Raw genomic sequence first — 60,948 nt, forward strand, 5'->3', positions numbered from 1 at the left:
GGAGTTTGAGGTTGGCCTGGGATACTTAGGCCTATGCTTCAAAACAAACAAGCAAACAAACAATTTGCCAATGAACCAAAGAATTAAATCTGTTCTGAATATTTGATACTTCGGTGCCCAGCAGTGGTGGGGCTTCAGAACAGTCTGAAAATGACCACAAAGAACCAAAATAGCCATTTGCAGGTGAAAAAGGAAAAAGTTTATTCCAAACTACCAAGGTTGTCTCCTGGAAAGAAAGGACAGGGTTAGATGGAACCTGGGGAAAGGGGGTTGTGAGCAGGGAGGGAGTGTGAGGCTAGCTTTGACCTTGACATGCTAATAGGCACCACAGTTATATGTTAATGGAAACCATATGGTCCTCTCGCAAGAGTTATGGAGAATGACTGTCTCTTAAGGAGCAAGAACTTTCTTCAAGCCCCCAAGGGAACGGTGGCTTTTGTCTAAATGCCCAACCTTGGGAAAAAGAACATCCCTGGGGGACCAGACAAGGGACGTAGAATGTTGAGACTAACACTTGATATACTTTTTTTTTTTTTTTTGGTTTTTCGAGAGAGGGTCTCCCTGTGTTAGCCTTGGCTGTCCTGGACTCACTTTGTAGACCAGGCTGGCCTCGAACTCACAGCGATCCGCCTGCCTCTGCCTCCTGAGTACTGGGATTAAAGGCAAGGCGTGCGCCACCACGCCCGGCTACTTGATATACTTTTACATGAGTGCCTGTGCTTTTACAGGGGGTGTGCATGCATGCCATGCTGTTGAAGTTATTTTTATGTAACTGTGTGTGTTTCTCTTAGCTTCTTTCTTGACCCAGCTATCACACAAATAATTGAGACTCTTTTATATTTCTTTATAAGACTTCATGTTATAAGGCCCTATGCTATCTTGACTTCATCTTTGCCAAAATCTCCAAGTTTCTTTGCTCCAGGCAAATCCTCATCGTCTTCCCCTGCACCACTGCTTGTGCTGTTTCCCCTACTTCCTCCTCTAACCCCTCCTCCCCTGGCTGGCAGAAGTCCAGCCCTATTCTCTCCCTTGCTCATCTACTGGCTGTAACCTGTTTTATTGACATACCAGGGAACAACGGTGTGTGTGTGTGTGTGTGTGTGTGTGTGTGTGTGTGTGTGTGTGTGTGTGTGAGAGCAGTGTTTACACAACATTGAGACAGAAACCAGAAATTAAACTACACAATAGCCATGCTATGTGTTAGGTCAGGGGACAGTCTGTAGGAGTCGACCTTTTCATTCTACCATGCAGGGCCTCAGGGACAGAACGGCCTGTCGACTTTGGAGGCAAGTACCTTTATCATAATGGTCCAAACCGACACGCGCACTCCCCCCCCCTCGCTCTCTTCCCCTCCCTCCCTCCCTCCCTCTCTCTCTCTCTCCCCTTTCTCTCTCTCTCAGGGTCTCACTATGTACCCCTGGGTTTTGTAGAACTCAAAATGTAGGCCAGATGTAGACCAGGCTGGTCTCAAACTGAGAGATCCTCCTGCCTCGGCCTTAAAAGTGGTGGGATCAAAGGTGCGCACCGCCACAGCCAGCTACTATCTCTTCTCTGTGCTGACTATTCTAAATTACTGTCCATGAATGATGGAGCACTCTGCTGGAGCGGGACACAGCCATGTCTCTTGCTATGACAGTTACTAGAAGGTAGTCTGCATAACTTACAGAGTTCTCCCTTGTGGTGTGGTAATGGTGGCCATCTTGCATGTTGGACTGGGATGCTTTGCCCTAGACTTCACTGTGAAGTCTTCCAGTCCTCATGGCTATCCCGGGGACACAAGGGAGCACTCATCACAGCTGTTTTGGTTTGGGGTTTCCTTAGTAGTTTTGAAGCAGTCTCATTTAAATAGCCCAATATTGCCTAGAACTAGATCTCTGTGCCTTTTTCCAAGGCCTTGGATTCCAGGTATTAGCTACCACACCTAACTTACCTTCAATCCCCCCACCCTTTTTTGTTATTTTTTTAGAGACAGGGTTTCTCTGTGTAGCCTTGGAGGTCCTGGAACTCACTCTGTAGACCAGGCTGATCTCGAACTCATGGAGATCTGTCTGCCTCTGGCTCCTGAGTGCTGGGATTAAAACATGACCACTGAGGTCAGAAGAGGATGTTAGATCCCCCAGAACTAGATTTAGAATGATTGTGAGCTATCATGTGTACACTGGGAAATCAAAGCCAGGTCCTTTGAAAGAATAAGGAATGTTCCTAACAGGTGAGTCATCTTTCCAGTTCTTAGTTTACTTTTAGTGTGCTATTACTGGGTGGCCAGAAAAACAACTTTTTGTTTTTGGCTTTCTTTTTTCTTTCTTTTTTTTTTTTTTTTTTTTTTTCAAGACAGGGTTTCTCTGTGTAGCCTTGACCGTCCTGGACTTGCTTTGTAGACCAGGCTGGCCTTGAACTCACAGAGATCCACCTGCCTCTGCCTCCCAAGTGCTGGGATTAAGAGCAACTTCTTTTTTGTTCTTGTTTTTGAGACAGGGTTTCTCTGTGTAGCTCTGGTTGTCTTGGGCTCTCTTTGTAGACCAGGCTGTCCTTGAGAGATCTGCCTGCTTCTGCCTCTGCCTCTGCCTCCCGAGTGCTGGGATTGAAATCGTGTGCCACCATGCCTGGCCTTTTTGTTTTAAATGATCTTGGTTTGATCAGTTTGATTTTGAGGCTGTGAGGCCTGGGTATGCATCCTCATTCTCTTTCTCTAAAGTCATAAACTAGACCTTGCTGACCTTGAAGCCCGAGAGCAGCTTAATGGGTCCAGGAGGACACCAGAGGGAGAGCATCCAGATTCCAGGTTTCCATCCTTACGTTAAAATTACCTTTCCAGATTGGGCATGGTAGTGCACGCCTTTAATCCCAGCATTTGGGAGACAGAGGCAGGTGGATCTCTGTGAGTTCGAGGCCAGCCATATCTACAAAGTGGGTCTAGGACAGGCAAGGCTACACAGAGAAACCCTGTCTCAAAAAACCAACAACAACAACAACAAAAATTACCTTTCCAGGAAAACCCTAATTTCCCTGTCTTGTCAGGAACTATCTTTAGAAACTTAAAATTGTGCTATGTGTTAAATATGTGCCACATAACATACATGGTATAATATTTATTGTAGAAGCCTGGAGAGAGAAGGGGAGGGGCACCCAAGAGAGAGAGAGAGAGAGAGAGAGAGAGAGAGAGAGAGAGAGAGAGAGAGAGAGAGAGAGAGAGAGAGAAGAGAGAAGAGAGAAGAGAGAAGAGAGAAGAGAGAAGAGAGAAGAGAGAGAAGAGAGAGAGAGAGAGAGAGAGAGAGAGAGAGAGAGAGAGAGAGAGAGGCACACTTTATAGTCTGGCAAAAGCAGGTGATGACATCATAGGTTGCTAGGCAACCTAGAGGCAGTCACTTACGTGCCAATACCACAGACTCACTCTTCTCTGTAGTGTCAACTTTCTCCCCTCTAATCTGAACAGCTACATCAATTTTTTTCCTCATACACATTGAGCAGTGTTTGAAGCCATAGGCTTTCTTTCCTCTTGATGAGATACAACTTTTGGCTTTTGTTTCCCAGTGTCTAGAAGTCATCCAAAACAGGTTAACAAAGTAAGAAGATTCATTGAAAAGGGTGACATTTCAGTGGTACAAGATGACTATTTTCAAATGCATGGTCTTCACGTAAAAACAAATCACAAGAGTCCTAAGGGCCCTCAGCAAATAGTCCTGGTGCTGGAATGAATTGGTCTGGCATGGTATAATTTATTACCGTTGTTGTGTATTCGTGAGTATGTGCACATGCATGTGAAAGCCAGAAGTTGAAGCTGGTTACCTTTAAGAGATGAACTCAACAGTATTATTTCTAACAGTTCAAGTAACATATTTACCATTCATTAACAATTTACTTCTCCTGTGATGAGAGAGATGCCTCAGCAGTTATAAGACACTTGCTGCTCTTGGAGAGGACTCAGGCTTAGATCCTGGGACCTACATCATGGATGGCTCACAATTGCCATTAATTCTAAGTCCTGGGAATCCAGTGCCCTCTTCTGGCATCTGAGGGCACCTGCACACACTGACACTCATATATACATATGTATATATATATATATATATATATATATATATTCACACACATACACACATAAAAATGCTTAAGAATTTTACCTGCCATTGTTATTCCAACACCTTGCTTCTAGGTTGCCATTGCCAGGTGTGCTCCCGGTGTGCGCGACAAGAACCTTGCCACAATCCCCATGCCCTCTCTCTCCCGCCCTCTCCAACTCCCTCCTAGGTTCTCTCCCTCCCTCTGTCTGTCTCTCTGTCTGCTTCTCTCTGTCATGGGTGCCCTCCCCTTATCTCCCCTCTTTTCCCCTTTTCCTACGATAAATCTCCTTTCATAGCAGATCTGTTACATGGCCTATTTATCATATATTATAACCCTACCGCGACCCCCTCCCCTCCCCCCCCCCGCTTTGCTTTTGAGACAAGAGTCTCATCATGTAACCCCAGATGGTACAGAGACTTGCCTTTGTCTCTCTAGTGCCAGGACTAAAGGTGCTACTTTACCTACCCACTCTTCCAATTTTAACAACATAAGTACAAATCCAAGATTTATCCTAGACTTGGAAGCGGAGAACAGTGAATCTCTGTGAGTTCAAGGCCAGCATGGTCTACATACTAAGTCTAGGTCATCCAAGGATACATAGAGACCCTGTCGCAAAGCCAAGAGCAACAAAAAGTTGAAAAACCTACTGGGTTTTACAATTTTATTTAAACTTTTCTTTTTATGTTTTTCAAGACAGGGTTTGTCTGTGTAGCCTTGGCTGTCCTGGACTTGCTTTGTAGACCAAGCAGGCCTTGAACTCACAGAGATCCACCTGCCTCTACCTTCCAAGTGTAGGGGAATTTTAATTCAGAAAAGGGCTGCTTTGGCAAGAGATCACATCCAAAGATCTAGGTCTTTGTGATCCAGCTGGAATACAAACATACCTTTAATCCAGGAGACTGCGGCAAGCAGATCTGAGTTCAAGACCAGCCTGGTATAGAGCAAGTTTTGGGTAAAGAAAAGTTAGGTCTAGACATAGTGGTACATGCCCTTAATCTCAAACAATGAAGGCAAAGTTAGTTTGTAGAGGGAAGCACCCATGTTTGAAAGTGATGTCTAATTGAGTAGCAGAAAAAATGATGAATCAGAGAAGGATTTGACAGCAGAGGATACACCCCCTATTCTCATGAGAACGGAGAGTAGAGGAAAGGTACTTAAGGAGCAATGCAGAGAGGGAGGAGACAGTTTTATGGGAACAGTAATTGAGAGACAGGTTTTAAAGAGAGGACTCAAGTGAAGACTAAGAGAGCCAGAAAATGAGAAGGAGCCAGAAGAGTAGAGCAGATTGCTGGAGTTACTTTGGGGCCAAGCAGAGAAGCCAGGTTGAATAAGTCAGTTTGAGTCAGAACAGCTAAATTGAAGCAATCACAGCCCAGAGCTCAGAAAGAACAAGAAAGGGTGAGCTCATTAAGCAGTAAGTAAGTCTGAGAGACTGAAAACATTCTAGGCTAGGTTGGATTGTATGGAGGCTAGAAGCTTCCAGGACTAGGCCTAGGTTAGCAGAAAGAGGCAGTAATCCTCTGAGATAACAACTTAAGCAAGCAAATAAATGTTCTTTTTACACTCCTGGATTACAGTCATGTGCCACCTTGCCAGGTCCTATTTAAAATTTTTAAAAAGATTTATTTATTTATTATTATGTATACCTGCAGGCCTCAGATCACATTACAGGTGGTTGTGAGCCACCATGTGGTTGCTGGGAATTGAACTCAGGACCTCTGGAGAAACAGTCAGTCCCCTTAGCCCCTAAGCCATCTCTCCAGCCCTTAAACTTTTAATTCTATGTGGATAAGTGTTTCACCTACATCTACGTCTGTGTACCACATGCATTCCTGGTATTTGAGGAGACCAGCCCCCTTGGAACTGCGCTTACACATAGATGGATATGAACTGCCATGTGGGTATAGGAAAGAGAACCTGGTTGGGTCCTCTGAAGGAGCAGCCAGAACTCTAACCGCTGCTGAGCCATCTCTCTCTACCCCTATACTGGGCTGTGTGTATGTGTGTATGAGAGAGAGAGAGACAGACAGACAGACAGACAGACAGACAGACAGACAGAGACAGACTCACTATGTATCCTTGGCTGGCTCTGGAGACCCCCTCTGCAGACCAGGCTAGCCTTGAACTCAGATCCACTTGCCTCTTCCTCCCTGTGTTAGGATTAAAGTTGTGAGCCACCATGGCCAGCACTACTGGGATTTTTAAAGAGAGAAAGTCAGATTTGTGTTTCTTCAGAAAAATGTCAAGGTGAACAGCTTCAGGCTGTTTTCATCAATCCTCACTTCTGTTTGCCAACTGCCTTTTTGAGGTCCCTAGAAACAAACAGCCAAGCTCCTCACCAACAGCACAGCCACCTGCGGTGAACTATTAGAGCCATTTTGATGAATGGAGGGTATAGAAAGTGGCTCCTCTTACATTTTGAGAGAATCTCTCTTTGAACCCAGAGTTCATCAATTTGGCTGCACTGGTTGGCCAGTAACCCCTCAGCACTGTGCCCAAATTTTTTTGCACATCTATTTATTTTTATTTTTATAATTTATTCAGATTACATCCCCTCACTTTTATCTTCCCGCTCCCCCCTCCACCCCCCCACCCCCGGCCTCCCTCATAGCCAGAATCTGTGTCCAGCTTTTTATACATACATGCTGGAGTCTGAACTCAAGTCCTCACTCAGGTTTTGTAAGTGAGTCACCTTCTGGCCATCAGCAAGATGGCTTAACAAGCTCTCCAGGTGGCCCTGATGTACGCTGTTGTCTAAAAGGCACTGTAAAGAGCTATCAGCTGTTTATTACAGAGCATATGGCAGAAGTCTGAGAGATTTAAGCCCCCTCACCCTAGAAGCCCTTCTCTTTGTTCTTCAGCAAAACGCTCCTCAGAGGAGCCCGGAATAAGGTCTATAGCCACGCAGGGTATTTTAGGAAGCGAGTCTGTAGAACAGATGCTGGCACAGGGGCTTGTTGCCTGAGTGTGTTGTCTTGCAAAGGCTGTGTGTGGAATGGCAACACGGGGAGCAGGCTTGTTAGGATATCACACCGCTGTGTCTCCCACCTCCACAACACACTCCTGCAAGAAATCCAAGGAAAGCCTGAAATTTCTGGGCAAATGGGTGGAACTAGAAATGGATCATACTAAGTGAGTTAACCCAGACTCAGAAAGACTCACATGGTATATACTCACTTATAATTGAACACTAGGCCCAAAGGGATGTTCCATGAAAGTCTTCGCTTACTAGAAAATTGGGATAGATGCCGGGACCTCCTATTGGGACTCTAGGTGAGAGGAGTACGGGGGAATGGGGAAATAGAAGGATCCAGAGGGTCCTAGAAACCTATAAGAAGAACATCATGATGGGCAGATCTGGACCCAGGGGGGGTCTGTTCAACCTACTGCACCAACCAAGGACAGACAAAACATGCAGTAAACATTGAACTCCTACTCAGATCTAGCCAATGGACAGGACATTCTCCACAGTTGTGTGGAGAGTGGGGACTGACTCTCACATGAACTCTGCTGCCCCAAATTTGACCACTTCCCCTTGCTGGGGAGGCCTGGTGACACCCAGAGAAAGAATAGGCAGGCTACCAAGATGAGACTTGCTAGGCTGTGACCATATGCAGGAGGAAATAGAAGGAGGAGGTCTCCTTCTGTCACAGACCTAGGGGAGGGGATTAAGGTAAAAGAGGGAGGGAGGGAGGGAGGAACGGGAGAAGACATGGAAGGGGATAAAAATTGAGATGTAATCGGAATAAATGAATTTTTAAAAAAGAAATTCAGAGGAGGCTCTTTCTCATGGTGTCGTCCCCACTGTGCTGCTCCTCACCGTCTCTCAGTTCCGGATAGCTTCCTCAGAACTCTGCCAAAGGATTTCTGCAAGGCAGGCAGACACCATAGGAAGGGGCATGGGACACACCGAAGTGGGCAGGTAATAGAAATTTTTATTTTTTATTTTTATTTTTTTTACTTCAGCTGTGTTTCTAGTAACTGCAGAGGAAATAGGAGGATGAAGACAGTCTTATAAGTGATTGATTATCCCAGGACTTGGGTGGGAAATTGAGGGCTCTCATGTAACCTGGAAACAATTGGCACCAGAGGCGTTCAAGGGTTCAAAACTATGGCTGCAACTATGAGGGTAGGATTTGATCAGCTGTTGCTGTATACCAACCACACAGAACAGCGCTGGGTACACAGTAAGTAGTCTCTCTGTCTCTGTGTCTCTCTCTCTCTCTCTCTCTCTCTCTCTCTCTCTCTCTCTCTCTCTCTCTCTCTCTCCCCCCTCTGTCCCCCTACCCTTCCCCCCACCCCCCGCCCCAGAAAATAAGTAGCTCAGGTAGGCTCACAACTTTGTATTCTCTTGCCAGGGCCTGCTGCGAATATTCGTGCAAACCACCCTGGTTTAAGTGATAGTCTCTGGGGGTTTGATTCCCCTACAGGGATTAAAACAAAACAAGATGTCCACTCTACATTGCTAAGTATACAAACGACTGGTTCGTGCTCCAAGCCTTCCTCCATCTGTACCTGTAAAGGTTGCATAATAAAACCACACAGCCTAGAACTGGACGCAGAGTAGGCGCTCAACAAGTGTTTTCCTTCTCTTTGACAATAGACTCGGTCCCCAGGCGGTTCCTTTCTCTTAGGGCGTCTCCCTCTCCGTTCGCCCCCGCAGCCTCAGCCTGGCCCCGGACATGCGGGGAGGGGAGAGGAGGGGGCGCAGCGGCGGTAGCGCGGAGCCGGCTCCCAGCTTACGTAAGAAGCGAGTCCCGCGCGGCCAGCCGGGCGGAGGCGGCGCCGCCCAGCGGGATCTCGGCTAAGTCTAGCCGCGCTCTTTTCCGTCGAGGTGAGTGTTTTTCTGGCTGCTCTGGGAGGAGGTGGGCCCCTCCAGTTGCGGGCAGCCACTCTGGGGATGCGATAGTTACCGAGAAGCGGCCCGCGAGCGCCTCCCGCTCTGCCCACGTGCGATGACCCGCAAAGGGCTCCCCGGGATCGCGCGCCTGGACTAGGCTGCAGTGAGGGATCTGGGTGGGTCTGACTGACTTCTGACCCTAAAGGGCCAAGCTCTCAGGGCGGGGACCACCCCCCTCCCGCACCGCAGCGCTTCACCAGCGCGGCCTAGGGGCGAGGAGGTGGTGGAGGGCGGGGCCGAGGGGCGGGGCAGTCTTAAAAAACCTCTCCTTCCCCTTGTAGGGGTGGCAGGCGAGTCCCTGCGTGCGGAGGGTGCGGAGGCAGGGGCTGCTGGGCAAAGTGCGCGGGCTGCCGTCCGGGCCACCCACCTCCCTGCCAAAGCCATGGCTTCCAAACTCCTGCGCGCGGTCATCCTCGGGCCGCCTGGCTCTGGCAAGGGCACCGTGTGCCAGAGGATCGCCGAGAACTTTGGCCTCCAGCATCTTTCCAGCGGTCACTTCTTGCGGGAGAACCTCAACGCCAGCACCGGTGAGGGGCCGGGGCGGGGAAGTGAGGGTGGATGGAGACGAGCTCGGCGGGATGGCCCGGCTGGGAGCCGGGCGGTCGCGGGCTCAGGTCCCCTTGGCGCCGGCGCCCTGCCCCCGCCCGCGTGTGCCCATGCGGGCTCCTACGTGCCGTGGTGCATGCAGCCTGCAGCCCGCCCGCCCGCGCGGCTTAACCGCGCCTGGAGGAGGCCGAGGCTGCCGGGCAGCGCCCCCGACTGCACCCACCGCTCGCGCGTTGTGAGGACCCTGCACACCAGGCCGAAGGAAAGACGAGCCGCTCAGCGGGAACCCTAACTGGCCTCTCACACTGTCTCCGCGACGCAGAGCCCCTGGGTCCCCTGCCGCGGACCGCGAAGGAGCTGGGCACAGCGCGCCGCCCACCTGTGGGAGTCGCGGCGGCCGGCACGCTGGGACTCTGCGGCGCGCTCCCCCACGGCCCCTCGCGCGCGCTCCAGCTTGAGCTAAGTGCTGCGTGGCGGTGAAAGGCCTGTGGTCGCTGCAGGCGGCCGCGGCATACTCTCCCCGCCAACTCCCCTCCTCCTCAAGACCATCTTGACCGCCTAAGACCGGGAGACCTGTTCCGAAAAATTGCATTTTGAGTACAGCTTTATTGCAAATGGCCTTTTGAGACTGTCCGGCGGGGGTGCGGTGAAGTTAGGGGTCTAGATCGCTCCATCTCCTAGTCTTGGCAAGTTCCTCCCTCCTCCCCTTTTCCTTGGCTCCCAGTTCCAAAGGAATAGGCATGGGAAGGCGCAGCAGCTGCGAGGTACTGCGGGACACATACCCTTCCGCGATGCAGATAAGCTTAATTAGCAACTCCCGGATGGAACGTGTTGCCCATGAGGCCCTTCCCTATTTCTGTTCACATCTGTGTCCAAAGTGGTTATGGCTCATTATGGACTAATTGTTCCTCAATCTGCAGTTCAGAAGCACCTAGGCGTTGTGAACAGGTGGGTGGAGACAATGTTGGAAAGCGGATTGAAATCCACCACTTTAAGGATCAGAACTGCTGCTTAGTTTCTTCTGAATGAAGCAGGTTGTAAAAGCCAGCCTTTATGTGGATTCTGGGGGGGGGGGCACTTTCCCCTCATACCTGTGTCTGAGATTACCCGTTTATAGGCACCGGATTGTATTTTGTTAACTCAGCTGCCTTGCGCCCCACCACTAGGGATCGAACCCAGGACTTCGAATAGGCTAGGCAGGAACGGCACCGCTGAGCGACACCCTAAACCTGTTTTAAATTCAAATTTAAGATCTTATTTATTTGTATGTGAGCGCATGTGGTGCTCAGGTCCTCAGGCTTGGTGTCAGGTGCCTTTCTGCTTTGAGCCATCTCGCCAGCCCTCAGATTGAAGATAGGGCCTTAGGTGACTAGGCATTCCGTCTCAGTAGTTGGGAATCCAGGTATACTCCACTACCCAGTTAGATCTTTCTTCTCTGCCGAGAATCAGACCCCCATGCCCATGTGAATGCTAGGCAAGCTATATACGTCTGAGCTACGCGAAGTGTACTCTTGCAGTATTTGCAATGCAGTTTGGGAGGGGGCAGTACTAGTTGAGAGGTTGTGTGTAGGCGTGGGCTTCTCCCGGGGCAGGCTATGGAGAAAGCTAGCTGAGTCAAAGTAGCTTAACAACCAGCCCATTTCATAACATCCTCTGCACTTCCCTTCTGCAATGAGGAGTTTTACCCTGAACCTTTGTGGCTGTACTAGTGACTTTTTTCTTTTTCTTTTTCTTTTTTTAAATGGGGAGTAGAGAGGGCTTTCGGCTGTCTGGCTTCACTCAAAGGCCCATGCCCTGGATTTTGGTGTCTGTAGTTGGCCTTCATGTGAAGGCGATTGGAGAAGTCTGGCGGCTTGATGGTCAGGTCAGCCTCTGTAATGCTTCGCTCAGGTTCGAGAAGGCAGGCAGGCTCCTGGTACTCAGTTTCCCAGGCTCTCCTGTCCTTGCTCTTGCCCATGGGGGCAAAGACTCTGATTGCCTGTAGACTGTATTATCATTGTACAAGTGGAGACCTGAATGCTATAACTAGCTATGTAGGTCAGGCTGACCTCAAACTCAGATCCCTTTGCCTCTGCCTCCTTAGTGCTGAGTTTAAAGGCCTGTGCCGCTCTCCACACCTGCCTCTCTTTCCACTTTTAAAGAACATTAAGATAGGAGATAGCTTTTTACTTGGCTGTCTTTTGTTCTTCTTTTATTTTTATTTATTTCACTTTTTATTTTTAAAGATTTATTTATTTATTTATACAGTGTTCTGCATTCATGTGAGCTTGGAGGCCAGAAGAAGGCACCAGATCTCAGTATAGGTAGGTGGTTGTGAGCCACCATGTGGTTGCTGGGAATTGAACTCAGGACCGTTGGAAGAGCAGACAGAACTCTTAACCACTGAGCCATCTCTCCAGCCCCTTGTTCTTCTTTTTTTTAAAAAAAAAATTAAGTTACTCCAGGACCTGGTAGTGCACACCTTTAATCCCAGCACTCTGGAGACAGAGGCTGGTGGATCTGAGTTCAGGACAGCCTGGTCTACAGGAGTTCCAGGATAGCCAACGCTAAACAGATTAAGTTATTTACATCTATGGATAGTACACCTATAAGTGGACCATGTTGATGCCTGGTACCCACAGTGGTCAAAAGCAGCCATCAGATCCCCTGAAATTGGAGTTGCAGATGGTTGAGGCATCATGGGTATTAGACACTGGATCCAGGTTCTTTTGAGCACCCAGTGCTCTTAACCCTCTCTAGCTCCTGTCATTATATTTTAATTTTCTTTCTTTCTTTCTTTTTTGTTTTTGTTTTTTTGTTTTTTCCTCCTTCTTCGAGATAGGGTTTCTCCATATAGCCCTGGTTGTCTTGGAACTCACCCTGTAGACCAGGCTGGCCTCAAACTCAGAGATCCACTTGCCTCTGCCTCCCAAGCTCTGGGACTAAAGGTGTGCGCTACCACCATGCCCAACATGTTTCTATTCTTTTTCTTTTTTCTTTCTTTTCTTTCTTTCTTTCTTTTTTTTTTCCAGACAGGGGTTGTCTGTGTAACTTTGGCTGGCCTGACTAACTTTGTAGATGAGACTGGCCTCGAACTCATAGCTATCTGCCTGCCTCTGCCTCCTTAGTGCTGGGATTAAAGGTGGGCACCACCACACCTAGCATGTTTCTGTTCTTTTAAATGCCTTCATTCTAACCACCCTTTTCTAGCAAAAGTGACTTTTTAAATGTTTTTGGGAATTACCTTCCCCCACCCCCATTGGACTAATTAAAAACTTGACCAGGAAAAGAGAAACAGAAGACTGAAATTGCTTTTGCAAGTGGCTTGTTCCTAGTGGACTTGGTGTGTGTGATGTCACTATCTCTCTCTAGTGGTCTTAGTGAGAGTCTTAGGGACACTTGTAGGTAAGAACATATTCTGCAGTGTTTATTTTCCTGCCACTCGCTGATGCTGTTAACCTTCTAGCAAAGCCAAGAACCCTTCTGAATATACAGATTATGGTTGAAGTTTGAAGGTGTTGATGAAACAGCAAGACCCAGGAAGGCAAATCTCGGTAGCAATTTAAATTGGAAAGCAGCTCAGGCCATCTGCTGCAGCTGGGATTTGGGCAGGCCCTTGAGTGCAGGACTTACCTCCTGTGGCCACAGTCTGGCAAAAAGCTGCTCTGCGGGGGAAGGGGAAGGGCCTGTCTGACCTCACTGCTTTGGAGAAGAAAGCCTTTCACCACCCTCCCACCCTGTGGAGTCCATCTCCTCCTTCCTCCTGCACTTAGCTGCTTTTTTGTTTTTGTTTCTCGACACAGGGTCTCTCTGTGTAGCCTTGGCTGTCCTGGACTCGTTTTGTAGACGAGGCTGGCCTCGAACTCACAATGATCTGCCTGCCTCTGTCTTCCCTAAGTGCTGTGATTACAGGTTTACGCCACTGCACCTGCCCCGGCTAAACTTGAATTCTTCAACTCCAGCCTCTACCCTCCTCCCAGGTGCTAAGATTATAGGCATGTGCAGGTAGGAGCAGCTTAATGAATGCTGAGCCTCTTACTGTACCTTCTCCTTGTAGCATTTATTTTACCCCTGAAATTGGGAGCTGGCAAACTGTAATGCACCAAAACTGGGTTTGTGTTGTCTGCGTTAAAGGTATGAGTCCAGTCGTAAGTTGTGTGTGTTGCCCCAGAAGAAGTTCCATAAACCTACTTCAGTTTGATTATAGAGCTTACAAAGGGCTTGAGATTAGCTCCCCATAGCTGCTCTTCCCTTGGCCTTTCTTAGGCTGCCTGGAGCTATGCAGGCTGAGGCTTATCAAATACCTTATTTGAGGACCCGCCCCCCCCCCCCCCCCCAGGTCTTTAGCTTGTATTTTCTTAACACACACTATGAAGAAATAGAAAGGCTGGCCTTAAGTTGCAAGGGGCTGAGAGCCCTGCATTCTCTCACAGGGAATGTTAGGCTCCCACGCCCCATACCTCCCCCACATAGTTTGTGAATGCGTGCATGCCCCCTCCCTCTCCCTCCCCCCTCTCGTGTGTGTGTGTGTGTGTGTGTGTGTGTGTGTGTGTGTGTGTGTGTGTGTGTTTAAGGAAATGCTTATGTATACGAACACACATAAAGCTGTATCCCATCAAAAGTATTCAATGAGGTGAGAATGTAGCTCTGTTGGTAGAGTGCTTGGTTGGCCAGGACTGATAAAGTACTGGTGGGTTTGGAGACCTAGCACTGTGGGTACTTGGGCACCTGCTGGCACACACCTGTAGTGGGAGGGGGAAGCAGATAGACCAAGATGAACGCGGGCTGGCGTTACTTAGGGAAAATGTGTCCAGAAGGCACCCTCCCCCGCCAAGAGCTCTGCTATTTTGTGATAGCTTTCTTTTCCTTTTTCTTTTTTAAATTTTATTTATTTATTTATATTTTGTGATAGCTTTCTTTGCTAGGTTTTGGCTGAAGGATATAAAGACCCTCCTTGTAAGGGTCTGGCGGGTAGTGGTATTAGAAACACAGGCACTTCTTAATATTGGAGTCTAGTATCTCAAGGGCAGGAGAATTGGAGAAGCTCCATTTGGAAGCATCTTGGACTTGACTAAAGAAGAGACGTTCAAGAAGGAACCTGTTTCTGCTCTTAATTAATATTAACTGCAGCTCTTGCCAGGGTGCTGCAGATGGACTGGCATTTCAAACGAGGCTGTGAGCTGATCCTCTCTGAAAAGATGACCTCGTTCAAAGGGCTCAGGCTTTTGGGTACTCATTAAGTATAAATGCAACTTATGTAACAGTGAATTTTTCTGAGAATCGAGGGTCGAGGGGTTTGGAGACCTGAGTCTGAGTTCAGTATTATGTCTAAACCAACTTGAAATGGTTAACCTTCCCTGGTTTACCCAGGGTCTTGGCTCATCCCAAGATTTCTAGGGTACGCCAATTCCAGTTTCCCCTTGTTTTGTGAGACTCAGGATGAAGACCAAGTCGGTGAAGGGCCGCCTTTAAGAGTCTTCTGGGCTATGGAACTAGTTCAGTTGGTAGCCTGCCTAGCATGCAGGAAGCCCTTGGCTTGTTCCCTGGCTCTGTAAACAGGAGAGTCAGACATTTGAGTCTAGCTTGGGTTGGGGGAATCTGAACTCAAGGCCTTTGTACTTTCGTATATCAGGGACTTGACCTCCCCTGAGCCATCTCTCAACCCCCCACCTCCACCCCCCCCACATTGATCTTAAACTTCTGATCTTGTTACAGTGCCCTACACCATGCCCTTTTATATGTTGCTTGGGATGGAAGCCAGAGCTCTGCATGCTAGGCAAGCTGTGGACCAGCTGAGGGTATATAGTTTAAATTGTTTCCACAGGTTATTTTCATAAGCAGACAGCTCAGTAAAATTAACATTGACAGTGTCATCACCTATTTGCAGACATTTCTCTGAATACTATTGGCTTGTCCACCAATGTACTTTCTGTTCTAAGATCCAGTTTAATAGTGCACATTTCATTGAGTCATTAAGTCTTCTTTGTCAATTCTAATCTAAAGAGTTTAAACAACCACCCCTGCCCTGCACATTTTCCTTTGAGCTTCTTACTTTTCTTAAACAGGCTCTTTTTATCGCCCATTCTGGCCTTGAACTATGGATTATTCTGCCTCAGCCCCTTGGATGCTGGGATTATAGGGGCATACCGTCCTGCTTGGCTTCCAGACCAGCTCCAGTCTCTAATGTCTGGCTTTGTAGAAGAACACAAGATTGGCTTTGGCTCTTTCAGTTTGTCACAGCGTTTGAAGGAGGACCTCATAGACTCTGAAGCTATCTGGATGGATGGTCAGATATACTCAGGCTGCACTGTGAGACCCATGGGTACAACTAGTCTTTTGTTACAAGGAATTGGGGTTATTTAGAGTCTTCTGGTAGACAAGCAGGCAACACTGAATGGTGTCTTGGAGTGAATGTTACACATCTGGACAGTGTGGCTCCTGAGGTACAAAGTAGCGAAATGAGGTGTGTTCTATGAAAGGGCTGCTCAGCTTCAGGAAAATCAGGCAAGCAAGTGAAGGGTTACAGAAGCACATGCCTGGCTCAGGCCACAGGGACGAAAAGGTGGCTTTCGTAGCATTTAAGAGGAGGAGGGATTGGGGAACACTGTTTAACAGGGTCTTGGTTTGTAGCCCAGGCTAGCCTATAGCGGCTCACGATGTAGTCTGGGATGGCCTTAGACTCTCTAGTCTTGGTGTACCAGTCTTGTGAGTATTGATTGGGATCCCTTGTCTAGCTGGGGAATATTTAAACAAGTACTTATTATTGAATGTGTGCAGGTCAGGACTACTATCAAGGGTTTTTTTTTTTTTTTCTTCCAATTTTATGTGGGTTCTGCGGATCAAATCAAGGTGTCAGTTTATGCACTGAGACATCTTGCTGGCCCTTGTTGGGGAGTACTTTGAGAAAGTGTGTCCTTGTCAGGGATACTATTGCTGTGATGAGACAACTGTGACCGAAAGCATCTGGGGAGGAAAGGGTTTATTTGCCTAACACTTCCCATCACTGTTCACCATCGAAGGAAGTCAGGAACTCAAACAGGGCTGGAACCTGGAGGCAGGAGCTGATGACTCCGAGGAGTGCTGTTTATGTGGTGGAAGAGTGCTGCTTACTAGTTTGCTTCCCATAGCTTGCTCAGCCTGCTTTTTTTTTTTTTTTTTTTTATAGAAACCAGAACCATCATCATCCCAAGGGTATCTCCACCCACCCATGATGGTCTGAGCCCTTCCTGGTCAATCACTAATTCAGAAAATGCCCTACTGAAGTTTTTTTCTCCACTGAGGCTTTCCTCTTCAGTGATTCTACTTGTGTCAAGTTGACATAGAACTAGCCAGCACAAGCTGTTTGTTTCTTCTCTTTCTCCTCCTCCTCCTTTCTTTTTTGAGACCGTGTCTCTCTGTGTAGCCTTGGCTGTTTTAGACTCACTTTGTAGACCAGGCTGGCCTCGATCTCACAGCAATCCACTTGCCTCCGCCTCCCAAGTGTCAAGGTGTTTCTTGAACTTGACAAATGACGCCAGGAGATGGGCTTAATTGCTGTAATATAACTGGGGACTCTCTCAACAGACTCTCTCTAGTTGTCCACTAGAATCCATGGGCACACATGTTGCTGCTTCCAGCTCCTTTTGTTTGTGCTTTAAGATACACATAGAAATAATGTCCAGGGGGCTGGAAAGGGCTCAGCAGTTAAGAGCACGCATTGTTTTTGTAGAGGACCTGAGTTCTGTTCCCTAGCACACATGGCAGTTCATAGCTGCCTTTAATTTTAGCTCCGGAAGCTCTGAAACCTGTCTCCCATAGGGGTGCACTACACACACACAGACACACGCACACGCACACACACAGACTTTTTTTTAAAAGTATAGGGTTTTTTTTTTGCTCTCACCTCCATCAACCTGCCCCCCCCCCCCACCTATACATGCACACAGGGCTGGCTGTCTAGGAACCAGCTCTATAGACCAGGCTGGCCCTGAACTCAGACCTGCCTGCCTCTGTCTCCTGAGGGCTGGGATTAAAGGTATGTACCACTACTCCCCAGCAATATAGTGTAATTTATTGAACTTTCTAGGGTTCAAGTGATAGCAAATGATCATGTAAATTGGGGTTCAAATTATTAGAAGTAAACCATTTATGAAGGTCTGTTGGTTACCTATTTGCCAAAGAAGTTATAAATGGCCTTATTCTGCTGTGTCGCTTCATGTGCAGTCTGTGGACTTGGAAGTGCTATCTTTCTTGTGAAGGTTGAACTTTCCCCTGGGTAAGGCACTCAAACATGGGCTTCTGTTAGGAAATTGAGTTTTGTCTTTTTTGTTTTTTAAACATAAGTAGGCTCTAGACAGTTGTTAGGGTTACTCTGTGACAACCCCCCCCCCCCATTTAGTACTGTTTGGCCTTTTAATCACAGTACAAAAGGTCTCATTTGTACAGCCCCATGAGGTCCATTTTGGATGGTTGATGTTACATTTTAACAGCCTCGCCCTCTACTCCTGAGAACTTTTGTACTAGAGAAATGGCCTGGCAGCAAGCATTGGCTTCGCCTGAAAATACTGCAGCATTAGTCCTGATCATCAGTTTCTGAAGAACCTAAAAATTAATTATTTTCTAGACTTAGTACTTTAATAGACTTTTTTTTTTTTTTTTTTTTTTTAAACCACTAACCAGGGGCCCTGCCTGACACTTTGTAATTCTTGGTACTTTGTCCTAAGTTTGCAGTTCATGTAGCATTCTGCCAGACCCTGGGCTGGCGCTTTTGTTCCTGTTATAATCTAAATGCCTACGTGCAAAGTAGTAATTCTTAAAATGTAATTTTAACATAAGTAAATGGCCCCAGGGGTTGAGCCAACTAGCCCTAGGTCAGAGAGCTAGATAGAGAAACTCACTCACCTTGGCACCCTTGGGCTGGAATCACATTCCTGTTACCTTCCTGACCTGGAGCGGTCCAGGAGCGGTCCAGTAGAATGTGTTTGCTTCAAGTTCTTGCCCGCTCTGCTTTTCCTGATGGCTTTTTAAAAAGATGGATGGAGTCTTGCGACGTAGCCTGGGTCACCTGGGAATTGTCTGTAGCCCAGGCTGTCTTGGCGCTTAGGTCCTTCTATCACTCACCTGGTTCGAAATGCCATCTTGAGACAATGTATCTTAGTCTTTTTGCCTGCTAAGACAAAATGTTTCACATTGTAGTTTAAAGCAACAGAAATTCACCTCAATGTTTCTTTCTTTCTCCCCCCCCCCCCCCCACCCCGCCACAGGGTTTCTCTGTGTAATCTTGGCTGTCCTGGACTCACTTTGTAGACCAGGTTGGTCCCGAACTCAGCGATCTGCCTGCCTCTGCCTCCCGAGTGCTGGGATTAAAGGCATGCGCCACCACTGCTGGGCTCACTTCAACGTTTCTTGGAGCCAGTAGACAGAGCTAGGGTCTTGCTATGTGTAGTCCTGACTGGTCTGGCCTAGGCTGCCTGTGAACTTGGTCTTCCTGCCCCAGCTCTTAACACACAGGTGTGTGCAGCCTAGCCTAGCCAGCTCACATGTTTCTGAAGGCTGGCAGGTTCCAGGATCAAGGAATCAACAGAATTTTTGATTCTGGGCTGGCTCCCTGCTTATATGCTAAAGGGATGAAGGGAAAGGCCTAAATACATGCTTAAAGCTTTTTGGCACTGCTGGTTTTGAAATTTTATTCTGTCTATTTATGTGTGGTGGTTGTGCACGCAGGTCAGAGGACAGTTCATAGGAGTCTATCCTCTCTCTCTCTCTCTCTCTCTCTCTCTCTCTCTCTCTCTCTCTGTGTGTGTGTGTGTGTGGCGTTCCAGAATTGAGCACTAGCAGGCCATCAGGCTTGGTGTGTGTGTGTGTGTGTGTGTGTGGTAGGGGTTGGGGGGGTTGGGGGGTGGTAAGGGGGCATTCCAGGTATTGAGCACTAGCAGGCCATCAGGCTTGGTGTGTGTGGGGGGAATGGGGGGGCATTCCAGGTATTGAGCACTAGCAGGCCATCAGGCTTGGTGTGTGTGTGTGTGGTGGGGGATGAGGGGTGGGGGAATGGGGGGGCATTCCAGGTATTGAGCACTAGCAGGCCATCAGGCTTGGGGTGTGTGTGTAGTGCGGGGTGGGGGGATGGGGGTGCATTCCTGGTGTTGAGCACTAGCAGGCCATCAGGCTTGGTGGTAAGTACCTTTCTCTTCTGAGCTGTCATGCTGAGCACTACCTCCCCTTTTGCTTTTTGGCACATTGTCTGACTTCTAGCCCCAGGTGACCTTTATAATCATTTCACTCCCTGCCTCAGCTTCCCACTAGCGCTGGGATTACAGGCTATGACACCATGCCCAATTTGTAAATGGATTCTTCCACTTCTTTTTCTGCAACTACTTATAAACTATACTATAAAGTATAACTGAGCTATATCCCAACCCTTGTACCTTTTGAAATAGGCAAGGTAACCGCATTCTCAAGGGAGACCATGAGCTAATAACTTTAAAGCCTCACCTTTCAAAATTATCACTGGCAGTTGTCTTAAATCTGTAGGTGCAGGGGACATTTTTGATGGAAGCGCAGCAGGTGGCAGAAAATCATAGCAACTTTGCTCTCTACAAGTGTGTTAAGGTGCCAAAGTCAGTTTAAGTTGGGAGGGCAGGGTGGCACATACTCCAAATGCTGAGGCAGGAGGATTGAGAATGCTAGTCCAGTCTGGCCTGTTATCACAGGAAACAAGTTTGGTAGACTGGAGGTTTGTGGGAGTTTCGTTTTGGAAGCTCTGCCCTCAAAACAAAGGTAGCACCATCCCCCATCCCCCAAAAGGACCAAAAAGGTCTAAAATAGAAACCATCTGCAGGGGTAATCTGGTAGAAATGAGTCTTCACTGTAATAGTAAGAGGTTTGAGATGTTGCCGAAGCCCAGTGTTCTTTCATTAGGCGTTGGGCGGCAGTTTCTGTGCCAGCGTTAGGCATGGGGAAGCACACATGCAAAACTTGTTCTCTGACCTTGAGGCAACTTAGTTATGGCTTAGGATTCAAGCTGTAGGTTTCTGTGGGTTTCGTGGTGTCCCACTGAGGCCTGGTGCGATGTGTGTGTGGGGTGTTGAAGTCAGCCACCAGGTGGGCTGGGGACATTGCTCAGATGTGAGTTTCCCCTGGAATGCCTTTCATTTTCTGAATCTGTTTTCATCCTTGGCTTTGAAGCTCTTCACACTGTTCCCACAGCAGGTGGCTCTTCTTTTCTTTAGTTCATTCCCCCTCCCCCCTCTCCCTGTCCCCTCCTCTCCCCATCACCCCCTCCTCCCCCATCACCCCCTCCTCGCGCCTATTCTCCCCTCCCCAGGTTCCCTTCAGTTATGGTCTCTCACCATTTAAATAGTAAGTTAATGGCAGTTGAGTTCAGAGGTTTTGGACGTAACAGGGTGAAGTGTGTTATTTCCTCTGTTTTATATCCTGTGTTAAATATATCAAGAAGGTAGCAGCATTCCACAGTGATGACTGGTCCCTGGAAGACCAGTTCATCCGAGGTAGGCAAACTCTGTACCACAGAGCTACAGTGAGGTTAGACTCTGAGATGTTTGAACTAAGCTCCAAGCGAAGGAAGGATCTGGCATTTGAACATTTGCAGGTAGAGTGAACTTAAAGTGGAAAAGGGGAGGATCCTGGCCCACTCTATTTGCAATATGACAGAGAACAGTAAACTCAAAGTTTTTTGAGTGGTCAGATTCATTATAAAAGAAATCCATTTCTGTTGCTGTCGTTAATACATAAGTCAGCTTTACTGAAATATATAATTTGTACACAGTAAAGCTGTCCCTTTAAAAATGTTCAAATTAAGTCAGGCACGGTGGCACAGGCCTGTAGCCCCAGTACTCAGGGAGGCAGAGGCAGGCAGATCTCTGTGAGTTTGAGGCCAGCTTGGTCTACAAAGGGATTCCAGGACAGCCAAGGCTACACAGAGAAACCCCGTCTCGAAAAACAGAACCAAAACAAACCAAAACAGAACCAAAACAAAAAACACTTGATGACTTGAGTTCAATTCCTGAAACCCAGGAACCCAAGTAGGAAGCTGAATGTGGTGGCTGGTCTGCATCTTTAATTCCAGCACTCCTGCAGGGAGCTTGGAAACTCGCCTGGAAGCCTGTGGGACTGTATATCGCACATTTACAAAAAGCAAGAGAGACTCTGCCTCAAAACAAGATGGCAGCAGGGAACCAACTTCCTATTCTAGTGGCCCACCACCACAAAACCAAAATATTGCACAAATCAAGCTGAGTGTGAGGCATAGGCTACAATCCCAACTTCAGAGGCTGAGGCAGAAGAGTGTGAGTTCAAGGCCAGCCTGGCCTACATAGGAAGGTCTTAACTGATGTAATTTAGTAAGACTGCCTCAAAATACATAGCTGGGGGCATCACATAGCTCAGTAGGCTTCTGGAGCATGTATTCCAGGTTGACCCTGTTTGGGGCTGCTCCATTTTACATCCTTACCAGCAGTCAGAATCCACTGCACAGTGCCAGCATGCAAACTTTTTGTCTTGACTTTGATGCATTTTTGCCTCCTAGTGGTGTAAAGTGGCTTTGGTTTGTGTTCTTGTGCTTTAAGACTGTATCTCTTCACTAGAGAACCCATGAGTTTAGAGCTTCCTGCTCTGTTAAAGTGTGCTCATTTGTCCCTTTTTTCGGCTTTTATTTTGGATATTTGTCTTCTTAAGTAAGGACAGTAGCTATTACTTGGTTAGTATAGGTTTTCTTTTTCTTTCTCTGTTTGTTTTTTGCTTTTTTGCAAGACAGGGTTCCCCTGGCTGTCCTGAAACTTGCTCTGTAGACCAGGCTTGCCTCAAACTCACAAAGATCCTCCTCCTCTGCCTCCTGAGTGCTGGGATTAAAGGCGTGCACCACCACGGTCTGTCCTCAGCTTTTTCTTAAATGGAACTATCTTAGGTATCCGTAGTTATCTTAGGTAACAACATGCTTTATTTTTCTAAAGGAAGGCTGGTGTTTGACTTGCATCAACTCCAGACCTTTAGTTTTAGGAAAATGAAGCCTGCAACTTGGAGGAACCACACAATCTCTTCCACTGAGTTTTGTTTTGTTTTTCTAGAGTCTTTAGGAACTAAATGGTATGCATGACATTGAACCCGACAAGTTTTTGGTTTGGGTTTTTGTTTATTCAAGACAGGATTTCTCTGTGTAGCCTTGGCTGCCCTGGACTCAACTTTGTAGACCAGGCTGGCCTTGAACTCACAGAGATCCCCCTGCCTCTGCTTCCCAAGTGCTGGGACTAAAGGCATGTACCACTACCACGTCGAGCTCAAGAATTCACTTTCTTAGATGTCTCAAAATTGGAAGGAATTTTGGGCCATTCTGCCCAAGTGGCCATTCTATACTTGCTCCCTGCCGTGCTGGCTGGCAGCACTCCCCTCGGGCATGGAGACTGGGTTCTCCCATCACTGCGTACATAGCTCTAATTGTTGGAGATCTTCCCCTCACACAGAGATGAAAGTTGAGTCCTTGAAATGATCACTAGGAAGCTGCCATCCATTTGTCCAGCTCCTCTCTTCAGTGTCACATAAATTGCATCCACTGGCTCTTCAGATAATTGAAAATAGTTCCAAGGTACCTGTTTGCCAACTTATGTTGCCTCTTTTCCATGAGGAAAAAAAATAGCCCTGGTTTTCTGCACTGTTTTATTTATATATATATATATATATATATATATATATATATGTATATATATATATAAATTATGTGTATAGTGTGTGTGTGGTGTGTGTGTGTATGCATGTATGTATGTATCTCAGAAGTTATCATCCTTCCTTCCTCCCTCCTGTGTGTATGTGTGTGTGTGTGTGTGTGTGTGTGTGTGTGTGTGTGTGTGTATGCGGTGCGAGTGTATGTTCTGTACAGTCTGCAGAAAAGCTGTGCTTCTGATTTTGGATGAATCAATTTAGAAATGTAAAGGAATAAGTAGCAATTAACAGACAAGTAGCAGACAGATAACAACATCAGATCAAGCGCTCAAGCTCAATATCCAGTGAAGACGCCCCGTGTAGCCCGGTTGGGAGTGAACAGCTGATGGCTGGCTGAGGAAGCTGAAGTGCTGGCTTCCCTTTCCCTTTCCCACCCCAGCCTCTCTATCATGGAGTTGACAATAGTAACATCTGCTGGCAATGGCTCTCCTTCTGGCTTCTTTACTTACAGGCTGTTGTGCTGTTCTTGTTTGTCCCCGCCTCCTAGGGGACCAGTCCATCTCCAGAAAAAGAGCCTGGGAGAACATTTTGCAACAAGCGTGCTTGAATTTGAAATGGGTAAGGGGTGGGGCCAGCCTCTGCCAGAGCTAGCTTCTCAGTGAGCTTAACTGCATAGGACAGTTTACTAGAACAGTCGTAGTATGCATGTGTGCTTGTGTGTGCATGTGCATGCTGTAGGTGCCTAAACTCACCAGAGGTTAACTCTGGGTGTATTGTTCCTCAGGAACCATTCTGCTGGGTTTTCTGGGTTTGTGTGTGTGTGTGTTTGTTTGTTTTTCAAGACAGGGTTTCTCTGTGTAGCCTTGTCTGTCCTGGATAGCTTTGTAGACCAGGCTGGCCTCGAACTCATAGCAACTCTCTGCCTCTGCCTTCCTGAGTGCTGGGATTAAAGGTATGCACCACCACACCCAGTGCTTGTTTTCCTTTAGGACACTCTCACTGGGATCTGGGGCTGGCGCTCACTAATTGGCTCAGCTGGCAGGCCAGTGAGCCTCAGAAATCCAGGTGTCTGTCCTCCCAGTGCTACGATTGTATGTGTCACCACGCCAAACTTTGTGTGTGTGTAGTGGAATTGAGTTGAAGTACTCCTGCTTGTGGTAAACACTTACTGAGCTAACTTATCTACTTCGCTTCTAGATTTTTTTTTCTTTTTTTTTACTGTTGGGTCTCGTGACAGGGTCTCACTGTATAGACCAGGTAAAGTTGTGCCTTTTTTTCCTCCTCCTCTTCCTCCTCTTCTTTTTCCCAAGACAAGGCCTCTCTGTGTAGCCTTGGTTATCCTGGACAGCTTTGTAGACCAGGCTGGCCTTGAACTAACAGTGATCTGCCTGCCTCTGCCTCTCTGAGTGCTGGGATTACGGGCATGCACCACTGTGCTCAGTTGTACCTTTTTTTTTTTTTTTTTTTTTTGAGACATGGTTTGGCTGTATAGACTGGGGCTCCCTATGCAGCCTAGGGTGGCTGGCGTTGAACAGCTGCCACTTTCTGGGATTACAAATGTGAAATGTGTGCCCCCCAAACCCCGCTAAATTAAAAAAGAAAGAAAGAAAGAAACCCATTGACCATGACTCCATTTTGATGGCCAGCACCAATGGCTAAGTGGAGCCACTTTAGCTGGCGAGGGTGTCCGCCATATTCTTTTTTTCTCTCGATTTTCATGTTATTTCAGGCATTGTGAAGACTGTCCTGACCTGCTTAACTTTATAAAAAAAAACTGCTGCAGTTGTGGTGGCTCACATGGAGTCTTGCATTCAGCAGAGGTATAAGAAAGAATGCGTGCACGTCACAGGCCTGCCCAGGATGGGTGCTGGTGAGTGCAAGCCACAGGCCTGCCCAAGATGGGTGCTGGCGAGGGCCTGCCTTCCCCTTCTCCCCATTAAAGCCCACAGCATTCACGTTTGTGTGTGAGGCCATGTGAGACAGCACTACAGCTGCTCCAGGGTACTCACATCGCTCTGACTCAGGGCCTGAAGTCCTCCTTGGCCCTTCACCCGCTCAAGACTTAGGATGATTATGTGGGACCAATGGCAAGAACTGTGGGGCGCTGGGTATCTCCCGTCGCCCACAGCGTCAATATTGCTGGGCATTGATCAGCTGAACAAACAACTAAGGATGACAGTTTGCCCAAAATTATCTGTAATCGTTAGTTTATTTGAATTCTGTCCCTTGTATTATTACTTTTTTTTTTTGGCATGTATATATATGTGCTTGTATGTTTGAACCAATGTATGTGTCTGGGGGCCAAAGTCAGCCTTAGGTGTCGTTAACCACTTCAGGCTTCATCCATTTTTTTTCCCATTATCATTGGTTAAATATTTTTTGAAAGACTTAAATTTTGTGTTATGAATATAGATGAACACCTGCATGTAGAAATGAGCACCACGTGTGTATCTGGGGCCTTTAGAGGTCAGAAGAGGATGCTGGATCTTCTGCAATTAATGACAGGCAGTGATGCATCATGTGGCTGGGTCCTTGGAGCTCCAGTTGAGAGGCAGTTGTGATAAGAGTGCCAGTGTGGTGGCTCATGCCTGTAATTCTAGCATTGGGAAGCTGAAGCAGGAGGATTGCTGTGAACTAGAGTCCAACTTAACCTATATAATAACAAATCCCAGGACAAATCCCATCTTAACAGAACAATATAGCTCCAGCGACATAAGTAGTTTTAATATAACAACAAACAAAATGCCATCCAGTCTGGGGATGGAGGACTGGAAGGAGGAAACTGTTCGCAGTTGCGCTGCTGGTACCCAGCGTGAACACAGGGCAGGGTTCAAGAAAGTCTCCATGTGAGCCCATGGGGCAGGAAGCTGGTTCAGTATGGTGCAGCTCAAAGTGCCAGTTTGAGGTCGGAAGTCCCAGTGCTTGAGAGGCTGAGTCAAGAGGGGGAATGGGAAGTTTCGGGGCGGCCTCGGCTGTGGAGTCATGCGTGAGCCTTGGCTCCTCCTCTGTGGAGGCCAGAGAACAAGTTTCACAAGTTCTTGCCTTCCACCATGTAGGACCTGGGAACACAGAACTTCGCTCACCGAACCATCTCAAAGGCTCCAGAAGTTAACATCTTAAGTAACGACCAGACCCAACAGACTTGAGTCCTGTTTTGAGTTAGAATTTTTTGTAGTTTTTCAATTTTAGCTTTTGGGATTGGTTTTAGCACAGAAACATTTCATTAAATGGATGGGCCTGCTGAGTGTGTCTGGCATCTGTAGCGGGCCCAGTTCTTAACCGAGTCTTTGGATAGCTTGGAGATTTAGGAAGCCAAGGTCTGCCTGGGCTGTGGCGTGAGTTCATCACACACAGAGTTAATGTCCCCCACCACTGCCATCCAGCTGGCTAGTTGGGCTCAGGCGGGAGTGTGAGACTCCTGGAGATTCTCTGAATGTCACATTGCAACACTGATGCTGTGCAGAGGAGCTAGCCAAGCCCAGCCTGCTGCCTGAGACTGCACTCTCCTCTGTGCTGTGACTGTGAAAGGCAGTCGCAGATGGTGGCCCAGCTCTGGCTGGAACTGCTGTTGGCAGCAGGACGTTCTAGGGACAGAAGCCAGAAACTCACTGGAGCTGGCAAGCTGCGTTTCTGGACCTTAAGAGAATATTTTTTTTGTCATTCTGGTCCTGTTGCTGTTTTCTTTTTATTGTTTTGGAAATAGCCATCCTCTGTAGCTTAGTTTGGCCTGGAACTAACTCATGTGTGCAGCCTAGGCTAGCTTTCAACTCCTGCTTCAGTCACTATGGCCGGCACTTCTTAGTTACCTCTTAAATCTGTTTAGTGATAAGTGGCCTCTAAAAGGCCACAAGGAGCTATAGAGTCCGCTCCTTTGCACTTTGCTGTGTTGTCCAAGTGTCAGGCCGTACAGACCAGGAGTCTGCTCAAGCTCCTTCATGGCTGCTCCCTCTGAGGACCGGGTCCTCACTATAGTGATCTATTGTAACAGTGTCTCCTTCTCTTTGAGACAAATTCTTGCTGAACAGACCAGGCTGCCCTGGAACTCATTCTTCTGCGTCAGCCTCCCAGTTGCTAAGTTGTAGGTTTGCACTGCCACATCCAATCCTACAATTTTCTTTTTTTCAAGTTTTCTTTCTTTTTTCTACATATATATTTATATTATTCCACATATATATAATAAACTACCTGTAGCAAGAATAACAATGATACAATCAGGAATTATATAAATGTTACATTCTTAGTGTTTTGGCTGTTTGTATTTGACAGCCTTGAAGATGACATCTTTCCTATCTTGGTGCGTCTAAAATTCTGAATGTAAATCATTCCCCACCACATCTTGTCATTATCAACTTAAAACATCTATCTAGACCTAAAAACATCTTTATCCCTAAACAGTTAAGCTTCATTGTAAAACTAAGCTACCTGGTCTTCAACTCCATCGGAGACTTGAGAAGGAATACATTTGATTACCTGAGTTTGCCGGGAGTGCAGATTAGTAGCTTTCCAAATGAAAAGATGACAGAGATAGTTTTCTACCTGAATAGTCACCCAAAACTCTCTATAATACTGGAGCATCTTCTTCAGCCTTCTGCCCCAATATATCTGACAAACATATTTGTGAGGGAGGAAAAATATTTCACTGATTGCTACCAAGAATCATATAGTTGTAGTTGCTCTTAGAAGGTCGTACAAAAGACAAAGCAAAATAGACTAAACATCACCAAAGTGAGCATAAAAGATACTATCATCATTTGTCTTATGTGTATGGCATTTTCCCCTGCATGTATGTATGCACCATGTGTGTGCCATGGTACCCTAGGAGGCAAGAAGAAGGCATTGGAAGCCTCTGAAACTGGAGTTACGGAGGCTCGTTAGCTTCCAGCTGGGTGCTGGGAATTGAACCTGAAGTCTCTGTAAAGGCAGTGCTCGTAACCACTGAGCCTCTTAAAATGAAAAAAAAAAAAATTGAACTTGATGCACATTTGTACATGTATGTGCATGCCACAGCACATGTGGGGGTCAGGGGACAGCTTTGTAAGATTTGTTTGACATTTTAAGCAAAGCAGTGGAAATCTATTTATACCCTTGAAGTGGACTGGCTTTAAAACCACTTAATTTTATTGGCTGCTTTTTTCAGTCGCTGCTTTGGCTGATGAGGGGTGTACATTGCCTGGGTTTTAGTCATCTCTAGAGGTGCTTAGGTGTCCTGGTTTATAATGGAGAGGGGAGGGAAGTCACTGTTGAATATGTCAATGTCTTCATGAACCCTTTGGAGAGCAGCCCGGGCATTTCTGAACTGTGTGCCTGCGTTGTTTTTCTCCTTTCTCTGGCAGCAGAGTTAGTGCGAACATTTTGAAGTGCCTCTAAAATTAGTCTCCCTGGTACAGCATTCAACTTTCAGGTATGTGCTATTTGGAATAGTGATGTGGATTTGAAGACCAGAGACCAGAGTAAGCTTATGGGTTGAAATCAAGGGGCTGGTACCCTACAGGCCATTTGGCTAATGAGGGAAGCACCTTGGAATGTGTACTAGGAGCCTGTAGGAATATAAATAACCGGGAATGGGTTGTCCCACTGGAAGCAGAACGGCAGTTAACTGTTTCTTTTTAGAGCTCACTTTATTTCATGCATATGGGTAGTTTTTTTTTTTCTGTCTGTATGTATGTCTATGTACCACTTGCACGCCTGGTGCCTGAGGAAGCCAGGAGAGGGCCTTGCATCCCATGGAACTGGAGTTGAGATGTTTGTGAGCTACCATGTGGGTGCTGGGATCCACTGTGTCCTCTCCAAGAGCACATACACAGTGCTTTTAATCGCTGCGCCATCCCCAGCACCTTGTTTACTGGGCCTTAAATCCATTGGCTCTTCCCCCTTACCCCATCTTTGGATTCTAGACCAGCTTGGTCTGATATTTCAAGAGATTATTAAATCAGCACAAATCCTGGTCACAATGTTGAGCCTTTCTGGTGAGGCATTATAGGGTGTGTTAGCTCCTAACAGAGCATTGCCTTTTCTCAAGTCCTCCGGCATTGTCTGTTATGTTGAAACGATGCAAGGCAGGCTGGCTCATTGCTTAAGAGCACAGACTTTTCCACAGGACTCGAGTTCAATTACCTGTAACAACATTGAGTGGATCACAATTGCCTTATAATCCTATGTTCAGCTTTACGAGAGTTTAACACCTGGTTTCTATAGGCACCCAACCCCCACCACTTACAAAATTGAAAAATACTTTAAAATCCTAAAAAGATGTGTTTTTACGTATTATAATATCAGCAGTTTGGGTGGCTAAGGCAGAGGATGACGGCAAGCCTGCCGTGGCTACTGAGCTAGTTCAAGGACGAGCTGTGCTAGTCAACTTAGCGAAGGGTCGGGGACTTAATAGCTTCCCATCCCCTATGAGGTACCTTCAGTACCCATTTGAGATCTCCTGCTTGCCTGATATTCACTTCTGCTTTTTAGTCTTTCCTGCATGGCTTCGTCCTACGTTGGACACTGTCCTTGTAACTTCCGTCCCTCAGAGTGCCTTGATAACGAAGGGCTTGTATCGAAGGTTTAGGGCAAGCAGCATTTTGGCCTGGCATATTAGACACTATTGTCACTCATTACTAACACACCCGCTAGCCATTGCCCACCCTGCTAGAGGTCAGCATGTGGCTGTCCTGGTTTGTCACAGCTCTGCTTTCTCTGCTGCCCCCTTGCAGGCGTCCAGTGCTTGCTGGTTTCTCACTACAGGTACTACCTCCCAACTCCCTGGCTCTAGAGAGGTCTCCTGGTTCAGAGACCCGTCTGCCAGACTAGAGCGAGCAGTAGTAGAAGCCTGGACTCTTGGCTCTTTTAAACACTTGATTGAAAATTTAGATAAAGCTATCTTCCCCTTGAGAGTCTCTAAGAAAGGGGGGAATAGTATTGAGGTTTGAGGTTCTTTTTTGGTGTGTGTGTGTGTGTGTGTGTACACTTGTGGGACCCAGTTTTCTACTTGTATTCTGTAGTTTCCAGTGATCACACTAAGGTTGTCAAGCCTTGGTGGTAAGCGCCTTTACCTCTGGATACACTTGTTAGCTAGCTATAAGATTTTACCTTTCTCTTGCCTAGGGTAGACCTTGGATTGTTCATTTATCACCACCATCATCACGATTATCACTCATTCTTACTTTTTTTTTTTTATTTATACCACTGAAAAATACTGATGGGCCAAGCATGGTGGTATATGCCCAGCATTTGAGAGGCTGAGGCAGGAGGATCACTAACTGGTTTCATTCAGGCCAGCCTAGGGTACATAGAAGATCTTGAGTCTTTTTTGTTTTGTTTTGTTTTTGCTTTTTAAAAGATGACTCTGGGATCCAATTATGTGGAGACCAAGTGCTAACTGCATGTTAGGGACAATAGTATAACCACAACTTAGGGCTCACAATAATGAATGGAAACTGTAGCCATGATTAGGAAGACTACTCCTAGAGACAAGACCACACATGTAGCCCAAAATGCCTGGACATCACAATCAATCTTCCCCCTAGTAGAAGAAGCATCACTTAGAAATTAAGAAGTCCACTCGGGAGGCAGAGGCAGGCCTCTGGAGTTCGAGACCAGCCTATAGAGCGAGTTCCAGAACAGCTGCTACACAGAGAAACCCTGTCTCAAAAAACCAACAACAACAACAAAAACCCCCACAAAAAAACAAAACAAAAGACAGCACTCGGGAGGCAGAGGCAGGTGGATTGCTGTGAGTTCAAGGCCAGTCTGGTCTACAAAGGGAGTCCAGGACAGCCAAGGCTACACAGAGAAACCCTGTCTCGAAAAACCAAACCAAAACGAAACAACAGCATTTGGCAGGCTGGGTTTGAGGTCAGCATGGACTATACTATTCTACCTTCCTGGACTACGTAACAAGACCAAAGCCCTGTTGCAACAAAATACAACAAAATAAAAACAAAACCAAAAAAGGAAATCAAGCATAATATATAGTTTGTATGCTTTTATGTAAAATGTTTAGTTTCTGGTTTTTTTGTTTTTTGTTTTTTGGAGGGGGCAGGAGTAAAATCTTGCTGTGTAGCCCAGGCTGGCCTCAAACTTCTTATAACCCACCTGCCTTAGTGTCCTTAGTGTGGGGGGTTACAGGTGTATGTCACTATGCCCAACTAACACCTTTTAGTTTCAGAAATCTAATAGTTGCCTTCACCATAGTTGGGACAGTCATGCTCAGTCCTTAGTGTTTTGTTTTTGAAATTTATTTTAAACAGTTTTATATTTCTTTGGTTTATGTGTATATCTTTTTGGCCATATGCCACCTGTGTGTGGGTGCCTGTAGAAGCCTGAAGATGGCATCAGATTCCTGGGACCTGGAATTATTTGAGGTGGCTGTTGTGCATGGTGGGAGCTGAACCCCAGGCCGTCTGCAAAGGACAGCTAACTGCAGAGCCATCTCTCCAGCCCCAAACCCATAGTGCTTAGTGACTACTGCTGTTGCTATTGTTGCTGCCAGCTGACTGGCTGCAGGTTGGCCTGTCAGTGTGCTGCAGGGTCCCTCAGTGCTGCAATCCCACGGGAAGTCTTGACATCAGCTCTTGCCTGCACTTCCAACCTGCTTTGGGCACATTTTTGGTTTTCGGTTTTATTTCTCCACCAGGTTATGAAAAAATTGAAGAGCGGAGAGGGAAGGGAAAAGCGGTGTCTGAGCAGCCATGGCAGCCTGTGCCACCTGCACAGACAGCATGGAGAACAATCGCCCCTCGGCTGATCCACAGCCAGGATACTTCCTGCTCAGGGGCTGGCCCCGCCAACTGCATGGCAGCCGGCTGCCGTGGCCAGGTCAGACTGAGAATGAAATTCCTTTCTGTCCTCTGAGTGGGGGCAGTCACTGGACTGGATCAGGTTACCAGGGATGCTGTTCTTTGGTTTTTGCAGAGAAAAAGAGCTCCCGGAAGGAAGGACAACCGCACTCCTCGGGACTGTTTGTTATGTCTGGTGTGGTGGCTACCAGGGCTCATGTGCAGCAGGCTTGACGCTGAAAAGATGCTTCAGTGTGGATGCTCTGGCTGACTTCCAGGGCACTTGTCCTTATCTGTTTCCTTGTGGTCTTCTGCTGTCTCTGTTTTCCTTGGCTGCTTGAGGCGGCCTGCGGTACTCCACCAGATGTTCATGGTGGGTTTTATGAGTGTGCACGTGCTCTGGTGCTGGGCCAAGAAAACAAGCAGATGCCGATGTCTGCGTTGGCTTGGCTTCTGAAATTCCAATCACTTTTTATGGTTTTAAGTTTTTAAAAACGAGGGTTTGCACTGTTCTTCAAATCAGTAAGAAGGCTCAAAAAAAAAAAAAAAAAAAGAAATTAATGTGCTATCTGCCTGTGTGTTCATGTGGAGGCAAGAAGAGAACTTTGGGGTAAAGGGTCTTGATTTGTTATCTGGGTGCTGGGCTCCAAACTCTAGGCTTCATGTTTGCCCCAGTGAGCACACGTAAGCATAGCTGCTTCGGCAACTCTTCGGCCCTCCGCGAGTTCCCTTTTCAGTTTCTTCCTTACTTAAAAGAAATGGGTATATGTATATTGCTGAGACGTATTTGTGATTCAGTGAGATGCCTAGATCCCCCACTGACACTTAGGAACCAGCATCTCAGATGTTTTCCTGTGAGGTTTGCAGAGATCAAAGAGGCACATTCCATGTCTTTGAAAACAGGTAGTGACACAGCCATTTCCGGGGCATAAGTGACCAAAGCCCCTTATAGTAGCCTTAATTGTCAGAGCTGACACTTAAACCCTGCCAGCCTGGCTATAAGCTGCATGCTCTCTGTCATTACACTAGAGTCAGCGTTTTCTTCATAGCTCCCAGCAGCAAGCGTCGGGGTGATTTTAAAATTGGTTTTGCAATACCAAGGAAGAAAAGCCTGTGCTTGATTCAGCAAGGCTGACTGAAGCTTGGATGCCGACTGTCTGAAAAGACACTTTTGGGGCTAAGTGTCACAGTGACTTGGGGAATTTGCCATAGTTTCTACCCCTAAAGGACTTGGGCTTGTTTGTTGGTCTTGTTTATTTTTTGACACAGGGTCTTATTCTATAGTCCAAGCTGTCCTCAAACCAGGATGATTCTCCTTCTTCAACCTTCTGAGTGATGGAATTGGAGGTGTGAGTCACTCCATGCCCAACCTGACATCGTGTGTGTGTGTGTGTGTGTGTGTGTGTGTGTGTGTGTGTGTGTGTGTAGATGTAATATGTGAGCCTGTTCATGTGTGCAGGTGCATGAATGTGTCTTCAGGAGTCTTTCTTGATTTCTAGCCATCTTTATTGAGGCAGGCCTCTTAGTTGAACCCAGAGCTTACTGATGCGGTTGAGGCTAGCCACATTCTCCGGGGATGTTTTGTTCAGTTATCTGAGCTCTAGAGTTACTGGCCGGCCACCACACTCATTTATGTGGATTCTTGGGATCTGAACACGGACTCTTACAGTTACCTAATGGCAACCACTTTACCTACTAAAACTCGGTCTTTTTTTAAAAGCTGGGGCTACCTGAGACCCTATAGTGAAGTGTGTCCTTGAGCTTTTTTTGATTGACCCTCCTACAATCACCTTCCAAGCTGGGACTACAGGTGTGTACCACCATGTCTAGTTTGTATAGTGCTGGGAGATAGAACTCAGGGCTTGCTGTATGTGCCAGGCAAGCGCTCTACTAATGGAGCTACAAATCAGTCTTTGGCACATGTCATTTCTGTGTGCTGTAAAGGGGTGGTTGGGGATGAATGTGGGTGTCATTTCACAGGTGTAGTTACTAGGACCTAGGGCTGGTTCATTAAACTAAGCTGACTAGACCGCAAGCTCCAGGGATCCTCTTTTGTCAGCCCCCAGCTAGCATAGGCTACCATGCTTGAGTTTTTCCTGTGGGTGAGCACCGCTGAGCTTATCTCTTCAGATTGTTATCTGTGGTTCTGTGTGTACTTGGGCACCAGAGGTCAGAGGGCACAGTTTGTATGTGAGTCCTCTCCTTTACAGGTCAGGCTTGGCAGGAAACTCCTTACCCAAGATTTTCTAAGAATATTTTCTTCTGAAGCTTTTACACTCTCTTTCTCTCTCTCTCTCTCTCTCTCTCACACACACACACACACACACACACACTCTCTCTCTCTCTCTCTCTGAGCATTTTTTCTCTTTGTGACCCCTCCTCCTCTAAGACTCTTTAAAGTGTTTTTAGTTTTTCAGACAGAGTCTCACAATGTTGTCCTCGGCTATCCTGGAACTTGCTAAATAGAACAGACTGGCCTTGAACTCAGATCCCCCAGCCTCTGTCTCTCTACTGCTGGAGCTAAAGGTGTGTGCCACCATGCCTGGCTCGCATATTTTCTTTAGCAAAGTAACATGAAGGATGAACGGTTTACAGGAGGACTCAGTATTTTTCAAGGAAGTGGCCTGAGTACTCTGGAGACTACTCTGACTATTCATGGGGGAGGAAGAACTTAGTCTCTAGGATCACAAAGCTATGGTGTGGATGACCAGGCCTCATGTGTGTTGGACATTTTGCTATTGGTATTTGCAGAAGAGTTGCTGCTAAGGGGGCACCCTATTTCTTCTAGTTTTGTCCCTTTCACATTGCATCTGGGGCTTATGGGGTATGCAGCCTTGGAAAGGGATTGGTTCCTTGCCAAGGTTTTTCTTCAGAGACATTGAATAGGCACAGGATGCTTGTCTTTAGTAACCCAGCCAGGCACACCATGAAAAGTTCTGCAAGGTAGACATTTGACTAGCTTGTCTTCTGAGTCCAGTTTGTTCTTATTTAGACAGACAGACAGACAGTCAGACAGACAGACAGACACACACACACACACACACACGGGGAGGGAGGGAGGAGAGAGAGAGTTGTGTGTTATTATCTAGCCCAAGAAATAGAAGATTGCTGGTACAAAACAGTTCCTTTTAAATATCTCCTTTACACCCCTACTCCTGCCAGCCAGTGCCTTGTTTTCTTATAATCTTAATTTCCCGCATTTGTAATATGTAACTCATTGTTAAAATAATTTTGTCTGCTTTTAACTTTTATATAACTATCCAGATTCTTTTTAAAAAAAGATTTATTTATTATGTATATAGTGTTTTGTCTGCATGTACACCTGCACACCAGGAGAGGGCACCAGATCTCCTTATAGATGGTTGTGAGCCACCATATGGCTGCTGGGAATTGAACTCAGGACCTTTGGAAGAGCAGCCAGTGGTGCTCTTAACCTTTGAGCTGTCTCTCCAGCCCCACTAGCCAGATTCTGTAGGAAGAAAAACATACACCTTTATATTTAGTAAGATTTTGCCAACAAAAGACAGGTGAGCACTGTATGAATTTTCGGTTGCTGTGACAAGACACCATAGCCAAGGAAGGTTGTAGAAGGAAGAGTTTACTTCAGCTTATGGTTCTGTTGAGGTAAGAGCCCGTGGCAGGGAGGCATGGCAGTAAGCATGGGCATGGTGGCAGGAGCAGGCAGCTGGGAGCTCACATCCTCAGCCACAGGCACAAAGCAGAGAGTGAGCTGGAAGCCTGTGTACTTGTAATCCCACCTCCAGTGACATCACTCCCCATCAGTCATACCACCGCGTGTGTGGGCTGGTGGTGGCAGTGGCACATGCTGTGCTGCTCATGGGAGGTCAGAGGACAAACTTGAGGGACTAAGTTCTCTCTACTGTGTGGATCTCAGGTGTCTAACTCAGGTTGTTAAGCTTGGTGGCAGTTGGTTTTGCTGGTGGAGCCATCTCGCCAGTTTTTGTCTTTTTGAGACAGGGTTCCTTTAGGTGGCCTGGAACTCATCACGTATACCACGCTGACCTTGAACTTGCAGCATTCCTCCTGACTGCCTCACTCTGTGGTATTAGGGTTACAGGTGTGCGTTACTACAACTGGTCTTTGTAATTTAGTTATGGTTGTTACTGACTTTAACTTTTTGCCCAGTGACAGAAATTGCCATGGCATTTTGCTGTTGAAAGCTTTAAGCTTTGAGACGGGCCAAGTGGTAGGCTGGCGCAGGGCCTGGCATCTGTCACATCCCAGCTCAATGAGTTCTTAGTGGAATCACAGCCATAAGACCAGGAAGAGTCGTTGTCTTCTATCTTAGATGTGCTCACAGTGGGCCCTGCATGCTGCCCATTTGTAGCTGGCTACGGTATTCTTGACCAGGGTCTGCTCTTTGCTTCCATGAATGTGGGCAACTGTAAACCCCAAACACATGTGAGCCAACAAAACTTGGAAGCAGGAGTTTTAGAAGGATGAGCCACTTTGCCAAAGCTCTGTAACAATTTAAGTTTAAAGTTTTTGCCAGGAAAGTGGCACGCACGCAGCTCTAATCTCAACACATGGGAGGTTGGAGCACATTGATTTCAAGTTAGAGGCCACTGTGCAACTTAGAGATGCCCCAGCTGGCATCCCCCTCCCCTGTACGTGATAGATACATAGACACATGATAGATAGAAAGATAGATAAATAGAAAGAGAAAGAAAACGTGTCTATGGAGAGAGAATGAATGAATGTAAATAAATAAAAGTATGTGTGTTCATCTTTGGATTCCTTAGGAAGTTGGATCAGCTCTGTAATTCATCTAGACATGGTTTTTCGAGACAGGTTTTCTCTGTGTAGCCTTGGCTGTCCAGGACTCTCTTTGTAGACCAGGCTGGCTTCAAACTCACAGAGATCCACCTGCCTCTGCCTCCCGAGTGCTAGGATTAAAGATGTGCACCACACGCCCAGCTTGCAGGGCCAGTTTTTGGGATGGTGTAGGTCTCTGTGTGTGATGCACTGTGTCAGGGCAGTGGACATGCTGGCTGCCATCTATCAGAGGGAGCCAAAGCTGCCTGGAATAGTTGGGAAAGCAGGCTGCACCTGGACCCTTGTCTCAATTACACATTCAAGTGAGAATGCTGGACGGCTCCCCCACAGGGTTATTTTAAGCTTGGTTTGGGTCAAGCTGAGGTACTGGGATGAAGGGATCCTTCCTTGCTTCTGCTTCCTGTGTCAAGCCTTTGTCTTTGCTTGGGACTCTCACAGCCTCCTTTGCATGCTCATGCCACCCCTGTTCCAATGCCATCGTGCCTTGTTCTGTGACCTACACCTACTTAGTTGAATGCTCTGCCACGCCATCTTGAAGTTCTTTGTTTTCCATGGAGGGCTTTAACCATACTTTGAGTTTGCACCAGGCCCCTCAATTGAAGAAGCTGGTCTTGGGGTTCAGGGGTGACATTTCCAAGGCTGCTTTAAACACCACGCCCTTCAGAATCACCACCAAATGCCTGTGAGGGCTTGGGGTTCCTCCATATATGTGGAGGGTCCCAAACACCTGCAGTGTGTTTCCCAGGTGCCTTCTCATTCCCCCGTGGCCCCCGCCCTCGGCCAATGGCTGGGGAAGTAAGATGCTTTGTGATAGTGCACTCATGTGAGGGTCTGGGTTTACCCCCAGCACTGCCTGTATCCACATACCTGTCAGCCATATATAGTTAGCCACTTGTTTCGGTCATTCTCAGTGTTGTATGTCATAAAATGGAAATTTTATGGTGTATACATTATGTCAGTGAAGCTGTCAAGTCTAACTTTGGAGGTGAGGGGGAGGACCTTAATGAGGATTTTGGACACAGCACACAGACTACTGTGATGTGTTACTTAGCTGTGGATGCCGTTGTTCTCAGGGACATAATAAACTTCCAGTAAGCTCAAACTTTATCCAAGGTATTACTCACCACATAGTTTATGATTAATAATGCTTACCGAATAAATGTGATTCCTTCAAAATGTGTGTGTCCGTGCACCCACGTGCGTACCTGTGCCACAGCACGGGTGTGGCCAGCATCAGTTCTCTTGCCATATTGGTTCTGGGCATCCTCAGGTCATCTGTTGGTTCTGTGTGGCAGCGAGTAACTACCTAACAGAGCCACCTCAGGTTTCCATAGCTACAAATCTTAGGAAGTATATGCTTGCCCAGTTTGGGTTGCACCTCTGGTGCATGTTAACAAATGCTCAGGCCTGGGATGCTTTGGACTGTGTTGCGGTTGGTTTCCTTTGAGAACAGGGTCTCTGTAGCCTGGGTAGCCCCCTCCATGTTGCAGTCTTCTTCTTGCCTCAGCGTCCCAGTGGCTGTGATTATAGGCACAGCCCATCATATCTGGCTTGGACCTGTGTTTTTATTTATTATTTTATTTTATTCATACTTCTCAGACATTCTCCCCCAACCCACTACTATTATTCTTGGGTATCTACCTACCTAGCTACTTACCTACCTGTCTGCCTGCCCGCCTGCCTGCCCATCTGCCTGCCCGCCTGCCTGCCCGCCTGCCCGCCCATTTGCTTGCCCATCTGCCTGCCCGCCTGCCTGCCCGCCTGCCTGCCTGCCCGCCTGCCTGCCCGCCTGCCTGCCTGCCTACCTGCCCGCCTGCCTGCCCGCCTGCCTGCCTGCCTACCTGCCCGCCTGCCTGCCTGCCTACCTACCTGCCCGCCTGCCTGCCTGCCTACCTGCCCGCCTGCCCATCTGCCTGCCCGCCTGTCTGCCTGCCCATCTGCCCGCCCGCCCGCCTGCCCGCCCGCCCGCCTGCCCGCCTGTCTGCCTGCCCATCTGCCTGCCCGCCTGCCCGCCTGCCTGCCCGCCCACCCATCTGCCTGCCCATCTGCCTGCCCGCCTGCCTGCCCGCCCGCCTGCCCATCTGCCTGTCCGCCTGCCTGCCCGCCTGCCTGCCCATCAACCCATCCTCGCCTCTACCCATTCATCATGTATCCTAGTGTGCAGGTGTGTGCCATAGCGTGCGTAGAGGTAAGAGCAACTTGCTGGAGCCTGTTCTGTCCACCCTGTGGGTTCCAGGGTGTTGAGGTCTCAGGTACTCAGGTTTGGTAGCAGCCACCTTCACCCACTGAGCCATCTCACCTGCGTGGGTTTGTGTTTTTTAAGAACTTATGCCTGTGTGAATGTGGCTCTCAGTGGCTCAGATCCCTGCTCAGCAGAGGACTTCATTTTTGTAGCAAGTGTTCAGTTCCTAGAAAAACACAGGTTTCGCGCAATCCTTTGTCTGTCAGTCTCATGCAATAGTTTCTATATATGGGAAATTGTTTTTCTCTGAATTATATTTTAATTTATATCCTTTCATGAACTTGGTAGTCCACTAATAATGCCAACTTGCCTTTACAACTGTCACTGCATGCCATCTGCTTATATTGAGGTGCAGGAGAAGAAAACTCGTGTGTGTGTGTGTGTGTGTGTGTGTGTGTGTGTGTGTCTGTCTGTCTGTCTGTGTGATCTTATATAGTAGTTTTAAAGTTTTGGAGACAGGTCTTTCTGATGTAGCCTTCATTTAAACTCTTGCTCCTTCCTTGGCCTCCTGCGTGTTGATCATAGGGCTTGGCTGTGATGCCTGCCTATGTGGTATTCCTTGAGACAGGGCCTAACTATGTAGCCCTAACTGCCCTGCAATTTGCTTCTTATTCCCGGATATCTACCTGTGTGTGCTTCCCCAGTGCTGTGATTTCAAAGTCAGGTGCATGGCTTTCTCTCTCTGGTCTCTCCGGAAATGGCCGATCCTCCCCCAGTCTTCCTGTGCTTCCTTCTAAGCCTTTTGCGTCCCACCTCTGTCTCTAATCTTCTTGGCCATTCCTTTTTTTGTATTTTTACCTGTTATGTCTCAAATACTTGCTTTTTAAATTTTCTGTTATTTACCTATCTATCTGTTTACCTGCCTACTTAACCTGTTTGGTTTTCCACAACAAGGTTCCTCTATGTAGCGTTGGCTGCCCTGGGCTCAACCAGTGATCTGCCTGCCTCTGCCTCCCTGAGTGCTGGGATTAAAGGCATGTGCCACCAAGCTCGGCAAGAGTTGCTTTTTATAATCTACTTGGCATTTAAAAAGCAACAGTGCCTCCTTTGAAAAAAAAAAACACCTCAATATTAAAACACTGTAATAGTTGCTTTCTTTCAACTTCGCTGTGTGTAATGGACGATGGACCAGAAAGCTAAGAGCGCACTAACTTCTCTTCCTCCCATATTTTGGAAAACAGAGGTCGTAGACCAGTTTGCCCTAGAGCTTGCTGGTAGGATGATGTTGAACTTTTCCAACCCGAATCCTAATCCTCCTGTGTGTACCTGAGTGCAGGAACTACAGACTTGTGCCAACACACCCTTCTTGGAAGCCGCCTTCTTGAATGTTTTTTTTTTTTTTTTAATTTCTCTAACAGAAGTTGGTCACGAGGCAAAGCAGTACCTGGAAAAAGGTCTTTTGGTTCCAGATCATGTGATCACACGCCTAATGATGTCAGAGCTGGAGACGCGGAGTGCCCAACACTGGCTGTTGGATGGTGAGTGGATAGGGGCAGGCTGGGCTTCGACACCCTGCATTGCTCTCATAACCTTTTGTTAGCTGCTGCTTTCCCTATGAAAGCATTTACTCCAGGGAAGTCTGCTGCTGTTGCCTCAGCGCCATGGATTTTTAAATTAAGAGGTTATTTTTCATTTACTGGGGTTATAAAATTCCAACTATGAGTTTCTTGTTTTTCATTCTACAGATTAGCAGAGATAGAGTGTCTAAAAATCCTATATTGACTATATAGGAAATAATTATAAAAGTGGTAGCCTTAGGTCAGTGTGAGGGTATCCTTCATCTCTGCACTTAGGAGGCAGAAGGAGGAGGCTACAGCAATTTGTAAGCCAGCCTGGGCTATCATAGTGAGTTTAGACCATGGGGTTAGAGTGGGGCTATGTGGGACAGTGCAGTGCTGGCTGTATTTATGATCCAGTCATTCCATTCTGAATTTCTACCCAGGGGTGTATCTTTTTGTTTTGTTTTGTTTTTTGTTTTTTTTTTTGAGGCAGGATTTCTTTTTTCTTTTTAAAAAATTGTTTCTTTTAATTTATTATAATTATATCTCAGTTGTATCCCCTTGTTCTTATCTTCCCGTTCCCACCCTCCCTTCCCGTTTTGGCCTATTCCCCTACCTCTGACATGGGCTTTCCTCTTCTGCGGTCTGACCTCAGCCTATAAAGCTCTCATCCACATAGCCTGTGTCTCCTTCCTCTGTGTGCCCTCAAAGCTGCTCTACCAAGGGGCAGTGATCAAATCACAAGCACCAGAGTTCCGAAACAGGGTCTCTCTGTGTGGCCTTGGCTGTCCTGGACTTGCTCTGTAGACCAGGCTGGCTTTGATTGAACTCACAGTGATGCCCCTGCCTCTGTGTGCTGGGATTCAAAGCGTGCACCACCACACCCAGCCAGGACGAATCTTTCAGGAGGATGTTTACTTGACCCTTTTTGGGGCAAATGGTTTTAACTTTGTGGTTTTTTGTTTTTGTTTTTTTAAAGATTTATTTATTATTTAAAGAGTCTTCTGTCTGCATGTACAGCTGCACGCCAGAAGAGGGCACCAAATCTCACTATAGATGGTTGTGAGCCACCATGTGGTTGCTGGGGATTGGACCTTTGGAGGAGCAGCCAGTGCTCTTAACCTCTGAGCCACCTCTCCATCCCCCTAAAACCTTGTTTTTTTTAAGGTGCTATATTATCCATCTTAGGAAACCTGTGTAAAGAATGTTTTTAAAAATTAGCTACAAATACTGTAAGAGAGAACACATTTTTATAGTCCTCCAAGGACACCAGGGAGGAAATTGTTTTACTGATGAAAAAAAGGCTTGAGTTAATTTTTTGTTGATGTTGGTTTTTGTTTTTGTTTTTTTCTCGAGACAGATTTTCTGTGTAGCCCTGGCTGTCCTGGACTCACTTTGTAGACCAGGCTAGCCTCGAACTCAGTGATCGGCCTGTCTCTGCCTCCCGAGTGCTGGGTTTAAAGGCATATGCCACTGCCACAATGGAGACGGTTGGGTTAATTTTTTTGGAAAAGGTGAGGAGGGATCTGGAGGATGGCTCAGTGGTTAGGATCACTTGCTGCTCTTGTGGGAGGCTCTGGCTTTGAGCCGGTAACTCCAGTGCCTTTTTGGCTTCCCTGTCACCAGACATGCACATGCTAAACATGTGAACATGCAGGCACACATTCAGACACATGAAATATTAATGACATGGTAAACGTGAACATGCGGGCACACATTCAGACACATGACATATAAATGACATGGTAAACATGTGAACATGCGGGCACACATTCAGACACATGACATATAAATGACATGGTAAACATGTGAACATGCGGGCACACATTCAGACACATGAAATATTAATGACATGGTAAACGTGAACATGCGGGCACACATTCAGACACATGACATATAAATGAGAAGATGATGTCCCCTGGGGGGAAACATGGGTTAGAAAAATATGGATTTGAGGGGGAGAATAGGTACACAGTAAGTGTGCTATGAGTCAGCCTAGTGTTTTCTGAGCTTGCAGAGAAAGTCTTTTGATTTGTACATGTTAATCAAATTTTATGTCACTGATCAAATAACCAAGAAGTATTTTAATGATGAAAGACTTAAACTACTTTAAAAAAATTATTTATTATGTGTACAATGTTCTGCCTGCATGTGTGCCTGCCCACTAGAAGAGGGCACCAGATCTGATTATAGATGGTTGTGAACCACCATGTGGTTGCTGGGAGTTGAACTGAAGACCTTTGGGAGAGCAGCCAGTGCTCTTGACCTCTGAGCCATCTTTCTCTGGCCCCCAACTTAAAATATTTTTATTAGCATAGATTATGAGTTTCATTATGAGATTTTGTATATAAATGTTTTTTATTCAATTTACTCCTCATTTGTTGTCCCAACTGGTCCTCCCCTTTCCCAACTGGACCTCTTTCTGTTTTATTTTTGGTTTTGTGTGTGCCCTAGTGAGTTTAATTAAGGAACATGGGTAAGGGCTTATTTATAGGAGAGTGGGCAACCAGTGGACGCACAACTGAAGAAAATGTCTCTCTCTTCTGGAGCAGTCCCTCTAACCTGCCTGTGAGTCCTCGCAGTGGGGCAGAGCCTTGTGAACCTCTCCAGGGCAGAACGCTGATGGCTGATGGCTGACCGCTCGGCCTAGGCGGGCCTTGTGCTCGCCGGGAGTTGAGACATGTGAAGGCCATGCCATGCCTGGAAGGTGGTGTTTCACTCATTCCTTCCTCGGGCTCCTGGTTCCATTGCTGTGATGACCATGACCAAAAGCAGCTTTGGGAAGGAAGAGTTCATTTGCTTACACTTCTATATCACAGGCCATCATAGCAGGGAGCCAGGGCAGGAACCTGAAGGCAGGAGCTGATGCAGAGGCCATGGATTTACTTGCGTGCTCAGTGTGCTTTCTCGTAGCACCCAGCACCATCAGCCCGGGGGAGGTGGTGCCATCCACAGTGGCCCTCTGACATCATTCACCAATGAAGGAAATGATCTACAGGCTTGCCTACAGCACAATTTACCCCCTGTTTGGTTTTTTGAGACAGGGTTTCTCTGTATGGCCTTGGCTGTCCTAAACTCCCTCCGTAGACCAGGCTGGCTTGGAATTTAAAGAGGTCTGCCTGCTTCTACCTCCCAAGTGCTAGGATTAAAGGCATGTGCCAATACCGCCCGGCCTCCAGCCCAATCTTTTTATTTTATTTTATTTAATTTAATTTATTTATTTATTTATTTATTTATTTATTTTTCCAGCCCAATCTTAATGGAGCAGTTTCTCATTGAGGCTCCTTTTTCTGTTCAGGTGATTCTAGCTTGTGTCAAATTCACATAAAAGTAGCCAGCACATACCCACTATTCACTATTGCATTAGTTGGCATAGTTGCAGGATTCACAATGGAATGACACTCCTACCCCTCCCCAGCCCCACGATAGCCTGCACTGGCATTATAGGTTTGCGTTATTTTCTACCCATTTCCCAAGTATTTTTTGTGTATTTGGGATGAGTTCTAGTTTTGCAGATACCTCTCAGTAATTCCTTTAAACTTTAAGTCCTCGTGTCATGTAAAATTTGTGTACCTTTTAGAGATCATATTTCTATTGAATTCTTTTTAAGAGGTGGCCAGTGGGTACTGGGGCCTGCCAGACTTGTGTGTAACCTTAGCCAGGTCACCCTACCTTTTTGTGCATTCGACTCCTCACGGAAGGTGGATTAGGAAGGAGTGACTAGCTACAAAATGTTTAGGAGAATAACCTTTACATAAAGGCATGGCTGGTGGTGTACAGGGCCTGAAATGTTGAAGTATAAAGTTCAAAAATAGCTTGAAAAAAATGTGTCCTTGCAGAGTTGCAGAGTCGGTTATGGACTGTTTTATGTCTCTTCTCGTGCTTGCTTTTGTCTTAAGTGTTCTCTCGGGGAAGAGCTGGCACTTTTACATCACAGGCCTGTTTTTAGCGAAGTGCGTCAGTCTCCCAACTGATTTAGGTTGTTTTTTTTTTTTTTCATCTTCCTTCCTGAAAACCCATCTGGACATTTTCAGTTTTGATTTTTCCTTCAAAGCTCTGGAGTCCGTCCACTTGGCACGGAGAAGGTGTAAGGACTGCCTGGTCCCCATGTTCTCCTTCAGACCCCTTCTGTTCTAAGCCACATGCTCATGTTTAGCAGAGGATGTGCTTGTCAGAGTCTGCTAAAGGTGACTGAATGTGTAGAGGCCTGTCTTAAAGGAATTCAGGATGACGGATGACTCATCTTGGTCCATATGGCTTTGGAGAAGCGTTCTGCTAACCGTGGGTGGAAATCAGTGCAGTGGATGCAAGCCAAGGAAACACCAAGTGGGGTGGGGAGACGGTGTGTGTTCTGGCTTGGCCAGCTCCATCCTTGTTTAAAAAAATGTTCAGCGCTGTCTACCTCCACAGCCCTTGGGTAAGAAGCACCCATTGTGTGCTATTCTTTCTGAGGTAGAGAGTCTCACTAAATAGCTCAGACGGCTCATGGCAGTCTTCCTCCTCTCAGCCTCCCAAATGGCTGGGATTACAGATGTCAGCTACCAGGACTGATTTTCACAATATTTTTATTTGTTGCATTGGTCAGCTTTCCATGCTGTAACACTAACTAAGCTGAGTAGTGTGTAAACAAAAATTTATAGTTAGTTTGGAGTTGGAGGGGCTGCACTAATTGTTTTTCTGTTGTTTTGTGGAAGAGTGAGTTAATTTTTGCGAGGGCTCCAGAGTCCATAATAATAGGGAAGACATGGCAGTAGGCAGCTTGAGCAGGAAGCAGAGGGATCACACTGTCAAGAGCAGACACAGAGCAAGACAGCCAACTGGAAGTGTGTCAGAGCACACACACACACACACTCATACTCATAGACACACACACACATTCATAGACACACACACACTCATACTCACACACATACTCATAGATACACACACACTCATAGACACACACTCATAGACACACACACACACACTCATAGACACACACACTCATACTCATAGACACACACATATACTCATAGACACACACACTCACATATACACACTCATACTCATAGACACACACACTCACATATACACACTCACATACTCATAGACACACACATACTCATAGACACACACACGTACTCACACACACACTCACATATACACACACATACTCATAGACACACACACTCACATACTCATAGACACACACACTCACATACTCATAGACACACACACTCACATATACACACTCATACTCATAGACACACACACTCATACTCATAGACACACACACTCACATAGACACACTCATACTCATAGACACACACACTCACATAGACACACTCATACTCATAGACACACACACTCATACTCATAGACACTCATACTCACATAGACACACTCATACTCATAGACACACATACTCATAGACACACACACATGTACTCACACACACACTCACATATACACACACATACTCATAGACACACACACTCACATACTCATAGACACACACACTCACATAGACACACTCATACTCATAGACACACACACTCATACTCATAGACACTCATACTCACATAGACACACTCATACTCATAGACACACATACTCATAGACACACACACATGTACTCACACACACACTCACATATACACACACATACTCATAGACACACACACTCACATATACACACTCATACTCATAGACACACACTCACATATACACACTCATACTCATAGACACACACACTCATACTCATAGACACACACATACTCATAGACACACACACACATACTCACACACACACTCACATATACACACTCATACTCATAGACACACACACTCACATATACACACTCATACTCATAGACACACACATATACTCATAGACACACACACTCACATATACACACTCATACTCATAGACACACATATACTCATAGACACACACACACGTACTCACACACACACTCACATATACACACACATACTCAGACACACACACTCACATATACACACTCATACTCATAGACACACATATACTCATAGACACACACACACGTACTCACACACACACTCACATATACACACACATACTCATAGACACACACACTCACATATACACACTCATACTCATAGACACACACACTCACATATACACACTCATACTCATAGACACACACACTCACATATACACACTCATACTCATAGACACACACACTCACATATACACACACATACTCATAGACACACACACTCACATATACACACTCATACTCATAGACACACACACTCACATATACACACTCATACTCATAGACACACACACTCACATATACACACTCATACTCATAGACACACACACTCACATATACACACTCATACTCATAGACACACATATACTCATAGACACACACACACGTACTCACACACACACTCACATATACACACACATACTCATAGACACACACACTCACATATACACACTCATACTCATAGACACACACACTCACATATACACACTCATACTCATAGACACACATATACTCATAGACACACACACACGTACTCACACACACACATGCACAGAGTCCCACACACTCACCTACCCAAACAGCATCACCAACTGGGGACCAAGTGTTTGACTGCCTGAGGTGCGGGGAGCAGCTATTCAAATGACAAGATCAAGCAGCCTAGTGAGGGCCCCCTTGACTGCACCCTATGGTGGCTGATTGTGTCGCACACGCAAAGAGAGGTTTCCTCTTGTGATTCAGGAAGCCAGGGTGGGTAGGGTGCCTTGCTCCTTGATGATGGACAAGTCTCATGGGAGTTTCCTGGAATCCATGCTAATCGCTTCCAAGAAGGGTCACCTCCTCTAAAAAGTCATATGACCACACACATTGTCTCCCTAGCCACCAAGGCTCAGAACGTGGACCGTTGGAAGACGTGTTCAACTCAAATCCAAGTCATAGCAGCAGTTTTTATGGGAAAAAAGTACTCTTGCAATTTGGGGAAAAAAAAAAAAAAAAAAAAATATATATATATATATATATATATATATATATATATTTGTTTTTGGAAAATACTTTTTAAGCTTTTAAATTTAAGATAAAGATAACGAAGGTTTCTTAAACATTTTTAACTGGTGACACCTTTTTGCTTGAGATTTTTTTTTTTAAAGATTTATTTATAATTATTTACACAGTGCTCTGCCTGCATGTCCACCCACAGGACAGAACAGGGCATCAGATCACATTACAGATGGTCGTGAGCCACCATGTGATTGCTGGGAATTGAACTCAGGACCTCTGGAAGAGCAGTCAGTGCCCTTAACCTCTGAGCCACCTCTCCAGTCCTTTGCTTGAGATTTTATATTGCCTGTGGCATATGAGTATAAAATAGGTATAGAAGGCTTACGAGCTTGTTCATCAAGCTAAAATGCTTGACACCAAGGCTAACTACTTGAGTTTGACCCTTTGGACTTAATAGTGGGGAACAGAACTAAAGTCCTTTCAAGTTGTCCTTTGGCCACCACAGGTACCCATTTCTACCCCCTCTACCCTAAACAAACAAACAAACAAAGTAATATACAATTCTAAAATAGGCACACAGACAAATACTTGCTGGTAATCATTCATTCGTTCGTTCGTTCATTCATTCATTCATTCATTCATGACACAGTATCTATATAGCTTGACATGCTTGGAGCTTTTTATACCAGGCCATCCTTTTGCCTCTGCCTCCTGAGTGCTAGGATTAAAATACACAGCATTTTTATGTTTCTTACAAGAAACCTTTGTGTATGTGGTAAAAACAAAACAAAAAAACCCCTGCTGTTTGCTGGATATGGTGGCACACTTGGCAAGAGGGTCAGTTCTGTGCCAGCCTTAGATATATGAAAGAAATGGTCTTTCTCTCCCCTTCCCTGTTTTGATACAGGGTCTCCTGTAGCTTAGGTTGGCCTTAAACTCACTATATAGCTGAGGGTGACAGAATTTCAGACCTATTAATCCTACATATGACATCTGCCTGCGGTGTCTCAGGGGCTGGCCTGCAGCATAAGTGGTCTGGGCAGTGCAGAGAGTGCAAGGCTTCAGTGAGCTCATAGCCATCTTTGATTCCTTACGTACTTGATTTTGAAATCAGAAACTTTTTTTCTGTTGCCAGATTTTTTTGCAACCCCACAACCTATGGGTCTAGACTCACACTTTAAGAAGCCGGAGTTGTATTTTGTTGTGAACAGTACCTGCTCACTGGTTCTTTTCTAGAGAGATGTCTGTTTTTCTATATCTACTTTCGCTCCCAGAAGTCAGGCTGTTTGACTGTATGGCCTTGCTGTGCGTGCTTGCTTTCTGGGAGAGTGATCTCAGGCCTGAGACATCCCAGCGAGCCCGCCCACCCACCTGGCCCTTAGAAGGAGGTGCATGTGCCAAAACTGAGGGCTTCACCCTGCGCTTGCAGAGTCGTTTTTAGCCGATTAGACTGACTTTGACCTCGTGCCCTCTGTACTTTCCTTTGAGGAGTGCAGTTCCCCACTGGGCAGCAGCTGTCTATTGAGAATGAACAATATATTCTGTCTCATCACATCCTGTAGCTAGTGGCCAGAGTGTTTTCCTCTTGTCTTTGTGTGTGTGATTCTGGGTGCTTGATAGATCAGTTTAGGTGACTGAGAGAGTCTATGAGTGATTCCATGTATTTAGAAGACTGTTCTGCCTGGTTTGTTTTGGTTTACTTTATTTTTTGGTTTTTCGAGACATGGTTTCTCTGTGCAGCCTTGGCTGTCCTGGACTCACTTTGTAGACCAGGCTGGCCTCAAACTCACAGAGATTCACCTGCCTCTGCCTTCCAGAGTGCTGGGATTACACATGTGCACCACTGCACCCAGTGTGTGCTGCATATGACATCAGTATAGTATGTAGCTGGTTCTGTACTTGACTGGTGACAGTTGAGGAGAAAGGAAAAGTGCCTTAAGGAGGGAGGGATTATGGCTGGTGAGCGGGCTTCATTGGTGAAAGTGCTTACCACTCAAAGCCTGATGACCTCAGTGTAATGCCTACAATCCATAATGGACAGAGGGCTGATTCAGAAGCGTTGCCCTCTGACTTCCACAGGTGCTACAGCACATGGTGTAAGCACAGAACACACATGCCCACACACAGTGAATAAAAGAGCACACTTAGTCTCTCTGACCACAGCAGGGGTGGGAGACGCCAGCCTGTCAGATGAGGTGGCACCCATGTTCAGGCACTATGAAAAACAGCAGGCTTATGTTTAGAATATGTCACCATGGTGAGGAGGCACTGCAGGCTTGTAGAAGCAGGAAGCTGCCTGGTCACTTTCATCCACACACATGGATGACACATCTGTCAAAGTCTGTCCCTGGTGACATATACATTTCTTCCAGCAAGGTCCATAACCACCCCAAATAACTTCCACATGGGGATCAAGGGTTCAAGTACATGAGCCTTTGGGGAACCTTTTGTATGCAAATCCCAGTGACCAGATATTGCTTGTTGGGGTTGGTTGATTTCCATGGTTATTTTTATAGCCAGGTAGCCATGACACTGTCACCAAGTGGGTACATCTTTTAGTTTGTATATTAAAATTGATAATATACTTTAGGGGTGGTTTTAGTCAAGACAAGGTTTCTCTGTGTAGCCCTGGCTGTCCTAGAACTCACTCTGTAGACAAGACTGGTCTTGAATTCAGAGACCTGCCTGTCTCTGCCTCCTGAGTGCTGGGATTAAATGTGTGGTCAGATAATTTTTTCCAAGTCCTTGATTCTACTTTGTTGTTGTAGTATTTGTTTTTCAAGACAAGGTTTCTCTGTGTAGCCTGTGCTAACCTGGGACTCATCTGTAGACCAGACTGGCCTCGAACTCATAGAGACCTGCTTGCCTCTGTCTCCCAAGTACTGGATTAAAGGTGTGTGCCACCATTGTCCAGTTACTTTTTTTTTTGAGTTCTTAAATTTATTTTCTAAGTTTGTGTTTAAGTGTATGACATGTGTGAACCTGTGCTTGAGGCCAGCATAGCGCTTTGGATCCCTGAGAATTGGAGTTGTGGATGGTTCTATGCCATCTACTGTAGGCACTAGGAACTGAACTCTGGTCTTCTTAGGAAGACCATCAGGTACTCTCAACTGTGGAACCATCTCTTTGGTCTCCAAGATTCTACTTTTTTTGGAAGGGGTATCCCCCTCCCCCCAAGACAAGGTTTCTTTGTGTAGTTTTGGCTATCCTGGAACTCACTCTGTAGACCAAGCTGGCCTTGAAATTTAAAAAAAAAAAAAAAGACCCATTTGCCTCTGCCTCCCAAGTGCTAGGATTACAGACATGCGCCACCATGCCCGGCTAAAAAATTTTTTAAATGCAGGTGTGCTTTAGCAATTCAACAGGGGTCTGTGCATTTCCTGTGTCCTGTCATACACCTGACATGCACAACCTGTGACCACTCATTTAGGAGCCCACAAAGTAAGAAAATGATGACGTCTTCACACCCAAGTTAGCTGTTAGGAGAACCCACATCCCTGAGAACTAGTGTCTTCAGAACTATGGGTTAAGTGGCCAGACCACCAGGCCACTTTGCTTGCTTGACTAATACAGTCTGGTGTACAGGACACCCATGCTGAGGGGACTGGAATGGGGCTGAAGCAGCCTGGTCTGAGACTTCTGAATTTCGTCTCACTAATCTTGTGCTGTCTTGAGCAAGCCAAGCTACTTTTGAGTTATTTTCTCTCATTCATAACAGGCACGGAACTTTCTTGTTTGTTTTGGGTTTTTCTGTTTGTTTGTTTGTTTGTTTGTTTTGTTTTGTTGACGTATGGTGCAACAGGCCTGGCTGTCCTGAACTCCCTTTGTAGACCAAAAGATCCGCTTTCAGGAGTGCTGGGATTAAAGGTGTGTACCACCACGCTGGACCTACAACAGGGAACGCTTAAGGGGTTCTGAACATATGGTTAAGTGGCATGTGTTATGGTTATTAATATCAATATTACTCATGTGTGGGTGTGTGGATTTTTCTCTCTCGGAGTTCTTGAGACCAACTCGTAGCCCAGGCTGGCCTTTGATTCCCCAATGTAGCCAAGGATGGACTCTTGATCTTCTTTTACCTCCTGGGTGTTAGTATTACAGGGCCATCACCATGTCTGGTTCATTCTTATGTTGGAATCGCATGTGATCGTGTTTATTTGCATATTTGGTTTCTCAGCCCCCTGCCCCCCAAATGTAGCCAGACACAGGTGGCTGTGTTCACAGCTGGATTGTCAGTGTTAAGTACTTTATTTACATGGTAAAGGCTCAGAATGTCATGTCCTTTAACCAGTGGCTGAGCCCTCAGGGAATGCTTGCCCAGCTATTTTCCTTCGTGCAGAAATGAATGGGCCTGTGGTGAAATCATTTGTCCCTTTGTCTTGATACAGTGAGACCAGTTTTTCCCCCAACTTGTCTGTGCACAGAGAACAAAGAGTGCCCTTAAACAGAGGAGCCTTTACACAGGGGTTTGCAGATGGTAGCTCCTGCCTCTTCCCTTAGTGGGAGAGAGGGTACAGTATTGGAACCAGTGGTTTAAGAACTAACATTTGGCTCAGTGGTTAAGAGTAGAGGACCTGCACCCACATGACAGTGCACATCTGTAACACCAGGGTATCCAAGACCTCCATGTACCAGCCATAGATGGGATACATATAAATGGAAGTAAAGACCAAGGATTTGGTTATATTGGAAAAACTCTTCCTGGAAGATTTCAGATCTCAGGAGACCTCAGTGTAGATACTCTTTTAAGAAGTCACCTTATTTGACAAGGTCATTTTGAACACATAGACTTGGTCTTTTTTGTGTTTTGAAACAGGGTCTCATAAACAGGCTAGCTTCTTGCCATGCAGCTCTGGTCCTGCTCCCATGGGCTGGTTAGGAAACAACACACACCTAGGCTATCAGAGGAAAGGGGAATCTCAGCCTAGTAATTGCCTCCCTCAGATTGGCCTGTGGGCATGTCTGTGTGGGCAGTTCTTAGGTTTTGATTGATGTAGGGGAGAGCCCAGCCTGCTGTCCCATCCTTGGGCAAGTGTCCCTTGGAAGTGTAAGACAGCTGAACGTGGGCCTGAGCAAGCCAGTAAGAGCATCTGTGCTTCCTGCCTCTGGGACTGCCTGAGTTCCTGCCCTGACTTCCCTCAATGATGAACTCTTACGTGAACATGTAAGCCAAATAACAAACCTTTCTATCCTACACTGCTTTAAAAAGTGAACCAGGATCTTCCCCTTCCTCTCCCCCTCCCCTTCCCCCATGTCCTGGGAACATAGCTTTCTCTAGCTCACAGTTTTTGAGTTTTGAAAGCCTTTTTCCCTCTGGATCATTTTTGTCAGTTCATCACTTCATCAGTCATTTTCTGCTAACTCATATCTGAATGATTCAGGTTCTAGAGCAGTGGCTCTCAGCCTCCCTAACGCCTCATGTTGTGGTGACCCCCCCAGCCATAAAGCCTGTTGCTACATCACAACTAATTTTGCTGCTGTTAGGAATTATAATGTGAGTATCTGGTATGAGACTCCCAAAGGGGTTGTGACCCACAGGTTGAGAACCGCTGTCCCAGGGTATCTCTGTGCATCCCTGGACACTGCAGTGAGCAAGGGCCGAAGGTTCTAACGCACCTGGAGGGAATGAATATAGAGCCTGCAGCTTTTTTGCTGACTTAGCGAACATATGACTTACTCTTTTCACGGCTAATAAGGATGAGATGAGCTAGATTCCGGAGGGCAGAAACCACTCAGGTAGACACGGATTAGTCACATAAGAGGCAGAGAACAGTGACTCTGAGGAGCAGGGTTAGGGGTCACTGTAATTCCTTGTCCTCTGCTGCTAGGAGCCTTGGCTGGCGTGAAGAGCTTGTACTCCCTCACTAGGTAAGGCTGGGAGGATGCCACCTGCCCCCAGCCATCGCTGGTCCCTGTGGCGCATGACCAGGAACAGCATCTTCAGTTTATAATGGACGCCCATGGTTGGGATGGTCAGAAGCAGTTGTAGGTGGGCAACAGCTTTTCACAAGGTGCCAACCTGGTGGCTCCCTTGCAGAACTTGCCTTGCAGGACCGCGGTTACTCCCACCAGGCGGAGGGCCTGAGCCTGTGGCAGTAGACCCTGGCTCTGCACCTCCTGTGAGTGTTCGCTAAGCTAGCAAAGCATCTGGACCCTGCTTCCATTGCCCTCCTCTGCCCCTGCCTGTTGCCACGGCATGCCACTCTGCCTGTCCTCCGCAGGCTTGCAAGGTTGGGAGGGCCAGGTACCAACGCCCACTGACTGAAAGGAACTCATTCACTTTTCACCATAGCTCACAAACCCCTGGGGACCCAAGCAGCAGACCTGTTAGAGCTGTGTGGCTAATGACGCCGCGTGGTAGATTCAGAGACGGTCCTGCTTTCTAGTTTGGGTGAAGGGATGACCAGTGGAGATAGGTGTAAAAGGGTGAGGTGGACAATTCCTACAAACTGTGAAGCCACACTCAAGGGAGAGAGGGCTTCCTTTCTACTTTGCGTACAGTGGGCAGCTAGTGTACGGCCACCCTGTTCCTTAGGACACTCATTTGCAAGTAAGTCTCTCTCTCTCTCCCTCCATGTTACCATGTCTAAAACTGGGCCTTAATCTGTAGCCACACTGGCCTGAGACACTCACTGTAGCCCTTCTTCTGCCTCAACTCCTCCCACATGTTGATTACAGGGCCAACTTCCGCGCCCAGTTATAATTCTTCTCTGTTCACAGAAAAGTTGTAAATGCTGCCACCTGTTGACCAAGTGTGCAGGTGCATCCCGTCCACTTGCAGCATCCCTGCCCAGGTGGCATCTCCTGTGTTCTGGGCACTAGAAATGGGCACTTCTTAGTGCTCGGGTGGCGGGGGGGGGGGGGCTGTCAGCAGCCTAGTTAAGTGGGACAAGTTCCACACTCGCATGGCAGTCTCCATGGGTGACCCGCCGTGATGAGTAGTGGCCAGTCAGGTCCATGTTTCCTGCCTGTCTCCTCTGCCTTGCTCCTTCCCTGTCTCCCAGTCCCTTGTACGGGTATGCAGAAGCATATGCAAGCACTGAGTTTGAACTTGGAGTCTTCAATCTTCCCTCTTGCTGAGTTTGCACTCTCCAAAATGGCTACTCTTACTTAAGTATGTGTTTTTTTTTTTTTTTCCTGTCACATATTTTCATGGGTCATATTTTAACCTGGAATTTATATGAGGATTTTTTTCTTTCCATGAGCTGATAAATAATTCATTCATTGTTCTAGGAACTGCAGTCTCATTCAGTTCCAAGGGTAGATCTCTGAAGGGAACTTGGATCAGTAGATACCAAATGCTACTGTATATATCAGAAAAGCAAAATGCCTACATTTCTTTTACCCTCACCCTTCCCATCTATATGAATATATGAATGAGTATCTCATTCATATATACGTTCTTGATTGATAGGTCTTTATACAGTGCTCCTCTGTCAGCATCGTCATTAAAAACAAACAAATAAACAAACAAACAACAACATGTGCTCCCAGTGATTAAAGGGCCAGGCTCACACACTTTCCCTGGCAGTGTTTTTGGCAGCCTATGGTGTTAGGATTATACCAGAGTGACTTGGTATTGTGCTCAGACTAGCTTGAGACAGGGATATAGATCAGTCTGAAGAATTTGCCACCTATCACCCTTGGAATCTTAAGACCTTGGTCTACGCTCTGTCTAGGCCTGAACCCTAAAGCTGTGGCTAAGAATCGTATTTTAAAAATTTTGAAAATAGTTAAGTGGCACTGTCCACTTTTCAAAGCCTCACGTTCAAAGTGTCTGCCTATTCTCGAGGACCTATGCCAGCACCCCCAATATCTGTGGAGGCTCAGCTATGTCCAGGGCTCTAGGGCACCGCACCACCATTGTTTCTGTAATGATGAGATGTGAACTAACAGGCAAGCCAGCCTCCCCTGTCCACGTCAGCTTCTGTAACTGAGTCTCCTCCTACTGCCTTATTATGAAGAAAAAAATGGCAGTTCCTACAAGCCCAGATTTGTACTTTGTTATCTTTCTACATTTAGAAAACTGGACAGACATGTGATTTTTACAACAACCAAATAGTTTCCAAAGGGCTTAGTTAATTTTGAAATCAGGCTCAAGGTGTAACCCTGACCTGCCTAGAACTTGCTATGTAGACTAAGCTAGCCTCAAACACAGGTCCGTCTTCCTCAGTTCTGGGATTAATGATGTATGCCACCACATTCCGTCAGGCTTACATATTTTAGGTAAACCTTTCTTTCTCTGTTTGAGACAGGGTCTCACTTATTCCCTAAGGTGACCTGAAAGTCACAGCTCTCCTGACATAGCCTCTCAAATACTGGAATCTTGGGCATTTGCTACTTTCCTCCTGGCATATTTTAAGTGTACTGTTTGGAATTCTTAGGTTACATGGTACATGCATAGGTAAAGGTGCCTGTTGATTCTAGATTTCAAGGCCTAAGGTAACCTAACACTGAAGAGACTCTGTGCTCCTTTCTTTAGCAGAAGAGGAAATGGAGAAAGCGTGGCCTGCCCAACAGCACAAGAAAGTAGTTCAGACAAATTTTAGCTCAAGCTGGGTTAGTGGCTTTTCAGTTCAGTGCAGTATGTTTTGATCATGTGACTCCTTAAACTAAGCATAGATCTGGCCTATAAAACAGCATATATACAGAGGCAGTTACAGAGTCATAGTCAACTCCTTTTGGACTATGTAGATTTTATTATTCCTGGACTTGCAATTGATTTATTTTAAAGATTTATTTATTATGTATACAATAATCTGCCTGCCTGTGCACCTGCAGCCTACACTCCAGAGGAGGGTACCAGATCTCCTTACAGATGGTTGTGAGCCACCATGTGGTTGCTGGGAATTAAACTGAGGACCTTTGGAAGAGCAGCGAGTGCTCTTAACCTCTGAGCCATCTCTCCAGCCCACACTTGATTTTGTTTGTTTGTTTGTCTAGGGTTCCCGAGGACCTTAGTGCAGGCAGAAGCCCTGGACAGAATCTGTGATGTGGACCTAGTGGTCAGTTTGAATATTCCTTTTGAGACACTTAAAGATCGTCTGAGCCGGCGATGGATTCACCCGTCCAGTGGAAGGGTCTATAACCTGGACTTCAACCCACCTCAAGTGCTGGTAAGATGCACAGAGTGCTACCTAGAGGGCATATGTGTACTGTGGGGCTGTGGAGGGTGGCATAGAAAAAGTTTAAATCTGGCAGTAGTCAAGGAGAGAGAACTAGGATTGAACAGCCTGGTGACCTGGGAAAGTGGAGCTCTCCTCGTTGTTTCATTAAACTGTTGATGATGATCATTGGCTGACGATTGAGACAAGGCCTTGATGAGCTCTTTTTTAAAGTGACATGGCAATGTACATTCAAAAAGGACTAAAAGTTATAAATTTTGTTTAGTTGACTTGTTGAGGATGGCTTGAGCAAGTGAAAAAGATGTGATTTTTGGCAGTGTTTATAGTGGCCAAAAAGCAAATAAAAAGAAATGGTCATCTATAAGACTTAAAATACACTGGACGATATCTGCATGATCTTACATTACAGAATTGGTTTAAAAAAAAAAAAAGAATAGGGGCTGGAGAGATGGCTCAGTGGTTAAGAACATTGCCTGCTCTTCTAAAAGACCTGGGTTCAATTCCCAGCACCCACATAGCACCTCACAACTGTCTGTAACTCCAAGATCTCACATTCTCACACCAACGCACACAAATTAAAGTTAAATAAAATGCTTTAAAAAAAAAAAAAAAAAAAGAATAAATATAGTAGTTTCTCTGCCCTACAGTGCTGGGGATCAAAATCTATGGGCCTTGTGTATAGTCATCAAAAATACTACCATTGAGGCACAGCTCCACCCCACTCATTCCTTTTAGGTAGCGCAGACTGAGTCTAGCTCACCGTTCTATATCCTCGAACTCCCAAATGCCTGAGAGATTATGGGTGTGCACCCCATGCCTGGTCCAGATTAGTTAAGTTCTGACTCCCTGATAATGGCTGTTTGAACTAATGCACAAGCTCAGTCTGTTTCTGCTGGACTGGAATAGGTGGTGTGGTATCTTTCTGGGTAAATCTTTTTAAGGAAAGAGCCTTGAATGTAGATGGAAGCTGTAATTACATTGCAGGAAGTTACTTTTTTTAAAATTTGCTTATTTATTGTATATGAGTGCTTAATCTGCAGAAGAGGGTATCAGATCACATTATAGTTGGTTGTGAGCCACCATGCGGTTGCTGGGAATTGAACTCAGGACCTTTGGAAGAGTAGGCGGCACTCTTAACCACTGAGCCATTTCTCCAGCCCAGGAAGTTACTTTTTAAAGGTGGTGTCACCACTATTGGTTGCCGTGGTGCCAATAGTGTTCTTAATGATGTCAATTCATTTGTGGCAAGTCTCCTTTTTCGTTTTTTTTTTTTTTTTTTTTCTCCTAACTAGTTGATTTGTTCATTTCATAGTCTCATTTTGTTAACCAGCCTGGTCCTAGCCTTCTGAGTGGCTGGGTAAACAGGAGTGTGCCACTGACATGTAACCTAAGATACCGTAGATAGAAGTTTGAAATACAGACAGGAGAACAGAAGCCTGTATCTCAGAAGCTGACCAATTCTTATAATACCCAAAACGCTTTATCTACTGGCATGTTACTTTGCAAAGGCCAACTCTCCTCGAAAGAGCACTTGATTGCAATGCTGTTTCCAGCGGTAGCCATGGAAGTGTAGAGTCAGCTGCACCAACCACTGTTGTCTTCCCAGGAGAGAGCAAGGCTGGTGGCCCAGTGTCATTCTGCCATTCCTGGAGCAGTGCAGTGTTCGCTGATGCTCCAAAGATGAGTTCTAAGCATTGTGGCCGACAGATCAGGCATGGCCTCTCCTCGCCTGTGATAACGCACCATCAGTGTGAATCCCAAGGTCCCCCAGCTGCAGCAGGATGTCAGTGGTCTTGGTCAGTTTTAATGGTCCGTCTGAGTTGCCCAAGCCTATTCCTCCCCAGTCTGCCTTTGCCAGATACACTTCTGCAGCTTAAAAGCAGCTGTGGGCCCGGGAGCAGAATTCTGATGCTGCTGCTGTGCTGTGTGCAGGCAACTATGCTTTCTGGAGGATTGAAAGTGTGGAAAAGGAAATTTGTTTATGTAGCCCTGGCTATGTAGATCAGGTTGGCCTTGAACTTATAGACCCACCTGCCTCTGCTGGCATTATAAGTATGTGCAACCATTTCCACTAAAATTTTTATGTATTTAAATTTTTCATTTTGTAGAATGTTTGTCTCTGATGGTCCTGGGCGTTTGTCATGTCTCTTGACTACTCCATAGCAGTTTGAAGGTTGGCAGAGATGGTATTGAGCCATTTAAAAAAAAAAAAAATTTTTTTTTGGAGCCGGGCGTGGTGGCGCACACCTTTAATCCCAGCACTCGGGAGGCAGAGGCAGGCGGATCGCTGTGAGTTCGAGGCCAGCCTGGTCTACAAAGTGAGTCCAGGATGGCCAAGGCTACACAGAGAAACTCTGTCTCGAAAAACCAAAAACCAACCAAACAAACAAACAAAAAAATTTTGTTCTTTTATTACAGTTATTTGTATCATGTACATTTGGATGTGTACATGTGTGGGTGCCATGGCACAGGTGTGGAGGACTAAGGTTAATTTATAAAGCTCAATTCCCAGCACCCACATGGCAGCTCACAACTGTTTGTAACCCCAGTTCCAGAGGATCTGACACCCCCATACAGACACATGTACCGGCAAAACACCAATGCACATTAAATAAATAAATCTATCACTTAGTAGTAGTAGTGGGGTGTGTTTAAATGTGTGAACAGTTAAGATTTAATGCCTTCCTCAGGACATGAGTTCAGCTCAAGGAAGCCCAGGGCTGTTGGCTGTGTGGTTTGAACAAGGAAGACCTTGGCCATGCCCAGTGGTTGGGCGTGTTAACTGGCTTCTCTGGTATTTCAGGGGATTGATGACATCACTGGCGAGCCACTGGTCCAACAGGAAGATGATAAACCTGAAGCAGTTGCTGCCAGGCTAAGGCGGTATAAGGATGCCGCAAAACCAGTCATCGAACTTTACAAGTGAGTGTGTTGTCTCGGTGTATTCCTAACAAGGACCTATTAGATGATCGTAGGGCCTGGTGGGGAGGGCACCGGGCTGGCCCAGGTAATGTTTCTTCCAGCTAAGTCTAAAGGCGCAAACCTCCCAGAGGTGAATGAAGTGGTAGTGGAATGGTATATATGAGATACATATTTACTTTGGAACTATTAGAGCAAGGACTTAAACCTGGTTAATCCATTTGTAAAATTGTCTAGACTTCTTTCCTTTTGAGGTGGTGGGGTGGTGTCAGGTGGGGGTTCATGCATGCTACGCAGTTGTTCCACCTCTCGCTCCGGCCCTTAACACCCCCAGCCCCCGTTTTCCTATTTAATTGGCTCAGATATTTTGACATTATTTTTGTGTAAATAGGTGACTCAGACAGACCAGACCTGACTGGAAAACTATAAACAGAGCAGGGGATGGTGCCCACTTTAACCCTGGATCTTAAAAGGCCTGTCTTGATGTGATGCTAAGCGACCTAATGGTGTTTATTTGGATTGCATTTCAGGAGCCGTGGCGTGCTCCATCAGTTTTCTGGGACGGAGACTAACAGAATCTGGCCTTACGTTTACACACTTTTCTCAAACAAGATCACACCTATTCAATCCAAAGAAGCGTACTGAGCCTGCATTGGACGAGCCAAGAAGACCATTTGTTTGCTCAGTCGTGTGCAGTCTTGGTGCCCTGGCCAAATTAGAAGCTAGCTGAGATAGCGTGCAGCATCTTTTCTAGGTTAAGTGATGAAGAAATGGGGAAAATCTAGTGGGTAGAAAAGATTCACGAAGAAGGAACCCTCCTGCCTTTTGATGAGAAGGGGTAGCCCTGCAGGTGCAAGCACCCTTCACGGGAAAGCAAGTAGTACACACTGGATTTCTACCAGTGTGGAGCCTACACTCTAGCTGGGTTGACAGCCACGTGCTACCAGGGCCTCTTTGCATGCAATAGTGGCCTCTCTGGTGCATCTCACCTTCCACAGGCTGTTAAACCACAGCACTGTAAGCCTGAGAACTTGAAGGCCCGTGGTCCTGGCTTGTCCACTGCCACACCCTCTGATGACAATTGAATTGACACTAATTGCACTCAGTGGCTGCTTCTTCTCCCCAGTGACTGTTTCTCCCTCGGATCTCAGACATCTTAGATTCTATTGGCTGTATCGTCTCTCATCTGCTTACCCCTCCCCCCCACAGGCTATTTAGTGACATGATAGTTTCTGCATTTACCTCTCTAACGTCCTCTGTTTTACAAACCAGAACTAGACGATTGGGTTCAGTCCCTGAGTTCCCTGGGCACTGAGCCCAGCGGGAGGCTTACTTTGTTAAACAGCTACTCTGACTGTCTGGAGCCCACTCTGCACCTTTTATTGTTTTAAGAAAGATGCCCCCAAAGTCTTCAGGAATTCTTGGGGGGGGGGAAGGAAATGCTC

General features: G+C 46.4%; 1 protein-coding gene across 2 annotated transcripts; it reads left to right on the forward strand.

Annotated features, from left to right (window-relative positions):
- Positions 1–9,232: 9,232 nt before the first annotated feature.
- On the forward strand, positions 9,233–60,689 carry Ak4 (adenylate kinase 4). 2 transcript variants are annotated; one of them, XM_051164780.1, is made up of 5 exons: positions 9,233–9,489; positions 40,303–40,422; positions 56,403–56,575; positions 59,388–59,506; positions 60,034–60,689. In XM_051164780.1, exons 1-5 carry the CDS (start codon positions 9,345–9,347, stop codon positions 60,146–60,148), a joined length of 672 nt encoding a protein of 223 aa, XP_051020737.1. In that variant the 5' UTR covers positions 9,233–9,344; the 3' UTR covers positions 60,149–60,689. The 2 variants fall into 2 exon arrangements, with proteins under 2 accessions (XP_051020737.1, XP_051020746.1); XM_051164789.1 differs by lacking the exon at positions 9,233–9,489 and adding an exon at positions 15,589–15,809.
- The last annotated feature ends 259 nt before the right edge of the window (positions 60,690–60,948 follow it).

This window comes from Acomys russatus, chromosome 2 (assembly GCF_903995435.1).
Source record: "Acomys russatus chromosome 2, mAcoRus1.1, whole genome shotgun sequence".
Taxonomy (NCBI): Eukaryota; Metazoa; Chordata; class Mammalia; order Rodentia; family Muridae; genus Acomys; species Acomys russatus.

Coding starts and splice junctions, on each gene's coding strand:
- Ak4 (XM_051164780.1), top strand. CDS start 9,345: ATGGCTTCCAAACTCCTGCGCGCGGTCATCCTCGGGCCGCCTGGCTCT. Junction 9,490..40,302: donor GAACCTCAACGCCAGCACCG/GTGAGGGGCCGG, acceptor TTTCTCTAACAG/AAGTTGGTCACGAGGCAAAG. Junction 59,507..60,033: donor CCAGTCATCGAACTTTACAA/GTGAGTGTGTTG, acceptor ATTGCATTTCAG/GAGCCGTGGCGTGCTCCATC.